This window comes from Lotus japonicus, chromosome 6, assembly GCF_012489685.1.
Source record: "Lotus japonicus ecotype B-129 chromosome 6, LjGifu_v1.2".
In the NCBI taxonomy this organism is placed as follows: domain Eukaryota; kingdom Viridiplantae; phylum Streptophyta; class Magnoliopsida; order Fabales; family Fabaceae; genus Lotus; species Lotus japonicus.
The window spans coordinates 53,493,990-53,566,078 of record NC_080046.1 but is presented as its reverse complement, the minus strand read 5'-3'; the positions used below and the strand labels follow the sequence as shown (position 1 = coordinate 53,566,078).

Genomic DNA, 72,089 nt, shown 5'->3' with positions numbered 1-72,089 from the left:
CTCACTAATTAGGTTAATCAAATTCAGCAACAAAAAAACCTTTAGGAAGCGAAGCATAAACATTTATGTCAAACACTTACACAATTATCAACACCACATTAAGCAAGTTGCATACTCGAGTAATCTTCCTCATTTTTCCTCCATGTCAACCGGTTCACAATAGAGACATGTAGGGGAGGAGATGACTGATGCAGTATTAGTAAGGAGCAATTTAGATAAATCTTAGATAATTAAGGCAAATCTTTTAAAATTTTAATATTTTATGAAAAAGTTTCTCAAATTTAAAATTAAATTTAAAAAATTGGTTTCAAGATTTGTTATGGAAATAAATTTTAGGTAAAAAAAAGATTATTTTTAGAGTATTAATTAAATTTTATTTTATTTTTATTGAATTTTCGGATTTTTATTTAATTAAGGATTTTATGAGTTTTTATTGTGATTTGGTAGTTTTTATTGATTAATTTTTAAGGTATTTTTATTGAATTTTTAGTTTTTTAATCTTTTAAAATTTATTGAAAAAGAATTTCAGATATTAATAATCTATTTAAATCATGATGAAATAAATTTAGTAAGGAGTAATCTAGGTAAATCTTAGATAATTAGGACAAATCTTTTAAATCAAATCTAAAATTTAAAAAGCTACAAAATTAAGATAGATAAAAACTACAAAAATATAGATATAGATAATGGTCCACGTTTTAACAAATGAAAAGTGTTGGCCTAGTGGTTGGGTCTCCCCCTTATAAATAGTGGGTTTGACTCCACCCTCAACCACTTTTTTAGTAAAATTTCGAAAAAAAAGTTCTATTTTTGTTAAAAAAAAAATGCATTCATTTAACTAGTGTTTGATGAATATATTTTTCTTGCATGAAAAAGATAGTGTGGGAAATATAATAGTCTTTTAAAAAATAACTAAAATAATAGTCTTAGTACATTTTATTTTGTTATGAGGTGAGAACTAATAATCTTAGAGCATAACATTGATATATAATTTTTTCTCAAAACTGATAATCAGGAGTAAAATAACATTTATTTTCCAACAGAAACACTTTTGAGAATGTTAAATATTAAAAAGCTAATTAACTGTAAAATATAACCCGACAATAACAAATTTTAAAAACAAAAAAGAAAATTTCCAACATCATTTTTATAATTTATTAATAAAATTTTAAGGAATATATAAATTATTTTAACCATTATTTTGTATCTATTGCTAATTAAAAAGTTTATTTTATGTTTAAATTTATTTTGGCCCCCTCATATTATTTTTCCTGGTTCTGCCATTGATGTGTAGCATCATAGCTTGAAATCAAGATTAAAAGAATACTTGGTACAAATATTCGTTTATACTTTCAAATTATTTTAAAATATTTTCAATAAAAGAAATTGCTAATTTTAATTAAAAAAAATTGACAAATAATTTTAATTAATTTAAAACTATTGACATTTGACAATCTTACAAAATAGTTTGCATATTTTATGTTATAATAAATATTGTTCCAAAAACTGCACAGACAAAGCACGAGTTACCACACTAAATCACTTTACGACATTTAAAGACTAACAATATTAACTGCACATCTACTTGTAACAACGTTATGGGATCGCAAGTATCACACCTCCATCTTTTGCATTTATTATTTTCTTCAATGTAAAATTACTAGTTGTGTTATGCATTGTAATTTTGTAAAATACTAGTTTAAAAATTAAAAATAAAATATGATATAATTTTAAAAAATTGGAAAAGATTATGTGATTAGTATTTAATAACATTTCTGTAAATATCTTATTACATTAATAGATTGAAGAAATATTATTGACTAAATAAAATAATGAATATAACAATTTTCTTTTGAATAACTAATTAGAAAGAAAAATTTCTGGAGAAAGACATGAAATTTCATAAAAACGAAAATATGACATGACTTCATGAAATTTCTTTTGATCACTCTTTTTGCTTCTTTGGAAAATTCCTAAATGATTACTCTAATTACCTTCTTTGGCTTCGAGGCTTATAGAGCTAGGGTGAGGTTATGACTTTCTTTGTAATATGGAGGTCACCATGTTAGTTGATTGTAACATTGACTTAATTATTAGTACCATTTGATATCAATTTTCTCTTTTTTAAAAAATAAATTCACTAAATCAAAGTATTACTATTTTTTTTTTGTTACATATGAAAAATGTAAAATATTTTCATCATTCCATTAATTAGATATAAAATATTATATAAAACTACGGTCATAACTCATTCAGAAGTTTCATTAGTGCTATTATTAAATTTCATAATTTTTTTTCGAAAGCGATATCTGTATTAATATAAAAATGAGAAAATAGTCACGATATACACCCTCCTCAAAATGATCAAAAAGTTAGAAATAGCCGGAAAAAACAACCTCAACGAACAAGCCAAAACACGCCAAACCTCCCCAAAAGAACCCAAACAAACGCCCCACAAAACCTATACAATACCACCTACTAAAAAACGCAAAGCCCAACAAAGCTGGCAAAACATTATAATACTAAATATTTCTTAAATAATGGTAATTTTAACTTGAGATATGTGTGTGCTGCTTTTGGATCAATTCATTGCATGACAGTTGTTTGGAGTGGAGTCTTTTTCATGATATTTTCTTATCGTTGTAGATGGTTGTGATTATTTTGGTTTTTCTTTGGTTGGTTCTTGAGTTTGAGTACTCTTTTTCCTTTTCTAGGGTTTTTCCTAGGAAAGGTTTTAATGAGGCTCATTCTTGAGGTTTAAGTCAACAAAGTAGGGATGGTTAGGCGCTTTGGCCTGGCCTTTTTCACCCTATTTCATGAGAGGGTTGTTCTCATGGTTCTTTATTTTCAATAATATTTTTCGCTTTCAAAAAAAAATTATGTATGTAAAAACATATGTTTATATATTTTTTGATATAAATTAACTCAAACAATAATTTCCAACACTAAATAAATTATAGCATATAATAGTTTATAAATTTCGTATGAGATTTTACTTGTGATATTACTACAATTTCAAACAAATATAGTAAAATATATTTAAAAGAATAAATTATTTTTATTTTTTATAAAATATTATGATTTTATTGTAAGACATAATTTTATAATTTTATAAGATATTATTTTACCATACTTTTAAATTTTAAAAAATATAAAGTTAATATCTTGTAAATAAAATTATTATTTTGTTTTCTATTTTAACATTAAAATAACTTTTTTTCTTATATGCAGAAATTCTTTAATATTAATGTCTTCCTATATAAAGATAAAGTCATTAATATTAGTTTTTAATTTGTTAATATCTTTTTTTCAAAAATGAAATATATATAAATATATATCTGGACTGGGCGAGCCCCTAGAGGGGCAACGCCCAGCGTGCAGCCCGCCCCGAGGCGGGGGCCTGGCCTCAAGTTGGGCCTCAGCCTTGGAGGCCCAATAGGCAGTGTCCATACTCTATAAATAGGAGGTAGTTACCAATTGTAGGAGACTTTTTGGCTCACTTTATGGAATAACACATGAAATTCAGCATTCTCATTCTCTCTTTAGCACATTCTTCCACTCTCTAGGTACTATCCCTTCCTTAAATGTTCATTCCCAGAACATTTGGCGCCGTCTGTGGGGAAGATAAACTTTCTACTCCCATTCACGTGGATTGATTGTGCAAGAAGCTATCTCTGATTACGATTAGGCAATTCTCTAGTTTCCGACTCTGATTCTGTGACCGGCGTTCGTCTTTCGACCGAGTTTGCGTCATTCCTAGATGGAGACTCGACGCAGGAAGCAGCATCATTTACCAGTGCGACAGCGAATCTCGCCGCCTCGGCGGCCTCATCGAGTTGTCCTGGATTCTCCGATACGAACAGCAGGAGTACAGGCTACACGCACTTCTGTGCCGCCTTCTCCTCCTCCATCACCACCACCTCCTCCATCGCCTTCGCAGGCCGGATCCCTGGAGCGCTCACCAGAGAATTCACCTGCTCCGGAGCAACAACCGGCGGTGACACAGGAGCAATGGCGCCATATGATGCGCAGCATTGGCAACATCTAGCAGCGGAATGAGCATCTACAAGCTCAGTTGGATTTCTACCGCCGCGAACAACAAGACGATGGGAGCAGAGAGGCGGATTCCGTAGCGGAGTTCCGTCCGTTCTCGGAGGATGTGGAGAGTGCGGCAATTCCAGATAATATGAAAACGTTAGTTCTGGATTCTTACAGTGGAGATTCTGATCCAAAGGATCATCTTCTGTACTTCAACACGAAGATGGTGATAATTGCAGCATCAGATGCGGTGAAGTGCAGGATGTTTCCATCGACGTTCAAATCGACGGTGATGGCATGGTTCACAACTTTGCCGCGCGGATCGATTTCGAATTTCCGAGACTTCTCATCCAAGTTTCTGGTACAATTCTCGGTGAATAAGAATCAGCCGGTGACGATCAATGACCTATACAATATTCGCCAACAAGAAGGAGAATCACTGAAGGAGTACATGGCAAGGTACAGCGCTGCATCGGTCAAGGTAGAGGACGAGGAGCCTCGAGCCTGTGCTCTAGCATTCAAAAATGGTTTGTTACCGGGAGGGTTGAACAGCAAGTTGACACGCAAGCCGGCACGTTCGATGGAGGAGATGCGTGCCCGCGCCAGCACTTATATTCTTGACGAGGAGGACGATGCTTTCAAAAGAAAGCGCGCGAAATTGGAAAAAGGCGACACGTCACCCAAGTGCGCGAAAAAAGATAAGACTGGCGAAGAAAAGGGGGATGGCAAGCAGCAAAGACAGGATAAAGGGAAGGCGGTATTGAAGCCGACCAAGGAGCAGTTGTATCCACGACGTGATGATTATGAACAACGCCGGCCATGGCAATCTAAGTCTCATCGCCAGCGGGAGGAGGCTGACATGGTGATGAACACAGACTTAACGGATATACTCCGCGAGGCGAGGGGCGCAAATCTGGTGGATGAGCCAGAGGCCCCGAAGTATCAACCACGGGACGCCAATCCCAAGAAGTGGTGTGAATACCATCGGTCCGCCGGGCACGACACGGACGACTGCTGGACTTTGCAGCGGGAAATTGATAAGTTGATTCGGGCCGGATATCAAGGAAGTCGCCAAGGCCAGTGGCGCAACAACGGCGATCACAACAAAACACATAAACGGGAGGAGGAGCGAACGGACAATAAGGGATAGAAAAAGCAGGAATCAGCGGCTATCGCCACAAAAGGAGTTGATGACACGTTCGCTCAACACTCAGGACCGCCCGTCAGGACCATAAACACCATCGCTGGAGGATTTGGGGGTGGTGGCGACAACCATGCGGCGCGGAAACGCCATGTTCGCGCAGTTAATTCAGTTCATGAAGTTGCTTTCGGATTCGTGCATCCTGACATAACAATCTCGATGACAGACTTTGAGGGGATAAAACCTCACAAGGATGACCCGATAGTAGTGCAATTAAGGTTGAATAGTTTCAACGTTAGAAGGGTACTCCTGGATCAGGGTAGTTCGGCTGATATTATCTATGGTGATGCATTCGACAAGCTGGGACTAACTGATAATGATCTGACTCCATATGCGGGAACCTTGGTAGGTTTTGCAGGTGAGCAAGTAATGGTGCGAGGATACATTGATCTAGACACAATATTCGGGGAAGATGAGTGTGCCAGGGTTTTGAAGGTAAGGTATCTGGTTCTCCAGGTGGTGGCATCTTACAATGTCATCATTGGGCGAAATACATTGAATCGCCTCTGTGCTGTAATTTCAACAGCCCACTTGGCAGTCAAGTATCCACTAAGCAACGGAAAAGTTGGCAAGCTGAAAGTTGACCAGATGATGGCGAGGGAATGTTATAATAATTGCCTCAACTTGTACGGCAAGAAGAGTGCGTTTGTCGGACACAGATGTTATGAAATTGAAACTTCGGATGAAAATCTTGACCCACGTGGCGAAGGGCGAGTGAACAGGCCCACGCCAATTGAGGAAACAAAGGCGCTAAAGTTTGGCGATCGCACTTTGAAGATTGGGACCAGATTGACAGACGAGCAGGAGACGCGCCTGACAAAGTTGCTAGGTGAGAACTTAGATTTGTTTGCTTGGAGCTGCAAGGACATGCCCGGAATTGATCCAAACTTCATCTGCCATCGATTAGCATTGAATCCAAGTGTCAAGCCAGTTTCGCAACTCAGGCGGCGCTTGGGCGGAGACAAGGGGAAGGCGGTACAACAGGAAGTCGACAAGCTGCTGACGGCAGAATTCATCAGGGAAGTGAAATATCCGACGTGGTTGGCGAACGTCGTGATGGTGAAGAAGGCGAACGGGAAATGGCGGATGTGCGTGGACTACACAGACTTAAACAAGGCATGCCCAAAAGATTCGTATCCTCTTCCCAGCATTGATGGTCTTGTTGATGGTGCCTCGGGCAACGAACTGCTTAGCTTGATGGATGCTTATTCTGGTTATCATTAAATTCGTATGCACCCGGCGGACGAAGACAAAAGGGCCTTCATGACCGCCAGAGTCAATTATTGCTATCGCACCATGCCTTTTGGGTTAAAGAATGCTGGGGCGACCTACCAAAGGTTGATGGATAGGGTTTTTGCTGGACAGGTAGGAAGAAACATGGAAGTTTACGTTGATGATATGATCGTTAAGTCAGTACGTGGTTTGGATCATCATCAAGATCTGGAAGAAGCATTTGGCGAGATAAGGAAGCACAATATGCGCCTCAACCCGGAGAAATGCTCTTTTGGTGTTCAGGGTGGCAAGTTTCTAGGATTCATGATCACATCCAGAGGGATAGAGATAAATCCAGATAAATGCAAGGCGATTCAGCAGATGAAAAGTCTCTCTAATGTAAAAGAAGTCCAACGTTTAACAGGGCGAATAGCTGCTCTATCTCGATTTCTCCCTAAGTCTGGCGATAGATCCTTCCCTTTTTTCAAGTGTCTTCGAAAAAATGTTGCATTCGAGTGGACAGCGGAGTGTGAAGAAGCTTTCGTTCGTCTCAAGGAACTCCTGTCATCACCGCCAATCTTGTCAAAACCAATACAGGGACACCCGCTGCACTTGTATTTTGCTGTGAGCAATAGTGCACTAAGTTCTGTGATACTGCAGGAAGTGGATGGCGAGCATCGAATCGTTTATTTTGTTAGCCACACACTCCAGGGTGCAGAGATCAGATACCAGAAAATTGAGAAGGCAGCACTGGCGGTCCTTGTCACTGCCCGGCGGTTGAGACCTTATTTTCAGAGTTTTCCAGTGAGGGTGCGAACAGATTTTCCCCTGAGACAAGTGTTACAAAAACTGGATTTGTCAGGTAGATTGGTCGCCTGGTCGGTTGAATTGTCCGAATATGGGTTGCAATATGATAAGCGAGGCACGGTTGGCGCACAGTCGCTGGCTGATTTTGTGGTAGAGTTGACCCCAGATCGGTTTGAAAGAGTGGACACTCAGTAGAATCTCTTTGTAGATGGATCCTCCAATAGCAGTGGCAGTGGCGCGGGAGTAACGTTGGAAGGACCAGGAGATCTAGTACTGGAGCAATCGCTGAAATTCGAGTTCAAGGCCACAAACAACCAGGCAGAGTATGAAGCTCTCATCGCCGGGTTGAAGTTGGCGCGTGAAGTAAAGATCGGAAGTTTGTTGATAAGAACGGACTCGCAGTTGGTGGAGAATCAAGTGAAGGGCGTTTTCTAGGTTAAAGATCCCAATCTGATCAAGTACCTTGAGCGAGTGCGATATTTGATGACACTTTTTCAAGAGGTTGTAGTAGAGTATGTTCCTCGGGCAGAAAACCAGCGGGCGGACGCGTTGGCCAAATTGGCGAGCACGCGGAAGCCCGGCAACAACAAAAGTGTGATTCAGGAAACGCTGGCGTGCCCCAACATTGAAGGCGAGCTCATGGCATGTGTGAACAGAGGGGCGACGTGGATGGGACCCATATTATCTATCTTGGCGGGGGACCCGGCGGAAGTGGAGCAATGCACGAAGGAGCAACAGCGAGAAGCGAGCCACTATACTCTCATTGACGGACACTTGTATCGCCGTGGTTTTTCGACGCCATTGCAAAAATGCGTACCGCCGGAAAAATACGAGGCGATAATGTCTGAGGTGCACGAGGGAGTGTGTGCAAGCCACATTGGGGGGAGATCTTTGGCTTGCAAGGTGTTAAGGGCGGGATTCTACTGGCCCACCCTTAGGAAAGATTGTATGGACTTTGTGAAGCGGTGCAAAAAATGTCAAGTGTTTGCTGATTTGTCCAAGGCACCGCCAAAAGAGCTGGTAACGATGAGCGCCCCATGGCCTTTCGCCATGTGGGGTGTGGACTTGGTAGGACCTTTTCCGACCGCCAGGTCGCAAATGAAGTTTATATTGGTAGCGGTGGACTACTTCACTAAATGGATTGAAGCCGAGCCCCTGGCCAAAATAACCTCTGCAAGGATAGTCAAATTTTACTGGAGGCGTATCGTTTGTAGGTTCGGGATCCCAAGGGCGATCGTCTCCGACAACGGGACCCAGTTTTCAAGCAACCAAACAAGGGAATTTTGCAAGGAAATGGGCATTCAGATGAGATTCGCCTCTGTGGAGCATCCGCAAACGAACGGACAAGTAGAATCTGCGAACAGGGTAATTCTGCGTGGACTAAGGCGACGGCTTGAGGAAGCTAAGGGAGCCTGGCTGGATGAACTCCCAGTGGTACTATGGTCGTACAACACCACTGTGCAATCTACTACAAGAGAAACCCTTTAGGATGACCTATGGGGTAGATGCCATGTTGCCGGTGGAGATTGACAATTTCACATGGCGGACTCAGCCGGATTTTGAAGGGGAGAATCAAGCCAATATGGCGATGGAGTTGGATCTTTTGTCCGAAACGTGTGACGAGGCGCACATTCGGGAAACGGCGATGAAGCAGCGCGTGGCCGCCAAGTATAATAGTAGGGTTCGCGTCCGAGATATGCAAGTTGGCGATCTGGTCCTAAAGTGGCGGTCAGGAGCCCCGGGAAACAAGCTGACTCCGAACTGGGAAGGGCCTTACCGCATTATCAAAGTTCTTGGTACAGAGGCCTATCACTTGGAGGAGCTTGATGGAAGGCGACTACCCAGGTCGTTCAACGGTTTGAGCTTGCGTTATTATTACAGTTGACCGTGGGCAAAGTGAATTCGCCGAAGATAGATATTTTCAATTTCTCTAAAAGTACCTCAAAACTCTCCATTGTAACAAAAGCGTGCTCTTTTTCTCCGAAAGGAGTTTTTTAACGAGACGCTCCATCAATAAAACGAAAGTTCATGAAATTCACATCCAAAAATTCCAGGGATTCCCTGACGATCGGAATTGCCGATCGATATAAAGAGTTACGGCGATCACTAGGTGGGACAAGCTTGATCCCCAAAGGGGCTTGCTGGAACCCTGAAGGTGGCGGCGATTCCACAAAGGGCTTTTGACGCCTGGGAATCTCCCCCCGGAAAGTCTGATGTGATCGCCGGTCCCGTAAACGACGTGCTGGGTAAGTCTCGCCAGAATACGACGAGCACCATAAACTAGGCAAAAGACTTGGGACCCCCAAATGGCCATTGGGACCCAAGCATTGTAAGCCCCGAGCGGGCAAAGCCCCGAGCGAAGCCCTCAAGAATGGAGGCCGTTTATTCCTTTGTGGAAAACGTCTAAAGTCTTGGCGGTGAAATACCAAGCAACAAGTCCTAGTTAAAATTAATGCACGAAGTCGTTAGGCGTAATTCAATCATATGACGCGTGAAAAAATAGCGCAAGATATAAGGTCGGCGAATGAATAAGGTGGAAGGCGAGTGCTTGGTCACTCAGGATGTTGAGTATCTTATTACTCCGGCATATTGGGACGTTAAACTACGAAATTCATTCTTAAATTTTTTAAACAATAAGAATGCGGCGACCAAAAAATGTACGGCGAAAGCAATCCAACAAAATTTACAAAGTATTCAGAGGCGATATAAAACTATGGCGAAGGGTTGCTTATATATAGGAATGACGGAAAGTGCATTACAGAAGGCGGTAAAGGCTAAGTAAAATTAAAATTACACTATTCATTATTTCTTTCTTCCTCTCCTGTTTCTTCTTCTTCTTCTTCAGTTGCCGTCCAGAGGTGTTGGTCAATCAGAGGAGGATCATCAAGACCAACCAGTCCTTCAGCGGTGATCTCCTTCATTACTCCCATAGCGCTAAAATCAAGGTTCGGGAACAAATGTTGGGCCTGGTCTTTGGCGAGGTAGAAGCCGCGCTCGCGATTGTCATAGGCAATGTCAGGGGCTTGTTCCCTCGCCTCAGCGGCTTTGGCTTTCTCCATCACCAGCTCGTCCTCTAGCCCTTTGATCTTCGCAAGATGGGAATTAATCTCGGCATCTTTCGTGGCGAGGGCTTCCCCATGAGCTTCGTCCGCCTTCTTGATCTCTTCGGACGTGGCTCGCATCACCGCCTCCATGTCAGACTTCGCCGAAGCCAAGGACTCAGCGGATTTTTTCTCTTGCTCCGCCAGCGCCTTTTTCACTGACTCTAGCTCAGCGCGCAATGCTTCGAGCTCTGACTCTTTAGCAACCAGTGCCTCGCCCCTGGCGATCAAGTCCTTCTCAGCTTGGTCTCTCTCCTTTTTGCAAGCTTGGAGACTTGCATCGAGATCATCCGTTTCTTCCTTCATCAGCGCCAGCTGATCCTCCAGTTCGCCGATTTTAATTCCCGCCGTGCCAATCAACTTGTCGGCATGGACTTTGTCTTTTCCCGCCTGCGCCACCAGTTTGTCGAAGCGTTTTTCCCAAGCAGCGGCGGCTTCTTGATGCTGAGCACTCTCAGCCTTCAACCGTTCAGCTTCAACGGCTGTGGAGTTGAATTTCTCAAACGCGTGGGCGAAGATGCACCTAGCGCGTAGAAGACAGGCAAGGGTTTCCTCCTTGGTCTCGTTGATGCCTCGGCTCAAAACTTCTTTCTCTATGGCGTCACGGTTGAGGCCGGTAAGCATGAATTCTGAAGGTTCAATGGCGTTGGGAAGCATGTTGTAGTAGCTGGAGGAGCCGCCCTCTTTACTAAGAGCTTGCTCGATCTGGGTCGCTTCAAAGGTAGCGGCGGCATCAGGAGAAGGTCTCTCTTCGCGGCGAGGCGGGGAAGACGTGGAGCGCCCATCATCTGTCGGGGGCGGGCTAGGAGGTGCGTCTTGGCGAGGGGGAGACCTGGGGGTTTCATTTTCTTTTTCTTTTTCCCCAGCAGGAGCATTTTCTTTCTCCCCAGCAGGAGCATCGGAGGACGCGGCAGCTTTTGTGGCATTGACGGCGACAAGTTTCTCAACAGCTGAGGGTTGAGAAATGTTGGTGGTTGTGTCGGCGGCTGGTGACTGGTCAGCAGAGGTTGTTGTGGCACCGGCAGAGGCGGCTGTGGCGCCTACAGTGGTGGACTTGGCGGCGGCTGCGATGGCCGCGCCCGCGGTAGCGGAATTGGGAGCTGGGATGGAGGTGGACTCGGTGGCCGTGGCGGCGGAGGCTTTAGCAACCTTTTTGCCTTTAGGCGCAGCGGCAGTAGTAGGCTGAGCGCCGGGGGTGGAAGAGCCGGCGGCAGAGGAGACTTTGACCAATTTCCTCCTTTTGGGGGCTTGGGCGCCCTCAGCTTGGTTTTCAGCACCGCCCCGCTTTTTCCCATCGCCCTCGTTGTTGAACTTTGGAGAGAAACGGGCCATTCTCCTCTCACGAGCTTTCAAGAGTTCAGCGTTGGTGAAATTCATATCTTCTCTAACAATAAATAAGGAAAAAGGGGGGGTCAATAGCAACTAGGGGTGTTCATAACCGAACCAATCCAAACAAAACCGACAAACCGATCAAAAAAAACCAAAATCCAATCAAACCGAAAACCGAACGGACTGGAAATTGAAAAAACCGAAATTATTTATTGGATCGGATCGGATTTCGGATTTGATTTCCAAAACCGAACCAATCCAATCCAAACCGAACATTCACAAATATGTATACTTTTAGTTATACATATATCATTTCATTTACACTTACATAGTACATATTTATTGTATATATATTGATTATATCACACATGCATCAAAGTTTACTATATACATGCATCAAAGTAAACAATTATAATCATAATTTTAAAATATGTTGACTATGTTATAATTTATAAATGTTATATTAATGTTATAAATTATGTATCATTGTATTTATCATATATTATATATTTTTAAAATTTATACAACACAATTTCAAAGTATAAAAAAGTGAAACAAAAACCGAACAATCCAATCCAATCCAAACCGCTATAGATTGGATCGGATTGGTTCGGATTTGAATTTAGTAAAAAATCCATTGGATGACAAAATCATAAAACCGATGAGATCGGATCAGATGATTTTTCTCCTCAAAATCGATCCAATCCAATCCGCGAACACCCCTAATAGCAACATACGAGGTAGGAAAGAAAATGGAGATGATAAAAGTAAACTATAAGTGACATAGATATTTGGGTGTCCTTGAGAGGCGAGCACCCTCAAGGACTGTTGAGCAGTCAAGAATGGGAAGCGGAGCAAGGAGATTCAGAAAGGCTTTGTTGTTGGCGGACAAAGATTCCTCTGAAGGATCGGTAATCCCATTGGGCTTCTCCGTCCAGTAAAGAGGAAAAAGGGCAGTCCCGTCCCTAAGGGTGAAGGCCTCTAGATAGGCAGGGTGAACCGCCACACGAAAGTACCTCCGGGCAAAAGAGGACTTCGTGTTGCTTTTATAGGGATTCAAGCACTTCCGGCCGGCTCGGGCCTTTAAGGAGATCTATCCTCTATTTTTGATGGACTTGGAGTCGACATCGTAGAGGTAGAAGAAGATGGTAGGAGATGGGGCGATGCCAACCGCGGCGCATAAAATTTCAAAGCACCGAATGAAGGCCCAGGCGTTGGGGTGAAGTTGACAGGGAGCCGCATTGATGTCGCGGAGGACGGTTTGGACAAAGGGTGAAAAAGGAAGCCTGACTCCAAGCTCGCCAAACATGTATTCGTACGCAAAGAAAAAGTGGGATCTCTTTACGTCGCCGTTGAGCTTATGAAGCCAGGGGCGATCCTCAGAACTGCAGGTCCAGATCCTAAGTTTGGCGTTAAAATCATCATCGTCAGACAAACCGCCTAGGGTGCTCACGAATTCCACGATGAGATCACTATCCTGGAAAATGGAAGGTTGATCTATAGCTTCGGGGGCGGGGGCTTTTTGGACTGGAAGGGGCAGAGTGGCGAAGGTTTTTAGCCGGTAGGGGGAATCTCCGGGACCTCTAAACGGAGGCCGTCGGCTGCGGTGGAGTCAGGGTTGCTCCCAGAAGAGGAAGAGGGGTGATTAGGGGAGTTAGGGTTTGAAGCCATTTTAGGCAGTGAAATGGGAAAAAGGAAAAAATAATGAGTAGATATATGATGCAGAGATAGGGGAAGTAGAACTCACCGGAGAAGGATGTGAAGAGTGGGTAGCGGAAAGGGTGATAAGCGATGGCACCAGAGCGGAAGTTGGAAGAAGGAGCTTGGTAAGCAATGAGGGTAGTAAAAAGGGGTCTCGGAAGAGGATGATTGTAGGGAAAAAGGGTTTTTATAGGCAAAGGGGGGAAGCTGGAAGGGTGACGCGTGGTGGACGCGTGTGGAAGGTTGGAAGTCATGATGGTTTTTGGGGAAGTGGAGCGCGTGTGATGGGAGTTACTGCGCACGATGGGACAGTTATGAAAAGTGAAATGACGGTTCCGGAGAAAGAGGGAAACTGATGTAACTGACACATCACGTGGGGCAGTTAGGGATTTGAAAAGGTTTTTGAAATAAGAGAAAGCGTGAAAGGCCTCGCCACTGTAAAAGCCAAACACCATCGCCTGACAAGTGATACCAGCATTGAAGTTTAATCGCTCGCCAGGGACACTGCCAGTCAACACTTGGGTGATCAGTGCGTGGTCAAAGCCTTCCACCTTTCTCGCCGGTACGGGGCGATCGTTCTCGCCGCTTGTGGACTTGTGGACTTGCCGGTTTGAGTTGCTCGCCGAGACCAAAAATGCTTGTTTCCTTTTGCTTACGCCATGTTGGCGACGTAGTTTACTTCTTTTTTCTCAAGCCATGTTGGCAGCTTAGATCCCAGTATACTATAGGATACATGTAAAGGCATTTAAAAGACACACTTAGCTCTCATACTTCGAGCTCGGTGTCTTGTGGACTAGTGGACTGGGCGAGCCCCTAGAGGGGCAACGCCCAGCGTGCAGCCCGCCCCGAGGCGGGGGCCTGGCCTCAAGTTGGGCCTCAGCCTTGAAGGCCCAATAGGCAGTGCCCATACTCTATAAATAGGAGGTAGTTACCAATTGTAGGGGACTTTTTGGCTCACTTTATGGAATAACACATGAAATTCAGCATTCTCATTCTCTCTTTAGCACATTCTTCCACTCTCTAGGTACTATCCCTTCCTTAAATGTTCATTCCCTTCTAATATCTAAATAATTTATTAATATATTAAGAAAGATATAAATTATAATTAATTTTTAATCATTTTCAATTTTAATAATTTATGGGAAATACAACATTCCATATATAATTCTATAATATTAAAATACTTTTTATTAAGTCTTGATATCTTTCCTATAAAATTTACAATGCTAAAATATTAATTATTTTATTATATTTTTAACTACAAATAGACAATGGCAAAAATAATTATTAAAATAATTAATATTCTCTAATAAAATACCTTGTTAAGATATTAAATAATTAAATAATTAAAAATGTTATTATATCTTGTTAATTGTATTTATTAATATATTAAGAAAATATAAATAATTATTAGCAATTTCCAATATCCAAACGTTAATAATTTATGGGTAATACAAAAAGCAATAATTCTATATATTCCATAGAATACAATTACTATTCTTTCATTTCCTTGAATAATAAGTATTGATATTTTTCCTTTCGAATTAAAATACTATTTTATTATATGCTTATAAGTTATAACTATAAATAGAAAAAAATGTTTTTAATTGAAATTAGTCAAAATGTACGGTAATATATAAAAGCCCTTAATTTTTGTACTCTGTAAAGAAAATCTTTAGAATTGTGTTTATGAGATATTATGGTGTATGTATGGTTTTTGTTTATCTTATTATAATACCTCTTAACTAGTATTTTTTACCCGCGCGTTACACGGGGAATACATCTATTATATTTGATGGGTCAATTAATACCTTGATCATTAAAAATATAATAAACAACTGATGAAATAGAAGAGTATGAAATGATGAGCAAAGTGGACAAAAAGTCTTAAATTAAAACCCTTGTTGCATAGATTGAACTTCGTACAATTGAATAACTAATAAAAAAATTGGTTAACCAAATCTCAAATTATGCAAAACATATTAGGGGATGTGGTTTAATGATGGCTAATAAACAATAACTGATTTAATCTACAATGAAAAAAAAGAGAAAAGATTTGTTCTAGGAATGATCATTGGGGAGAGGGATAGTACCTAGAGAGTGGAAGAATGTGCTAGAGAGAGAAAGATAATGAGAGAGAGAGTGCTAAATTTCATGTGTTTTTTGATCAAAATGAGCTAAAAATCATTTACAATTGGTAACTACCTCCTATTTATAGAGCTTGGGCACTACCTATTGGGCCAATTGGGCCTCAACTTGAGGCTAGGCTCTCGCCCTTGAGCGGGCTGAACCCTGGGCATCGCCCCTCTAGGGGCTCGCCCAGTTCACTAGTCCACAAGACACCGAGCTCGAAGTATGAGAGCTAAGTGTGTCTTTTAAATGTTCTTACGTGCATCCTATGGTGTGTTGGAATCTAAGCTGCCAACATGGCTTGAGGAAAAAAGAAGAAAACTACGTCGCCGACATGGCGTAAGCGAAAGGAAACAAACATCTTTAGTTGCCCAGTCCACTGGTCTTGGCGAGCAACCCAAACCGGCAAGTCCACAAGTCCACAGGCGGCGGGAACGATCGCTTTGTACTGACAATTAGTTGGAGTAGGCGAGCGACTTTCGTCGGCGGGCTAGGTGGCAGGCGTTAATCATGTACCGACCATCCAAGTGTTGACTGGCGATGCCCTTGGCAGGCGGCTAAACTTCATTGGCGACATCGCTTGTTGGGCGATGGCGTTTGGTCTTCATGGTGGCGAGGCCTTTCGCGCTTTCCCCTTTTTTTCAAAAAACCTTCCAAATCTCTAACTGCCCCACGTGATATGTCAGTTGCGTCAGTTTTCCCCTTTCTCCGCAACCGTCACCTCACTCCTCATAACTGTCCAATCATGCGCAGTAACTCCCCATCACACGCGTCCCACTTCCCAAAAGCCATAATGACTTTCAACCTTCCACACGTATCCACCACGCGTCACCCTTCCAGCTCCCTCCCTTTGCCTATAAAAACCCTTCTTCCCTACAATCATCCCTTTCCGAAACCTCTCTTTACTTCTCTTATTGCTTACCAAGCTCCCTCTTCCGACTTCCGCTCTGGTGCCGTCGCCTTTCACCCTTTCCGCTACCCACTCTTCACGTCCTTACCCGGTGAGTCCTCGTACCCTTATCTCTGCATCTTATCTCTACTTATCTTTTCCTTTTCCTCATTTAATTGTCAAAGATGGCTTCAAACCCTAACTCCCCTAACCACACCTCTTCTTCTTTCGAGAGTAACCCCGACTCTACCGCAGCCGGCGGCCTCCCTCTAGAGGTCCCGGAAATTCCCCATTACCGATTGAGAACTTTCGCGACCCTGCCCCTTCTAGTCCAGAGAGCACCCTCCCATGAAGCCATAGACCAACCCTCCGTTTTCTAGGATAGCGAGCTTATCGTGGAATTCGTGAGTAACCTTGGCGGTTTGTCCGACGACGATGAAATAAACGACAAACTCAGGATTTGGCCCTGCAGTGCTGAGGACCGCCCCTGGCTTCATAGGATCGACGGCGATGTGAAGAGATCCCATTTTTTCTTTGTTTATGAGTATATTTTTGGCGAGCTTGGAATCAGGCTTCCCTTTTCGCCCTTCGTTCAAACCATTCTCCGCGATATCAACGCGGCTCCTTGTCAACTCCACCCCAACGCCTGGGCCTTTATCCGGTGCTTCGAGATTTTGTGCGCCGCTGTTGGCACCGCCCCATCTCCCACCAGCTTCTTCTATCTTTACGATGTTGACTCCAAGTCTATAAAAAATAGAGGATGGATCTCTCTAAAGGCCCGAGCCGGCCGTAAGTGCTTGAACCCCTACAAGAGTAATGCAAAATCCTCCTTCGCCTGGAGATACTTCCGCGTGGCGGTTCACCCCGTCTATCCCGAGGCCTTTACCCTTAGGGACGGGACTGCCCTTTTTCCCCTCTACTGGACAGAGAAACCCAATGGGATTACTGACCCTTCGGAAGAATCTTTGTCTGTCAACGACAAGGCTTTTTTGAATCTCCTCGCCCCACTTCCTATTCTTGACTGCGCAACAGTCCTTGAGGGCGCTCGCCTCTCAAGGACACCCAAATACTTAGGTCACTTATAGTTTATTTTCATCATCGCCATTTCTCTTTCATTTTTTCATCATCATTTTCTTTCTTACCAGGGATGTTGCCACTGACTCTTTTTTTTTTATTTATTGTTGCAGAAGATATGAACTTCACCAACGTCGAGCTCCTGAAAGCCCACGAGAGGAAAATGGCCCGTTTCTCTCCAAAGTTCAACGCTGAGGGCGATGGGAAAAAACGGGGCGGTGCCGAGAGCCAAACTGAGGGCGCTCAAGCCCCTAAAAGGAGGAGATTAGTCAAAGTCTCCAACCCCGGCGCTCAACCCACCGCTGCAGCTGCGTCTAAGGGCAAGAATGCTGCCGGGACGTGCCAACTTTCTACCGCCAAAGCTTCCGCCGCCACGGCCACCGAGTCTGCCACTGTCACAGCTCCCAATCCCGCTCCCGCTGGTTCAGCCACCATTGCCGCCTCTAAATCCACTACTATAGGCGCCACAACCGCAACTGCTGACCAGCCATCAACCGCTGACACAACCACCAACATTGCTCAACCCTCAGCCACTGAGAAGCTTGCCGCCACCAACGCCACAACCGCTGCCGCATTTGCCAACGCTTCCGCCGGGGAGAAAGAAAGAGAAAAAGAAAAAGAAACCCCCAAGTCTCCCCCTCGCCAAGTCACACCTCCTAGCCCGCCTCCAACAAATGAAGGGCGTTCCATGTCTCCCCCGCCTCATCAAGAAGAGAGACCCACTTCTGATGCTGTCCCTACCTTCGAAGCAGCCTGGATCGAGCAAGCTCCTGGCAACAAGGGCGGCTCCTCTAGCTACTACAATATGCTTCCCAATGCCATTGAACCTTCAGAATTCTTGCTTACCGGCCTCAACCGCGAAGCCATAGAAAAAGAAGTTTTGAGCCAGGGCATTAATGAGACCAAGGAGGAGACCCTTGCTTGTCTTCTACGCGCTGGGTGTATCTTTGCCCACGCGTTTGACAATTTCAACGCCGTCGCTGCTGAGACTGAACGGTTGAAGGCTGAGAGTGCCCAGCACCAAGAAGCCGTTGTTGCTTGGAAAAAGCGCTTCGACAAACTGTTGGAGCAAGCGGGAAAGGAAAAGGTTCAGGCCGACAAGTTGATTGGCGCGGCGGGGATCAAGATCGGCGAGCTGGAAGATCATCTGAAGCTGATGAAGGAGGAGGCAGACGACCTCGATGCAAGTCTCCAAGCTTGCAAAAAGCAAAAGGATCAAATAGAGAAGGATCTGGTCGCCAAAGGCGAGGCGCTGGGTACCAAGGAGTCAGAGCTTGAAATACTGGGCGCTGAACTGGAGTCAGCGAAGAAAGCGTTGGCGGAGCAGGAGAAGAAGTGTGCTGAGTCTTTGGCTTCGGCGAAGGCAGACCTGGAGGCGGCGATGCGAGCTACTTCTGAAGAGATCAAGAAGGCTGACGAGGCTCATGGGGCAGCCCTCGCCGCGAAAGATGCTGAGATTACTTCTCATCTTGCGAGAATCAAAGAGCTAGAGGGCGAGCTGGCGGTGGAGAAAGCCAAAGCCACTGAGGCGAGGGAACAAGCCGCTGACATTGCCTATGACAATCGCGAGCGCGGCTTTTACCTCGCCAAGGACCAGGCTCAACACTTGTTCCCAAATTTTGATTTTAGCGCCATGGGATTAATGAAAGAAATCACCGCTGAAGGACTGGTTGGTCCTGATGATCCTCCTTTGATTGACCAACACCTTTGGACCGCAACTGAAGAGGAGGAAGAAGAAACAGGAGAAGAAGAAAGAAATAACGAATAGTGTAACTTTAATTCTTACCTAGCCTTTACAGCCCTCTGTAATGCCCTTTCCTGTTATTTCTGTATATAAGTAACCTTTTCGCCATTGCTTTTATATCTCCTTTGAATATTTTGTAAATTTTGAATGTTTGCTGTCGCCGTAAATCTTTTTGTCGCCCCCTTCGCACATCGCCACATTCTTATTGTTAAAATTTAAGAACGAATTTCACAGTTAAACGCCCAGACGCACCGGAGTAATAAAATACTCAACATCCTGAGTGACCAAGCACTCGCCTTCCACCTTATTCGTTCGCCGACCTTATATCCTGCGCTATTTTTTACGCGTCATGTAATTGAATTAAGCCTAACGATTTCGTGCATTAATTTTAACTAGGGCTTATTGCTTGGCATTCCTCCGTCAAGACTTTAAACATTTTCCACAAAGGGATAAATGGCCTCCATTCTTGAGGGCTTCACCCGGAGCTTTGCCCGCTCGGGGCTTACAATGCTTGGGTCCCAATGGCCATTTGGGGGTCCCAAGACTTTTGCCTAGTTAATGGCGCTCGTCGTATTCTGGCGAGACTTACCCAGCACATCGTGTACGAGACCGGCGATCACGTCAGACTTTCTGGGGGGAGATTCCCAGGCGTCAACGGCCATTTGTGGAATCGCCGCCACCTTCAGGGTTCCAGCAAGCCCCTTTGGGGACCAAGCTTGTCCCACCTAGTGATCGCCGTAATTCTTTATATCGATCGGCAATTCCGATCGTCAGGGAATCCCTGGAATTTTTGGACATGAATTTCATGAATTTTCATTTTATTGATGGAGCGCCTCGTTAAAAAACTCCTTTCGGAGAAAAAGAGCACGCTTTTGTCATGGCAGTACATTGGAGAGTTTGGAGATATTTTTAGAAAAATTGAATATATCTAACTTTGGAGAATTCATTTCATTCATCAAAAGTTCTTCTTTGGAGCTTCTCGCCTTTCCAGCTTCCTCGCCCACGATCAACTGTAATAGTAGCGCAGGCTCAAACCGTTGAATGACCTGGGTAGTCGCCTTCCATCAAGCTCTTCCAAGTGATAGGCCCCTGTACCAAAGACTTTGACAATGCGGTAGGGACCCTCCCAGTTCGGAGTCAGCTTGTTTCCTGAGGTTCCTGATCGCCACTTGAGGACCAGATCACCAACTTGCATATCCCAGGGGCGAACCCTGGTATTGTATTTGGCGGCCACGCGCTGCTTCATCGCCGTCTCTCGAATGTGCGCCTCGTCACGCATTTCAGACAAAAGATCCAGCTCCATCGCCATATTGGCTTGATTCTCCCCTTCAAAATCCGGCTGGGTCCGCCATGTGAAATTGTCAATCTCCACCGGCAACATAGCATCTACCCCATAGGTCATTCTAAAGGGAGTTTCTCTTGTAGTAGATTACTCAGTGGTGTTGTATGACCATAGTACCACAGGGAGTTCATCCAGCCAGGCCCCCTTAGCTTCCTCAAGCCGTCGCCTTAATCCGCGTAGAATCACCCTGTTTGCAGATTCTACTTGTCCGTTCGTTTGCGGATGCTCCACAGAGGCGAACCTCATCTGTATGCCCATTTCCTTGCAAAATTCCCTTGTTTGGTTGCTTGAAAACTGGGTCCCGTTGTCGGATACGATCGCCTTTGGGATCCCGAACCTGCAAACAATACGCTTCCAGTAAAAGTTAACTATTTTTGCAGAGGTTATTTTGGCTAGGGGTTCAGCTTCAATCTATTTAGTAAAGTAGTCCACCGCCACTAATATAAACTTCATCTGCGACCTGGCGGTCGGAAATGGCCCTACCAAATCCACACCCCACATGGCGAAAGGCCATGGGGCGCTCATTGTTACCAGTTCCCTTGGCGGTGCCTTGGACAAATCCGCGAACACTTGACATTTTTTACACCGCTTCACAAAGTCCATACAATCCTTTCTGAGGGTGGGCCAGTAGAACCCCGCCCTTAACACCTTGCAGGCCAAAGACCTTCCCCCGATGTGGCTTGCACATACTCCTTCATGCACCTCAGACATTATCACCTCATATTTCTCTGGTGGCACACATTTTAACAGCGGCGTCGAAAAACCACGGCGATACAAATGTCCGTCAATGAGAGTATAGTGGCTCGCCTCTCGCCGTTGCTCCTTCGTGCACTGCTCCACTTCCGCCGGGTCCCCCGCCAAGATAGATAGTATGGGTCCCATCGACGTCGCCCCTCTGTTCACACATGCTATGAGCTCGCCTTCAATGCTGGGACACGCTAGCGTTTCCTGAATCACACTTTTGTTATTGCCGGGCTTCCGTGTGCTCGCCAATTTGGCCAACGCGTCCGCCCGCTGATTTTTTGCTCGAGGAACATATTCTACCACAACTTCTTGAAAAAGTGTCATCAAATATCGCACTCGCTCAAGGTATTTGATCAGATTGGGATCCTTGACCTGGAAAGTTCCCTTCACTTGACTCTCTACCAACTGCGAGTCCGTTCTTATCAACAACCTTCCGATTTTCACTTCAAGCGCCAACTTCAATCCGGCGATGAGAGCTTCATATTCTGCCTGATTGTTTGTCGCCTTGAACTCAAATTTCAGTGATTGCTCCAATACTAGATCCCCTGGTCCTTCCAACGTTACTCCCGCGCCATTGCCACTGCTATTGGAGGATCCATCTACAAAGAGAGTCCACTGGGTGTCCACTCTTTCAACCAGGTCTGGGGTCAGCTCCACCACAAAGTCAGCCAGTGACTGTGCGCCAACTTTGCCTCGCTTATCGTATTGTAACCCATATTCAGATAATTCAACCGACTAGGCGACCAATCTACCTGACAAATCCGGCTTTTGTAACACTTGTCTCAGAGTCAAATCCGTCCGCACCCTCACTGGAAAGCTCTAGAAATAAGGTCTCAACCGCCGGGCGGTGACAAGGAACGCCAGTGCCGCTTTCTCAATTTTCTGGTATCTGATCTCTGCGCCCTGGAGTGTGTGGCTAACAAAATAAACAATTCGCTGCTCGCCATCCATTTCCTGCAGTATCACAGAACTCATAGCACTATCACTCACAGCAAAATACAAGTGCAGCGGGTGCCCCAGCATTGGCTTTGACAAGATTGGCGGTGATGACAAGAGTTCCTTGAGGTGAACAAAAGCTTCTTCACACTCCGCCGTCCACTCAAATGCAGCATTTTTCCGAAGGCACTTGAAAAAAGGGAAGGATCTATCACCAGACTTAGGAAGAAATCGAGATAAAGCTGCTATTCGCCCTGTTAAGCGTTGGACCTCTTTCACATTAGAGGGGCTTTTCATCTGCTGAATCGCCTTGCATTTGTCTGGGTTTATCTCTATTCCTCTGGATGTGATCATGAAGCCTAAAAACTTACCGCCCTGAATACCAAAAGAACATTTCTCCGGGTTGAGGCGCATATTGTGCTTCCTTATCTCGCCAAATGCTTCTTCCAGATCTTGATGGTGGTCCAAGCCACGCGCTGATTTGACGATCATATCATCAACATAAACTTCCATGTTTTTCCCAACCTGCCCAGCAAAAACCCTATCCATCAATCTTTGGTAGGTCGCCCCAGCATTCTTTAATCCAAACGGCATGGTGCGATAGCAATAATTGACTCTGGCGGTCATGAAAGCTGTTTTGTCCTCGTCTGCCGGGTGCATGCGGATTTGTTGATAACCAGAGTAAGCATCCATCAAGCTAAGCAGTTCGTTGCCCGAGGCACCATCAACGAGACTATCAATGCTGGGAAGGGGATAAGAATCCTTTGGGCACGCCTTGTTTAAATCTGTGTAATCCACGCACATTCGCCATTTTCCTTTCGCCTTTTTCACCATCACGACGTTCGCCAACCACGTCGGATACTTCACCTCCCTGATGAATTCCGCCGCCAGCAACTTGTCTACTTCCTGCTGAGCCGCGTTTCCCTTGTCTCCAGCTAAGCGCCGCCTGAGTTGTGAAACTGGCTTTACACTTGGATTCAATGCTAACCGATGGCAGATGAAGTTTGGATCAATTCCAGGCATATCCTTGCAGCTCCAAGCAAACAAATCTAAGTTTTCGCCTAGCAACTTTGTCAGGCGCGTCTCCTGCTCGTTCGTCAATCTGGTCCCAATCTTCAAAGTGCGATCGCCAAACTTTAGCGCCTTTGTTTCCTCAATTGGCGTGGGCCTGTTCACTCGCCCCTCGCCACGCGGGTCAAGATTTTCATCCGGAGTTTCAATTTCATAACATTTGTGTCCGACCAACGCAATCTTCTTGCCATACAGGTTGAGGCAATTGTTATAACATTCCCTAGCCATCTTCTGGTCAACCTTCAGCTTGCCAACCCCGCCATTGCTTAGTGGATACTTGACCGCCAAGTGGGCTGTCGAAATTACAGCACAGAGGCGATTCAATGTATTTCGCCCAATGATGACATTATAAGATGCCACCACCTGGAGAACCAGATACCTTACTTTCAAGACCCTTGCACACTCATCTTCCCCAAATATTGTGTCAAGATCAATGTATCCGCGCACCATTACTTGCTCTCCTGTAAAGCCCACCAATGTTCCCGAATATGGAGTCAGATCATCGTCAGTCAGTCCCAACTTGTCAAATGCGTCGCCATAGATAAGATCAGCTGAACTTCCCTGGTCCAGGAGTACCCTTCTAACATTGAAACTATTCAACCTTAATTGCACCATTATTGGGTCATCCTTGTGAGGTTTTATCCCCTCAAAGTCTGCCATCGAGATTGTTATGTCAGGGTGCACGAATCCGAAAGCAACTTCCTGAACTGAATTAATTGCACGAATATGACGTTTCCGCGCCGCGTGTGTGTCGCCTCCACCGCCAAATCCTCCGGCGATGGTGTTTATGGTCCCTACGGGCGGTCCTGAGTGTTGGGAGAACGTGTCATCAGCCCCTCTTGTGGCGATAGCCGCTGATTCGTGCTTCTTCTCGTCCCTATTGTCTGTTCGCTCCTCCTCTCGCCTATCCACTTTATTGCGATCGCCATTGTAGCGCCACTCCCTTTGGCGATTTCCTCGATATTGTCAAGCACCGGAACGATTGTCCTGACGTCCATCGCCTTGACGCTCGTCTCCTCGCCCATCACGCCTGAAGTGTCCCGCCCGAATCAACTTGTCAATCTCCCGCTGCAAAGTCCAACAGTTATCCGTGTCATGCCCGATGGACCGATGGTATTCACACCACTTCTTGGGATTGGCGTCATGTGGTTGATACTTTGGGGCTTCTGGCTCATCCACTAAATGTGCGTCTCTCGCCTCGCGGAGCATATCCGTTAGATTGGTATTCATCACCATGTCAGTCTCTTCCCGCTGGCGATGAGACTTAGATTGCCAAGGCCGGCGCTGTTCATAATCATCGCGCCGTGGATACAACTGTTCCCTGGACGGTTTAACCATTGCCTTTCCTTTATCCTCTCTCTGCCATCTGCCATCCCCCTTGCCTTCGCCATACTTATCTTTTTTCACACGTCTGGGTGACGTGTCGCCTTTTTCCAGTTTCGCGCGCTTTCTTTTGAAAGCGTCGTCCTCCTCATCAAGAATATAAGTGCTAGCGCGAGCACGCATCTCTTCCATTGAACGTGCAGGCTTTCGTGTCAACTTGCTGTTCAACCTTCCCGGTAACAAACCATTCTTGAACGCTAGAGCACAAGCTCGAGGCTCCTCATCCTCCACCTTGACCGATGCAGCACTGTACCTGGCCATATACTTCTTCAATGACTCTCCTTCTCGCTGGCAAATGTTGTACAAATCATTGATCGTCACCTGCTGATTCTTATTCGCTGAGAATTGTACTAGAAATTTGGATGAGAAGTCTCTGAAATTCGAAATCGATCCGCACGGCAAAATTGTGAACCACGCCATCGCCGTCGATTTGAAAGTCGATGGAAACATCCTGCACTTCACCGCATCTGATGCCGCAATTATCACCATCTTCGTGTTGAAATACAGAAGATGATCCTTCGGGTCAGAATCCCCGCTGTAAGAATCCAGAACCAACGTTTTCATATTATCTGGAATCGCCACATTCTCAACGTCCTCCGAGAACGGACGGAACTCAGCTACAGAATCCGCCTCTCTGCCTCCATCGTCCTGCTGCTCGTGACGGTAGAAATTCAACTGAGCTTGTAAATGCTCATTCCGCTGCTGGATGTCGCCAATGTTGCGCATCATATGGCGCCATTCCTCCTGCGTCACTGCCGGTTGTCGCTCCGGAGTAGGTGAATGCTCCGGTGAGCGCTCCTGAGATCCGATCTGCGAAGGCGATAGAGGAGGTGGTGGTGATGGAGGAGGAGAAGGCGGCAAAGAAGTGCGCGTAGCCTGTACTCCCGTTGTTCGCACCGGAGAATCCAAGACAACTCGCTGAGGCCGCCGAGGCGGCGAGATTCGCTGCCGCACCGGCGAATGATGTTGCTTCCTGCGTCGAGTCTCCATCTAAACCAGGAATGACACAAACTTGATCGGAAAACGAATGCCGGTCTCAAAATCAGAATCGGAAAACTGCAGAATCGCCTAATCGTAACCAGAGATAACCTCTTGCACAATCAATCCACGTGAATGGGAGTAGAAATTTTATCGGTCCCCACAGACGGCGCCAAATGTTCTAGGAATGATCATTGGGGAGAGGGATAGTACCTAGAGAGTGGAAGAATGTGCTAGAGAGAGAAAGATAATGAGAGAGAGAGTGCTGAATTTCATGTGTTCTTTGATCAAAATGAGCTAAAAATCCTTTACAATTGGTAACTACCTCCTATTTATAAAGCTTGGACACTACCTATTGGGCCAATTGGGACTCTTAGGTCGAGGCCCAACTTGATGCTAGGCTCTCGCCCTTGAGCGGGCTGAACCCTGGGCATCGCCCCTCTAGGGGCTCGACCAGTCCAAGATTCTTTATGTACGTGATTATGCGAGTTCATTTTTTACACAATAAAATAAACTAAGTTTGACTCATATCAACATGAAGTCGTTTCACATTCTTCATGAGCCTAAAGACAATAACACAAATTATAGATATGAAGAATCACCAATAAAGCATTCAGAACACATTTTAATCTTAGAAAAAAAAAGAATGTACCGCGAAATTTGTTATTGTATTTGATACATTAATTAATACTTAATGAAGGTACTTTCTTGTTAATAATTTGTACAAAAAAATTAAAGTGGACTATATTATTATGTAGTAAAAAATTAACATCAAACTATATTATATTATGTTTTTCTTGTAACAAAAAAAAATTCCGATGAAATCTTATTAACATTTATTTTTATGTAGAAGTATTTTCATGTAAAATATTCTTCCTATATATAAAAGCTTTTAGGCTCTTTCTAATACATTTAGATAAAACTTCTCCTTACTCTTAGGATGCCTGAAAGTCTTTTCTCAAGTCTATCTGGTGGGTAATATCGATGAAGATGATGACACCCACCATACCTTGCTTGCTTCAAGGTCGATCTCTTGTATCCTCCTCTTGCCGAAGACTTTAAGAGTAAACCTTGCCATTCCAACTTTCATCGATCGAGTTTCAGTTGCTTTTTCTGTTGATCCAGGTGATAAAGCTTACTAAGGCAACCTCTGCATTTGTCTATCTCCCAATATAAGAAGCATGTTGCTTTGCTCTTATAGTAGTACTAATAGACGTACTTTAGAACAAATTTCTAGCGAAGGTCTTGACAGTTTGGAACTGAAAGGTTTGGTTCATTAATAATATCTAGTAGTTTCATCATGCTATTCTGCTTTTGAGCTTGTTGTACTTACCGGAGCATTTCTGCGATAAAAAAATTCAGAATAGTAAAGCAGTCGTAGTATGCCCCCTTTACTTCCTCTAGTGCTCAAGTGATAGCTGAGTGCATAGTGTTTGCATCTGAATTATATATAAAAGACTCTTAAAAACAACTACTTAATTCTCCATTACAAAGAATATACATTACATCAGAACCTAATTATTATTTGTCAGTGACATAAGTGTCGAAAATAATAGTAACGGAAATTTCGAATGGTGTGGATAAGGGTTAAAAGTCCAATCTCATAAGAAAGAAAAATCTCCATTTACATGAAAATCTCTCTCAGATTTCTCTACCTCACTATCACCACCGTTTTTCTTATAAATTATCCACAAACACACTCACAAATTCCACACAGTACCTAACATCATATGCAAATTTTGTTTTCACTGCAACCAGAGTCTGTTCTCTGGCATAAAAAAACACTTCATAAAGTAAGAAGGTATCACATTTTGAATTTAAATCTTTAAAATATTTATTTCTAATTAAAAAATCAAATGAAACTTGCTTCCAAATCAGCAGCAATCCTAGGTGCTATTCCTGATTGTTGTCAAACTTTAACATGAATTAATATGAACTCATGCTAATTCAAATGAAACTTGCTTCCAAATCAGCAGCTTCCAGCCGTATCTGCATTCTAAGTAACAGAAAATCAAGAACTCATGAAGTGAGATTGATAGACATGTTAGAGTAGGATAGACTAAAGACCACCAAACATAATAGCAATATGTGCAACATTAATCTAGCTATGATAGTGCAAAGATAGCAATCAAATTTGCAGACAGATATGAAAGCCAAAGAATGAATTGAAGCCACTTTTTGGCTATGGACTTCCAGTGGTTTCCATAACCAATCAGATCTATTTGTAAGGGGAAACTAATCACATGCTACTAAAGAAGATGAATGGAAGAAAACCCCTCTAGAAATTTTAGACCCATTATATTTGTTGAACGGCTAAAACAACTCTTTGCTTTATGTAGCACTGTTGTTGAAAGTACAATAACCAAATAAAAAACATATGCTGATACTAAATCAACATATGCTGATACTAAATCGTAATGTGATAATTACACAGTCATGCAAGCAAGACTTCCAATCACACTAAAGTTTGATTAATTGAACCATAGTAGAACAATGATTAATTATAAAATCTAATATTGCCTTCGAAAAGTGACTTTTAATATACGTAATGATGATAGATAGATGTAGAATTGATGAACTAAGTCAGTAAAACTATATATGCATCACAGTAGTGCAACACCAAACACACATCTCTATCTCTTATCTGGTGAATATATACATATGCATCACAGTAGTGCAACACCAAACACACATCTCTATCTCTTATCTGGTGAATATATACATATAATGGACTGAGAAAAACCTAGTACTGGTCTCACATGTTTTGTGGCTTACTTGAAATGAGAGTAAGATAAGATCTTGAGTCATCAATCATGTTTCATCTTCAGCTAGCTGAGAATCAGAGAGTGTAGTCAGAAAGAGGTATGCACCTCATTGTCGTTCTGTACCTACGGATAAATTCATGTCAAATGTTTCCAGGGAAGCCAAGGAAATCAATTTATTATTAGAACATTGGTTTAGGCGTTTAGCATATTAGAAAGGATAGCACCAGTTTTAAAAGTCTAACTTCAATAATATAGCTTGAGCGAACAAAGATAATCAGTAAAATCTCATTCATGATATGTAGTTCTGTAACACCCCGATTTCGGTGGCGTCACTTTAGTAACCAAAAAGAAATACTTAAGCGGAAAAACGTAAATTATTTTTTTCCGATAATGTAATTAAAGACAGAAAGAGATGAAACTCTAAAACGAAAGATAACAGAACTAATATACAATATAATTACAGCCCCCACTGTAAGTTGTAAACCACGTCACGAGTAAACCTCCAGTGACGGAAAGTAAAAGAGAGTAACGCCCGTAGGCGAAAGTACAAACCAAAAGAAAAGTCAAGCGTCCGCAACACTATCCCTCAAAATGAGAATGAGTTAGCCCAGATGGCCTAAAACAAGACCTCCTAGCCCAACCAACTCTCTGTGATCCCCGTAGAGGAACCACACAAAAAGCTATAGGCGGGAAACTACCCTGTCCCCAAAGAAACAATGACGGTCAGAGCTAAGACTCTACTCCTACACTAATCCCATCTCGAGTAAGTCGCTCGGTGGCCAGCGGGGTCGACCACCCCTGAACCGTAGTCCTCCTGATCAAGCTTCTCCAACCTAGTTTCCCCCGAAGGGTGAACCATCGTGAACCGGTCCGCCATGGACATCTGACAAAGGCGTAGTCCGCCCAAACACACACAGAAGACGCGAAGGTCAACTCCAAAGAATTTTATAAATATTAAAGCCAGATATATATATATGGGATAATAATTATTAGCCTCTCTGGCTTAGAGTTTAGGGATAACATCCTAGGGTTGCATGTATCGCAAAGAATATAAAAGATCATAATAACAATTAGCATGCCTCAAATAGGATAAACAAGTACCAATCACACTCAGCAACTAAGTCAGGATGTATGTTGCATGAAATGCAATGCTGGTTAACAAAATGCATTCCGGAAGAAGGATGGACACCAACGAGTCAGCCCTAACACCGGCCATAGTGGGACCATTCCGCTCGGGCGTCTCTTACACCACACAAAAGTAGTCAGATCAGCAGTGAACCCGTAGGTCTGCCATTCCGTCTGCTACTGAGGACCACCGTAGTGTCCTAAATATGGAAATCCGGGTCTTATGACCATTTTGGAATCCACCGAGTGTAAGATCAAGTTTTGATCTAGTAGTACAACTCTATGTTTTGATGATTACAAGTTAACCTTTTGATATGAACAATTGTGGTACTCTAACGTGTTTTTCTGAGGGTGCTATTTACAGGCTCTGACCTCAACTCAATCTCACACAAATCAGAAGCACTGTGTATAAAGAGCGACCCAAGCAACGCTTTCGCATTCACCATGTTCAGTATGAACAGTGGAAAAGCTTCAGAAGTTCTGAAGTTATACAAACTCTGATGTGGACTCAGTCACTAGAAGTTCTGAAGATCCAGAAAGTCTGATAACCAAGAAACACTGAAGGCTCAGATATTCTGATGGTGTAGAAGACTCTGAAGATCCAGAAGCTGATTAGTGAAATTCTGATGTCCAGAAGCAAGATACTCTGAAGACCATGTACTTCCCTCTGAGTTCAGAATCAGAAGAAACAATGGTCAGAGGATCTGGGCTTTCCCTCTGACTCTGATCAACCGGCTTCACAAGTTCCAATATGAAGCATTCCCCTGATCAGAAGTCTCCTAGGTTTAAAGGTCAAGTCGCTATCCAAGTACAAAAGCAACTGTACCTTCCTGACGACCTACCTAACAGTCTCAGACACATCAGAAGCTGGATTTTCCAGAACTGCCCTCCAACGGTAGCATTTTCCATGCAACGCTCAACCCTAATCCTTGGAGTATATAAAGAGGCTGAAGACTGAAAGAAGCGGCTAGAAGCATTCACATACACACAAGACAAATTCAAATTCTTCTAAGCTTTCTTTCATCTGAAATTCATTGAGTTTACTATTAGCTTTTTAGAAGCAAATCTCTTGTAAACAATTCTTTGATAAACAGTTTGTTTAGTTCCTTTAGGAGATCAAGGTTGATCGGATCCTAGAGAAGACTAAGAGAGTGAATCTTAGTGTGAGCTAAGTCAGTGTAATTGTTAGTCACTTGTAGGTTTCAAGTGCAGTTGTAACTCTTACCTGATTAGTGGATTGCCTTCATTCTAAGAAGGAAGAAATCACCTTAACGGGTGGACTGGAGTAGCTTGAGTGATTTATCAAGTGAACTAGGATAAAATCCTTGTGTGCTTTTCTATCTCTTATCTTTAGCACTTAAGTTCTCGAAAGATTTGTCAAAATCTTTAAGGTGGAAGCTTTATCTTGAAAACGTTATTCAAACCCCCCTTTCTACCGTTTTTCATACCTTCAATTGGTATCAGAGCGCAAGTTCTGATTACCACACCTAACAGTGTTCAGTGATCCGGGCCGGTGTGAAAAACAATGGCTGCCACCACCAGTGAAACTCAAAGAGATGGTTACAATGCAAAGCCTCCTATGTTCGACGGTCAAAGGTTCGAATATTGGAAAGATAGATTGGAAAGTTTCTTTCTGGGTTTCGATGCAGATCTCTGGGATATTATTGTGGATGGCTACGAGCGTCCAGTTGATGCAGATGGCAAGAAGATCCCAAGGTCAGAGATGACTGCAGATCAAAAGAAGCTGTACTCACAACATCACAAAGCAAGAGCAATTCTTCTAAGTGCTATTTCCTATGAAGAGTACCAGAAGATTACAGATCGTGAGTTTGCGAAAGGCATTTTCGAATCTCTGAAGATGTCTCATGAAGGAAACAAGAAAGTCAAAGAATCAAAGGCATTGTCTTTGATCCAAAAGTATGAATCCTTCATCATGGAGCCAAATGAGTCCATTGAAGAAATGTTCTCCAGATTTCAGTTGCTTGTAGCTGGCATACGACCTCTCAACAAGAGCTACACAACAAAAGATCATGTCATAAGGGTCATCAGGTGTCTTCCTGAAAGTTGGATGCCTTTAGTGACTTCAATAGAGCTCACGAGAGATGTTGAGAATATGAGTTTAGAAGAACTCATCAGCATTTTGAAATGCCATGAGCTGAAGCGCTCAGAGATGCAAGATCTGAGGAAAAAGTCCATAGCCTTGAAATCTAAATCTGAAAAGGCTAAGGCTGAGAAGTCAAAAGCTCTTCAAGCTGAAGAAGAGGAATCTGAAGAAGCATCAGAAGATTCTGATGAAGATGAGCTGACTCTGATCTCCAAGAGACTCAACCGCATCTGGAAGCACAGGCAGAGCAAATACAAAGGCTCTGGAAAGGCAAAAGGAAAGTCTGAATCCTCAGGTCAGAAGAAGTCCTCACTTAAGGAAGTCACATGCTTTGAGTGCAAAGAATCAGGGCACTACAAAAGTGACTGTCCAAAGTTGAAGAAGGACAAGAAGCCAAAGAAGCACTTCAAGACAAAGAAGAGTCTGATGGTGACATTTGATGAATCAGAGTCAGAGGATGTTGACTCTGATGGTGAAGTCCAAGGACTCATGGCTATTGTCAAAGACAAGGAAGCAGAGTCAAAGGGAGCTGTTGACTCTGACTCAGAATCAGAAGGAGATCCTAACTCAGACGATGAAAATGAGGTATTCGCTTCTTTCTCTACCTCTAAACTGAAACATGCATTGTCTGATATCATGGATAAGTATAACTCCTTATTGTCTAAGCATAAGAAGCTGAAAAAGGACTTATCTGCTGTTTCCAAGACTCCTTCTGGACATGGGAAAATTATTTCTGATTTGAAAAATGATAATCATGCTTTGATCAATTCTAACTCTGTGCTTAAGAACCAGATTGCTAAGTTAGAAGAAATTGTTGCTTGTGATGCCTCTGATTGTAGAAATGAGTCTAAGTATGAAAAGTCTTTTCAAAGATTCCTAGCTAAAAGCGTGGATAGAAGCTTAATGGCTTCAATGATCTATGGCGTAAGCAGAAATGGAATGCATGGCATTGGCTATTCTAAACCAATTAGAAATGAGCCCTCTGTGTCTAAAGCTAAATCCTTGTATGAATGCTTTGTTCCCTCTGGTACCATATTGCCTGATCCTTTACCTGCTAAAGTTGCTAAAAACCCTCTTAAAAAGGGATCCTTCTCTATGTCTAAATATCATGCAAATATTCCTTTAAAATATCATGTTGAGACACCCAAGGTGATCAGAACCTCTGGGGTAACTAACAAGAGAGGACCCAGAAAGTGGGTACCTAAGGACAAGATTATCTATGTTGCAGATATCCTTGATAGCTCCACTGAAACACCAATCATGGTATCTGGACAGTGGATGCTCGCGTCACATGACGGGAGAAAGGCGTATGTTCCGAGAGCTGAAACTTAAGCCTGGAGGCGAAGTTGGCTTTGGAGGAAATGAAAAGGGTAAAATTGTTGGTACTGGTACTATTTGTGTAGATAGTAGTCCATGCATTGATAATGTGTTATTGGTAGACGGCTTAACACATAACTTATTGTCTATAAGTCAATTAGCTGACAAGGGTTATGATGTTATATTCAATCAAAAGTCCTGCCGGGCTGTAAGTCAAATCGATGGCTCTGTTCTGTTTAACAGCAAGAGGAAGAACAACATTTATAAGATCAGATTATCTGAGTTGGAGGCTCAGAATGTGAAGTGCCTTCTGTCTGTTAATGAAGAGCAGTGGGTATGGCATAGACGGTTAGGGCATGCCAGTATGAGAAAGATTTCTCAGCTGAGCAAGCTAAACCTTGTCAGGGGCTTACCCAATCTGAAGTTCGCTTCAGACGCTCTTTGTGAAGCATGTCAGAAAGGCAAATTCACAAAAGTCCCTTTCAAGGCAAAGAATGTTGTCTCAACCTCAAAGCCGTTGGAACTTCTGCATATCGACCTTTTTGGACCAGTGAAAACTGAGTCTATAGGTGGCAAGAGATATGGGATGGTTATCGTTGATGACTATAGCCGCTGGACATGGGTAAAGTTTCTAACCCGCAAGGATGAGTCTCATGCTGTGTTCTCTACCTTCATTGCCCAAGTGCAAAACGAGAAGGCATGTAGGATTGTGCGTGTCAGAAGTGACCATGGTGGAGAGTTTGAGAATGACAAGTTTGAGAGTCTGTTTGATTCCTATGGAATTGCACATGATTTCTCTTGTCCCAGAACTCCTCAACAAAATGGTGTTGTTGAGAGGAAGAACAGAACTCTTCAGGAGATGGCTAGAACCATGCTCCAAGAAACTGGCATGGCTAAGCACTTTTGGGCAGAGGCAGTAAATACAGCATGTTACATTCAGAACAGAATCTCTGTGAGACCAATTCTGAATAAGACTCCCTATGAATTGTGGAAGAACATAAAACCCAACATTTCTTATTTTCATCCTTTTGGCTGTGTTTGTTATGTTCTCAATACTAAGGATAGATTGCATAAATTTGATGCTAAGTCTTCTAAGTGTCTATTACTTGGTTATTCTGAGAGATCTAAAGGTTTTAGATTTTATAATACTGATGCTAAGACTATTGAAGAATCTATTCATGTTAGATTTGACGATAAGCTTGACTCTGACCAGTCAAAGCTAGTTGAGAAGTTTGCAGATTTAAGCATTAATGTTTCTGACAAAGGCAAAGCTCAAGAGGAAGCTGAGCCAGAGGAAGATGAACCAGAGGAAGAAGCTGGTCCCTCTAACTCACAAACTCTGAAGAAGAGCAGAATCACTGCAGCTCACCCTAAGGAATTGATTCTGGGTAACAAAGACGAACTAGTCAGAACCAGATCTGCCTTCAGACCCTCTGAAGAGACCTTGCTCAGTCTGAAAGGATTGGTGTCCTTAATTGAACCCAAGTCCATAGATGAAGCTCTTCAGGACAAGGATTGGATTCTGGCTATGGAAGAAGAATTGAACCAATTCTCCAAGAACGATGTTTGGAGCTTAGTGAAGAAGCCTGAGAGTGTCCATGTAATTGGAACAAAATGGGTATTCAGAAACAAGCTGAATGAGAAAGGAGATGTAGTCAGAAACAAGGCAAGGCTAGTTGCTCAAGGCTACAGCCAGCAGGAAGGAATAGACTACACTGAAACATTTGCTCCTGTAGCAAGACTGGAGGCAATCAGACTGTTGATCTCTTTTTCAGTGAATCACAACATAGTTCTACATCAGATGGACGTGAAGAGTGCCTTCCTAAATGGTTATATTTCAGAGGAAGTCTATGTTCATCAACCCCCAGGTTTTGAAGATGAGAAGAAGCCAGACCATGTGTTCAAATTGAAGAAGTCACTCTATGGTCTGAAGCAAGCTCCCAGAGCATGGTATGAGAGACTCAGCTCATTTCTTCTGGAGAATGAGTTTGTAAGGGGTAAAGTAGATACAACTCTTTTTTGCAAGACTTATAAAGATGATATCTTAATTGTGCAAATTTATGTTGATGATATTATATTTGGTTCTGCTAATCAATCTCTATGCAAAGAATTTTCTGAGATGATGCAGGCTGAATTTGAGATGAGTATGATGGGAGAATTAAAGTACTTTCTGGGAATACAAGTTGATCAAACACCAGAAGGAACATATATCCATCAGAGCAAGTACACTAAAGAACTTCTGAAGAAGTTCAATTTTGCTGGAATCTACAGTGGCCAAGACTCCAATGCATCCTACATGCATTCTGGAGAAAGAAGATAAAAGTGGTAAAGTATGTCAGAAGCTCTATCGTGGCATGATAGGTTCACTTCTATACTTAACTGCATCTAGGCCAGACATACTATTTAGTGTTCATTTATGTGCTCGTTTCCAATCAGATCCAAGGGAACCCCACTTAACTGCTGTTAAGAGGATCCTAAGGTATCTGAAAGGCACCACTAACCTTGGCTTGATGTATAAGAAAACATCAGAGTATAAGCTTTCAGGTTATTGTGATGCTGATTATGCTGGAGATAGAACAGAGAGAAAAAGTACTTCTGGAAATTGTCAATTTCTGGGAAGCAATCTAGTCTCATGGGCAAGCAAGAGGCAATCAACCATTGCACTATCAACTGCAGAGGCAGAGTATATCTCAGCAGCAATATGCAGCACTCAGATGCTCTGGATGAAACATCAGCTGGAGGATTATCAGATCCTTGAGAGCAATATCCCAATCTATTGTGATAACACTGCTGCAATCTCATTGAGTAAGAATCCTATCTTGCATTCAAGGGCAAAGCACATTGAGGTAAAGTATCACTTTATTAGAGATTATGTACAGAAGGGCGTACTTCTTCTGAAGTTTGTTGATACTGACCATCAATGGGCAGATATCTTTACAAAGCCCTTAGCAGAGGATAGATTTAATTTTATTCTGAAAAATCTGAACATGGACTTTTGTCCAGAGTGAAGATGGATCAGAACCTCTGACTATGATACTTCTTGATCAAAAGATGTCTAGTCCAGAAGGTAACTCAATCAGAGTGTGTGTACCCATTGGTACTGACTCTGAAGCTGAGACAGCAACACGTGTGTCAGTATTTCTGATGCATAGTTCCTTGTGCCCGTGTGACAGTCTGTCATGTTGCTTGTAGATGTGCTTCTTTCCTGTGTGTGATATGTGTATTTACTGTTACTATCTATCTTTAATTTTCAACCGTTGATTTTAAATTTCTTTTTGAATCAACAACGGTTATTTGTCAAAACCCACTATACACACACGATCTCCTTCACTTTCGGTTTTTACTCTCTCTCTCTCTTGCTATTTCAAAACCGCTTATCCTCGATTTCTCTCTCGATCTCTCTTCATCTTTCAACCTTCATCTTCTACCTAAACCTTCAACCGCTCCAAAAATGGTGAGTCAAACCAGAAGAGCTACTGCAGATGCAACCCAGTTCCCTCATATGGTAGTCGGTCTAGCAACAGGTCAAAGGGGTCCTGAGAATCCGACTCAAGATCAAGGTCAAGCTCAAGAGCAGATTATTCCGATTGCAGAACGGGGCTGTGTCGTTCACTGCGTATATGCTCCTGAGGAACTTCAAGTACTGGCAGAATGGAGATTCGACCTCGACAACCTTGCTACAAATGGGTATGATCTTCGTCCTGAAGTCCAAGTTCAAGGTTGGGGAAATTACTTCAACAGGCTTCGAGGACCGGCGTATGATAAACTGATCAAGGAATTCTGGAAGCACGCCGACTGCGATGATACTCAGGTGGTATCTCACATTCTTGGAAGAAAGATCATCGTTACAGAGAAGTCTTTCGTGAACCTGCTGGGTGCAGAAACTGCTCTTGGGTATCGTTTCCAATTCACTGAATCAAAGCTGAAACCCAAGACGAAGGATGAGACCAACAAGGCCCTGTACACCAATTACAAACCGGGCAAGACTAATTACAAAGTGATGGACCTTCATCCCAAGCTCAGGATCTGGCACAAGATTTTGCTCCACTGCATAAACCAGAGACCAAAGGGCAGTTCCCCAGACTACATCAACTTCAACCAGAAGGCGATGTTGTTCTTCATCCAAGACAAGAAGAAGATCTGCCTTCCCTACTTCCTGTTCTCCTACTTGAAGGAGTGTATCCGGAAGTCTCGTACCACTGCCTCCATCAAGTCAGCAATCAAGTATATTCCCTTTGGGAGACTGTTGTCTGATCTCTTCATTGAGAGTGGCCTCATTCAAGATCTGGTAAATGCTGGATGCACAGAGGATCTGACCACCATTGTCAGTGATGTCTTCACTGCAAATTCTCTAAAGAAAATGGGCCTAGTCAAGAAGAAGATTGCTCCTGCCCATGAAGACACATCTTCTGAAATCAGAAGTAGAAGGGTGCCTCTGAATGACTACCCTCTGTGGACACAGGCAGACAATCCTGAAGCCATTAGGTGCTATGTTGAAGACCTAAGGGCTCAAGGCTTTGAAATTGATCTCGATGAATTCTTCAGCAGACTGCCGCCAGCTCCAGAGTTTCCTTCTCCTATCAAGAAGAAAGTTCAGAGGAAGATGATCCTAGAAGAATCTTCTGAGGAATCAGATGTCCCTCTGACCAGAAAGAAGAAGACTGGTCAATCCAAGAGAAAGCATGATGAAACCAACAAGCCCGATGATGGTGATGATGGTGATAATGAGGATGGTCCTCCTTCTCCTAAGAAGAAGAAGAAGCAGGTCAGAATTGTGGTGAAGCCTACTCGGGTGGAACCAGCTGCTGAAGTAATCAGAAGGATTGAAACTCCTGCCAGAGTGACAAGATCATCAGCACAATCAAGTAAGTCTGCAGTTGCTTCTGATGATGATTTGAATCTATTTGATGCACTCCCCATATCAGCCATGCTCAAACAATCTTCAAATCCCCTCACTCCTATTCCTGAGTCCCAACCAGCTGCACAAACCACCTCTCCACCACATTCCCCAAGGTCTTCATTTTTTCAACCTTCCCCTACTGAAGCACCTCTCTGGAATTTGCTCCAGAACCAACCCTCTAGGCCAGATGAACCAACCTCTCCCATTACCATCCCGTACAACCCATTAACTTCTGAACCCATCATTCATGAGCAACCAGAGCCTAACCAAACAGAACCTGGACCCAGAACCTCTGATCACTCTGTCCCAAGAGCATCAGAACGTCTGGCTCCCAGAACCACGGATACAGACTCTTCCACAGCCCTTACACCCGTATCCTTCCCAACAAATGTTGCTGATTCTTCTCCTTCCAACAACTCTGAATCCCTTCGAAAATTCATGGAAGTTAGAAAAGAAAAGGTGTCTACCTTAGAAGAATATTATCTCACTTGTCCAAGCCCTAGGAGATATCCTGGCCCTAGACCCGAACGTCTAGTTGACCCAGATGAACCTATCTTGGCCAATCCTTTACATGAGGCAGACCCTTTGGCTCAACAAGCTCACCCTGCCCCTGACCAACAAGAGCCTATTCAACCAGAACCTGAACCAGAACAATCTGTGTCTAACCAATCCTCAGTTAGATCACCCCATCCTCTGGTTGAAACTTCAGAACCTCACCTTGGAACCTCTGAACCAAATGCTCAAATGTTTAACATTGGCTCTCCACAAGGTGCCTCTGAAGCTCACAGCAGCAATCACCCAGCCTCTCCTGAAACCAACCTCTCTATAATTCCTTACACTCACCTCCGACCCACATCTCTCTCTGAGTGCATCAATATTTTCTATCATGAAGCCTCTTTGATGCTACGCAATGTGCAAGGTCAGACTGACCTAAGCGAGAATGCTGAACATGTGGCTGAAGAGTGGAACAATCTGGGCACTTGGCTAGTGGCTCAAGTTCCAGTTATGATGCAGCTCCTGCATGCAGAGGGAAGTCAGAGGATCGAGGCTGCAAAGCAAAGGTTTGCTAGAAGGGTGGCTCTTCATGAACAAGAACAGAGACATAAGCTACTTGAAGCTATTGAAGAAGCCAAAAGAAAGAAAGAACAAGCAGAAGAAGCTGCACGTCAAGCAGCAGCTCAAGCTGAACAAGCCAGATTAGAGACAGAACGACTTGAAGCTGAGGCTGAAGCTCTTAGATGCCAAGCACTTGCACCCGTAGTTTTTACTCCTGCTGCTTCTGCTTCCACTCCAGATCCTCACGCTGCTCAGAATGTTCCTTCTAGTTCTGCACAGCCAAACTCGTCCAGACTCGACATTGTGGAACAACGTCTTGACACTCATGAGTCTCTGCTGATTGAAATGAAGCAAATGATGATGGAACTTCTGCGTCGATCTGATAAACCCTAGCTTTAGGATCTCTTCGCTTTGATTTCTTTTTCTTTATCTATGTTTTATTTCGTTAACCTCTAGCTCTTTCTTATTAATCTTTACTTTGTTCGTTTGTGATTATCTATGCATATATATATATACTTCTGACATTATGTTTGCAAATTAATTTTTTATTAGTATTCATCATAAACGCTTTTACATCATACATTCTCTTTCTTTTTCCTAAAATCCTAGAATGGAGGATCCCTCCTCATTCTTCTGCACTCCTGGCGCTGCTCTGACCTCTCCTTCTCCAGACGCTCCAGTGCATACTGGATGTTGTTGAGCCTGTCTTTTAGCTCATCCCTCTCCAGAATCTCTTCTGCAGTCTTGAGCTTCTCTTCAAAAATCTCTTTTTCTTCCAGCAGCTTGAGTTCAAGCTGGCTGAGTTCTTGCACCTCCTCCACGAAGGCAAGAAATTCCCTCAAGTCTCTCTTCAACTCTGGACGTAGGTCCTCCTCCAACAGTGTCCGTGTTAGCTCTGAGATGGTCTTTGTACCCTCTGGATGCCTAATGTTCAGGAACAAGTCCTCCTCAAAGGCCTTCTTTCTCAGCTCTTCTAGTGCTACGATGTATGATGCCATTTTTTTTTACTGAAAATTGTTCGAGTTGTGAAGTTTACCTCTCTCTCCAACGCTTTATATAGGCTTCACTTTCTCTCTGAAAGTTAATGCTCCTACAGTTTCTCGAGGTTAAGTTCTTGGTAACTGACCCTCCTCTTTACTCCCTTGGCCGGTGGTAAACGTTCTTATCTTGCATTAACTCTTCTATTTATTTCGCCTAACTCTGATTCATGCATCGTTTTCATTTTCTTTAAACTTAGACCTTCTCTAAGGGGGAGTACCTTGTACTTAAAGCTAAGTTTTTCACACCCCAAGCTTTTTGCTTATGACAAAAAGGGGGAGTAAACCCAGTTTTTGATGTGTAAGATGTGTTAGTGTGATTTATTTTTCTTTTGGAGAATTTAAGAGTTCCACCTTTATGACCATAGATGTGTCACTGGGCAAATACAAGGAATACATTTCACTTCTTCTGAAGTGATTCTAATTTGACTCTGATACCCAAGACTCTGATACCTTGTCCGTGACTCTGATTACTTATGCGCTCTGATTACTCTATTTTCATCTATGTCATAAGTTTTTCACTCTGAACTCTTATATCATTTAGCTCAGAATCTAGACTTTACTAATGTTTTCATCAAGTATTAGATTCAGGGGGAGCTAAGCTCAGAATCAAGCAGTGACTTGAATTCAGAATGAGCAAGATAAACTATTCACATCAGGATAAGTCTTATTCTATATCTCTAAACTCTGAGTGAATTTAGTTTAATGTTTAAGAATTGTTCATCAAAAATCTTAGTTTTGTCATCATCAAAAAGGGGGAGATTGTAAGATCAAGTTTTGATCTAGTAGTACAACTCTATGTTTTGATGATTACAAGTTAACCTTTTGATATGAACAATTGTGGTACTCTAACGTGTTTTTCTGAGTGTGCTATTTACAGGCTCTGACCTCAACTCAATCTCACACAAATCAGAAGCACTGTGTATAAAGAGCGACCCAAGCAACGCTTTCGCATTCACCATGTTCAGTATGAACAGTGGAAAAGCTTCAGAAGTTCTGAAGTTATACAAACTCTGATGTGGACTCAGTCACTAGAAGTTCTGAAGATCCAGAAAGTCTGATAACCAAGAAACACTGAAGGCTCAGATATTCTGATGGTGTAGAAGACTCTGAAGATCCAGAAGCTGATTAGTGAAATTCTGATGTCCAGAAGCAAGATACTCTGAAGACCATGTACTTCCCTCTGAGTTCAGAATCAGAAGAAACAATGGTCAGAGGATCTGGGCTTTCCCTCTGACTCTGATCAACCGGCTTCACAAGTTCCAATATGAAGCATTCCCCTGATCAGAAGTCTCCTAGGTTTAAAGGTCAAGTCGCTATCCAAGTACAAAAGCAATTGTACCTTCCTGACGACCTACCTAACAGTCTCAGACACAGCAGAAGCTGGATTTTCCAGAACTGCCCTCCAACGGTAGCATTTTCCATGCAACGCTCAACCCTAATCCTTGGAGTATATAAAGAGGCTGAAGACTGAAAGAAGCGGCTAGAAGCATTCACATACACACAAGACAAATTCAAATTCTTCTAAGCTTTCTTTCATCTGAAATTCATTGAGTTTACTATTAGCTTTTTAGAAGCAAATCTCTTGTAAACAATTCTTTGATAAACAGTTTGTTTAGTTCCTTTAGGAGATCAAGGTTGATCGGATCCTAGAGAAGACTAAGAGAGTGAATCTTAGTGTGAGCTAAGTCATTGTAATTGTTAGTCACTTGTAGGTTTCAAGTGCAGTTGTAACTCTTACCTGATTAGTGGATTGCCTTCATTCTAAGAAGGAAGAAATCACCTTAACGGGTGGACTGGAGTAGCTTGAGTGATTTATCAAGTGAACCAGGATAAAATCCTTGTGTGCTTTTCTATCTCTTATCTTTAGCACTTAAGTTCTCGAAAGATTTGTCAAAATCTTTAAGGTGGAAGCTTTATCTTGAAAACGTTATTCAAACCCCCCCTTTCTACCGTTTTTCATACCTTCACCGAGGTCCGGTATCACGCCGTGTATTAACCTCAAAATGAGTGCTTGAATGCAAGTGATTAGCCAAACAACGTCTCCGACCTCACTCAACACGTTGCCACGTGTTCTAAATAACTTAATGTCTCTAAAAGAATACCCTAATGTAAATGTCGATTCTGCGACAAAAGGAATTAATCAAAAGAAGAAGAATGTACTTTGGAACTCATGGTTCCCGGCTAAACTTTAGATAGCCAACCAATAAACTGCTCATCGAGCGAAAGGTACCGGAGTACTTGGAACTTAAAGTTCCCGGCTAAACTTTAGATAGCCAAACAATAAACTGCTCATCGAGCGAAAGAGTACGATTGTACTTGGAAACTCATAGTTTCCGGCTAAACTTTAGATAGCCAAACATTAACCTGCTCATCGAGCAAAAGAGTATCAACATACTCGAAAACTTGTAAGTTCCTCAAAACTTGGACTCGACGACACTTCTCATATTTTCAAGACTAATATTCAGGCTCTAAGCTCTTATCTAAGGTTGTTATCATTGTTCAAGGGGTTTAGAGATTGATTAATGTTTTATGAATTTTCCTTGAGAAAATAGATTTCGTTTAGTCTTATGATACTTCCTATGAGTTTCAGGGATCCCATAATCCCAATTAATTTCTGAGAAGGTATCGATCCATTAAAATATAACAAGGTCCGAAATTCGTTCGTCCTTTCAAACTCTCTCAAAATCTCATAAAAATTCGGCATGACTTGCCCGCAATCCTCACTCCTCAGAAACACAGTTATAAGTGGAATAACATAAATCAGCTCAACCAATAAACATAAACAGCATATTCCAACACATCCTAGATTAACCATTTAGCACATAACATGTGTTCTGGGAATGAACATTGAGGGAAGGTATAGTACCAAAGGGTAGAGAGATTGTGCTAGGGAGAGAGAGTAAGAGAGAGAATGCTGAATTTCATGTGTTATTTTATCAAATGAGCCAAAAGTCCCCTACAATTGATAACTACCTCCTATTTATAGAGCTTGGGTACTACCTATTGGGCCAATTGGGCCTCCGAGATCAAGGCCCATCTGAAGGTCAGGGCCCCGCCTCAGGGCGAGATACATGCTGGGCGTTGCCCCTCTAGGGGCTCGCCCAGTCCACTAGTCCACAAGACACCGAGCTCGAGGTACGAGAGCTAAGGGTGTCTTTTAAATGCTGTTACATGTCTTATTGTACACCAGAATCTACACTGCCAACATGGCTTGAGAAAAGAGAAGCTAACTATATCGCCAACATGGCGTGAGCAAAAGGAAACTAGCATTTTCAGTTACCCAGTCCACCGACTTGACGAGCAAACCAAGCTGGCAAGTCCACAAGTCCACAAGCGGCGAGAACGACTACTTCGTATTGGTGATAAGTTGGGACAGGTGCATGATCGCTCGCCAGCGGGAAAGGTGGCAGGCATGGGTCATGTGCCGATCATTCAATCATTGACTGCGGCGACCCCGGCGAGCGACTGAACTTCGTTGTTGGTGTCAATCGTCAGGCGATGGCGTTTGATCCTTATAGTGGCGAGGCTTTCCGCGCTTTCCCTTATTTTAAAACCCTTTCAAATTTCTATCTGCCTCACGTGGCTGCCCCACGTGATGTGTTGGTTACATCAATTTCCCTCTTTCTCCGGAACCGTCACTTCACCTTTCATAACCGTCCCATCGTGCGCAGTAACTCCCCTTTGCACGCGACCCACCTCCCCAAAACCATCATGACTTCCAACCTTCCACACGCGTCCAACACGCGTCACCCTTCCAGCTTCTCCCCCTCTCCTATAAAAACCCTTCTTCCCCACTGTCATCCCTTTCCGAGACCCCTCTTCACTTCCCTAATCGCTTACCAAACTCCTTCTGCCCACTTCCGCTCCGGAGCCGTCGCTTATCACCCTTTCCGCTACCCACTCTTCACATCCTACTCCGGTGAGTCCCACTGTCCTTATCTTTACATCGCACACATACTTATCTTTTCCTTTCTTTCACTTCACTGTCTTCTAAAAATGGCTTCAAACCCTGCCTCCCCTAATCACTCTTCTTCCTCCTCCGAAAGCGACCCTGACTCCACCGCTGCCGGCGGCCTCCGTTTAGAGGTTCCGGAGATCCCAGCTCACCGCCTAAAAACCTACGCCACTCTGCCCCTTCCAGTCCAAGTAGCCCCCAAACACGAGGCTATAGATCAACCTTCCATCTTCCAAGACAGTGATCCCATTGTGCAATTCGTGAACTCCCTGGGTGGCTTGTCCAATGACGATGAGTTTAACGCCAAACTCAGGATCTGGGTTTGCAGTCCCGGGGATCGCCCCTGGCTCCACAAGCCAGACGGCGACGTAAAGAGATCCCATTTTTTCTTTGCGTACGAATACATGTTTAGCGAGCTTGGAATCAGGCTTCCTTTCTCGCCCTTTGTCCAAACCGTCCTCCGCGACATCAACGCGGCTCCCTGTCAACTCCACCCTAACGCCTGGGCTTTCATTCGATGTTTTGAAATCCTAAGCGCCGCTGTCGGCATCGGCCCATCCCCCACCAGTTTCTTCTACCTTTACGACGTCGACCCCAAGTCCATCAAAAACAAAGGATGGATTTCCTTGAAGGCCCGGGCCGGCCGGAAGTGTCTGCATCCTCACAAAAGTAACGCGAAGTCCTCCTTCGCACGAAAGTACTTCCGTGTGGCGGTTCATCCCGCCTACCCAGAGGCATTCACCCTCAGAGACGGGACCGCCCTCTTTCCTCTTTACTGGACGGAGAAGCCCAACGGGATCACCGATCCTTCAGAGGAATCCTTGTCCGCCAACGATAAAGCCTTTCTTAATCTCCTTGCCCCACTTCCCATCCTTGACTGCACAACAGTCCTTGAGGGCGCTGACCTCTCAAGAACTCCCAAATATTTAGGTTGCCCATAGCTCACTTTTATTATTGACATTTCCTTTCTCGACTCCTATGTTGTCATTGATCGTTTTTTTATTGTTACAGAAGATATGAATTTCACGAACGCCGAGCTCCTGAAGGCCCGCGAGAGGAGAATGGCTCGCTTTTCCCCAAAATTCAACACTGAGGGCGACGCGAAAAAACGGGGCGGTGCTGAGAACCAAGCCGAGAGCACCAAAGCTCCCAAGAGGAGAAGATTGGCCAAAACCTCCTCCGGCGCCGGCACATCCAACCCTGGCGCTCAGCCCACCACTGCTGCTGCGCCTAAAGGCAAAAATGTCGCTGAAGCCTCCGTCGCCGCAGCCACCGAGCCAACCGCCGTACCAGCTTCTACTCCTGCCTCCGCCGGTGCGACCGCTGCTGTTGCCGCTGAGTCCTCTGTTGGCGCCACAGCCGCCTCCGCCGGCGTTAACGCCACAAAAGCTGCTGCGTCTTCCGACACTCCTATTGGAGATAAGGAAAAAGAAAATGAAACCCCAAAGTCTCCCCCTCGCCAAGATGCGCCTCCTAGCCCGCCCTCAACACATGATGCAGGCTCCATGCCTTCCCCGCCTCATCAAGGGGAAAAATCCTGTCCTGGCGCTGCCACTACCTCTGAAGCAGCTCAAATTGAACAAGCCCCTGCACCCGAGGTCGGTTCTTCAAGCTATTATAATATGCTCCCCAACGCCACTGAACCCTCAGAATTCTTTCTTGCTGGTCTCAACCGTGACGTTATAGAAAAAGAAGTTTTGAGTCGGGGCCTGAATGACACCAAGGAGGAGACACTTGCTTGCCTCCTACGCGCTGGGTGCATCTTTGCTCACACGTTTGAGAAGTTCAATGCCGCCAACGTTGAAGCTGAGCGGTTGAAGGCCGAAAGTGCTAAGCATCAAGAAGCCGCCGTTGCTTGGGAAAAGCGTTTCGACAAACTGGCGACGCAGGCAGGAAAAGACAAAGTCTATGCCGACAAGATGATTGGCACGGCGGGGATTAAAATCGGCGAGCTGGAGGATCAGCTGGCGCTGATGAAGGAAGAAGCAGATGAGCTTGATGCAAGCCTTCAAGCTTGCAAGAAGGAAAAAGAGCAAGCTGAGAAGGACTTGATCGCCCGAGGCGAGGCGCTGACTGCTAAGGAGTCAGAGCTTGCCGTACTGTGCGCTGAGCTGGAGTTAGTGAAAAAAGCGTTGGCGGAGCAAGAGAAAAAGTCTGCGGAGTCCTTGGCCTTGGCGAAATCTGACATGGAGGCGGTGATGCAGGCTACGTCAGAGGAGATCAAGAAAGCGACCGAAACTCATGCCGAGGCCCTCGCCACGAAAGATGCTGAGATTGCTTCCCAACTAGCAAAGATCAAAAGTCTAGAGGACGAGCTGGCGACGGAGAAGGCCAAAGCCATTGAGGCGAGGGAACAAGCCGCTGACATCGCCCTTGACAACCGCGAGCGCGGTTTCTACCTCGCCAAAGATCAGGCCCAACATTTGTACCCAAACTTTGACTTTAGCGCCCTGGGAGTAATGAAAGAGATAACCGCCGCAGGACTGGTTGGTCCCGACGATCCTCCCCTGATTGACCAAAACCTCTGGACAGCGACTGAAGAAGAAGAGGAAGAAGAAGAACAGGAGAAAGAAAACAATGAATAATGTAATTTTAACATTACTTTAGCTTTTACTGTCACCTTGTAGTGTACTTTTCCGCCATTCGTATATGTTTAAGCAGCCCTTCGCCATAGCTTTTTATATCGCCGTTGGATATTTTGTAAATCATGTTGGAATGCTTCCGCCGTACATTTTTTAGTCGCCGCCGCATCGTCCCTAGGTGAAGATCCGCCCAGCACGCATGCTCCTTCACTCGCCATAGTCTACAAGTCCACCAGACTCTGTCCAAGTCATGAGGAGTAGGAGTGTCCTCACTTGCCGCATCGCCATCACCATCTTGCTTTAGCCTTATAAGAAACTAGTTTGACTTGCTCGCCATTCTCAGCGTAAGGCCGCCGCCATTTTGCGGTAGGTCGCTACCCTCATTTTTGGCGGTAGGTCGCAACCCTCTTGCGGTAGGTCGCGACCCTCTTGCGGTAGGTCGCCACCATTTTGCGGTAGGTCGCTACCCTCATTTTTGGCGGTAGGTCGCGACCCTTTAGCGGTAGGTCGCCATCCTCTTGCGGTAGGTCGCGACCCTCTTGCGGTAGGTCGCCACCCTTAGCGTGAGGTCGCCACCCTTTTGGCGACTTTTGTGTGTCTAAACTGAGTCTTACAGGTCGCCACCCATAGCGTTTGGTCGCCACCCTTTGGCATGAGGTCACCACCCTAGCGGTAGGTCGCCACCCTTGGTGTGATCGTCCCATTTCGGGACTCAAAGTGCTTTGGGTTCCAATGGCCAGTTGGATTACCAAAGCGGTGCTCAGTAGAATGGGCAATTTGTACCCCACACATCGCCAATGAATCCGGTTGTTACGTGGGCTTTTCCGGGGCTAATTTAGTTCATCGCGAAACTTGTTTCACTTTGTAACTAAATCGCGCCATCAGGAGCTTGTCCCACCCAATAACAAACCGCTTATGGAAGAGTCTTCCAAGTTTCACAAAGCTTTGATGGTGTGCCTCAATTCACGCACTCTTTCTCTTTGATCCGATTTGCTCCTCTCTGTCTGAATCAAAACCAGTGAAGACAATATAACTTCTAATACCAACTTCAAAATAAGAAAATTAGGAAATACAACAACTGAGAAGGGAATCAAATGAAAGATGGAGGAAAAGTTTGAAGGAATTGGAAAATTTGTTGGCCAGCGATCTTAACCATAGCAACGCTTTACTCGCCAAACTTCCATGGCCAAAACAAAACGTGCCCACCAGAATTCCGCCGCCGGAGTAAAACGTGCTTGATTCCAACGCCAACGACATTCTCTCGCCGTCGAACTCCATCGCCAACAACACTAGCTCGCCGCCTACCTTCAAAACGTGCTCGCCAAAACCAACACGTGCTCGCCAAAGCAAACGTGCTCGCCAAAGCAAAAACGTGCCCGCCAGAATTCCAACGTCTCGGGATTGGCTCTGCTCCTCATGTATTGTGCTCTGGACAGATTCCTCGCCTTTGTTCTTTTCTTCGTCATTACCGATCTGCTCTCCCTTGCCTACATGCTTCCTCGATCTGAAACTCCTCCTTTTATCGCTGCTTGGGCGACGTGTCGCCCTTTTCCAACTTCGCGCGCTTTCTTTTGAAAGCGTCGTCCTCATCAAGAATATAAGTGCTGGCGTGAACCACGCCATCGCCGTCGATTTGAACGTCGATGGAAACATCCTGCACTTCACCGCACCTGACGCCGCAATTATCACCATCTTCGTATTAAAATACAGAAGATGATCCTTCGGATCGGAATCTCCGCTGTAAGAATCCAGAACTAACGTTTTCGTGTTATCCGGAATCGCCACACTCTCGACATCTTCCGAGAACGGACGGAACTCAGCCACGGAATCTGCTTCTCTGCTTCCATCATCTCGCTGCTCGCGACGGTAGAAATCTAACTTAGCCTGTAGACGCTCATTACGCTGCTGGATGTTGCCAATGCTGCGCATCAAACGGCGCCATTGCTCCTGTGTCACCGCCGGTTGTTGTTCCGGAGAATCCAGGACCACACGATGAGGCCGCCGTGAATGATGTTGCCTCCTGCGTCGAGTCTCCATCCAAACCAGAAACGATGCAAACTCGATCGGAAAACCAATCACTAGTCACAGAATCAAAATCAGAAAACCAGAGAATTGCCTAATCACAATCAGAGGTAACTTCATGCACAATCAATCCACGTGAATGGGAGTAGAAAGTTTACGGTTCCCCACAGACGGCGCCAAATGTTCTGGGAATGAACATTGAGGGAAGGTATAGTACCAAAGGGTAGAGAGATTGTGCTAGGGAGAGAGAGTAAGAGAGAGAATGCTGAATTTCATGTGTTATTTTATCAAATGAGCCAAAAGTCCCCTACAATTGATAACTACCTCCTATTTATAGAGCTTGGGTACTACCTATTGGGCCAATTGGGCCTCCGAGATCAAGGCCCATCTGAAGGTCAGGGCCCCGCCTCAGGGCGAGATACATGCTGGGCGTTGCCCCTCTAGGGGCTCGCCCAGTCCAACATGTGAATCATTTAGCACGCAATATCATGGCATCAGGTACTCAACAAGATCGGCCGAAGCCTCAGAAAACCTTTCAGGCATTTAGCAATTAAGTGCATAACACATAAATCAAGTCGAATTCGTCGACACCTAAGGCATTATCTAGTAATTCAGAGAGTAGCCCTCACCGGTGGGTCCTCCAGCTTCCTCCTCACGGGTTCCTTCACGCTCCTCTCCTTGATTTCCAGGAAACTCCTCAAATGAACCTTAAGCAAAATCAGAGAAATCAACACAACGAATCAGAAATTCAGCAAACAATAAGTCCTAGGGTCACACGGAACACTACAACCTCCGTGGTACGACAATCTAACGCGTTAAGACGAGTTTTCGAAAAAGTCGGATTTCCTCCCCCCCTTGATATAGCTCTCGGCCACTTTCCTTAATTGGGAGGGTCGATTTTTCTTCGATCAAACTTGGTTCCTAGGTTATCATACGCCGTAACTAAGACGGTTCTAAGCTCGGAAAAATTTTCGGATCGAAAACTGATATAGGGGTAGTTTGGTCATTATTTTCAGCTCAGAAATTCAAAATTGGATTTTTGAAAAACAAATTGGATGGGGACGTCAACAACAACGTTTATGACGATTAATCCTACTAGCACTAAGCCAAGTCGATAGTTTTCAGCTTAAAGGTTGCGACTTTGCCCAAAAATGGGTATTTGGTGCAAAAATTGATCCCGGCGGAATTCCGGCGACATTACGGAAAAACTAATCCGACAGAAGTGCTCTTGGGCACGTAGGGAAGATGTTTAGACAGAGAAATCAAGCTATTTGGACAATTTTACAAAAAGCTCCAAACTTTGAGCTCAGAAAAACATAGAAAAAGTCGACAGATCTGACGATCAGAAGTGAGATATAGTTTACCTACCTCAAGGTCTTCGATTAGCAACGATCGGTGAAGCAAACGGGCAAGAATCGGCGAAATCAGGATCCTCTCTTTCTCTCTTGGAGCTCGCGGTTTTGGGGGAGGGAATGGGTGATTTTTTTTCAAAAAAAATCTAATTTTCAAGCTATTTATAGGTTTTGGAAAATGCGGAAAAATGATTTTTTTTGCGATTCCGATTTTTCCTGCGCGTTCCTCTGCGAATTCTAAGATAGGTTCTGGCGACAGAATTCCAGAACTCAAAACAGGATTCTTGGAATTAAACCAAACGATCCAAAGTCGGTGTGAGTCGGTTCATCCCGAAAAACTACTTTTTGCAGTGATCATCGGAAGAGAAAACTTCCTTCTGAAGAAAGATTAGAAATAACGAGAGAAATAGGCGCACGCGGGTGGAATCTTTATTTGAAGCTTCGAATGGAAAAAGTCTTCATCGTCCGTAAATTTCAGGTTTCTTGAACTATCAGGGATTCCGTTTCGGCAATCTTCCGAGAATTGGAATTTGGCGTTCGTACATTCCAGGCTTTCGCATCGAAACACTTGTTTATAAACGAAAAAGAGAAGTTCTAACATTTCTCTGAAGATTTTTGGAATTAGTTTCCATCGTGTCCTAATGTGTAAATTAACTATTCACTAAAGCCTTTGACCTAGGATTAGGCGAATGTTAGTCGTGCTATAACTCTTATCGGTTTTTGATACAATCCTTGGACTTTTCCTGAACCTTCCCCTTCATAAATTTATTTTAATCAATTAAACTCTCATATTTTATTCACTTATCCAAAGCTTAAGAACTTGGGCCTTACAAGTTCTGTAGTTGTAACGGCAAGCACCAACAATTATAATTAATTTCCTCGGTGCAAGAAGCAAGCAAAAAGAAAAAAATTACCAAATAAAAAAGTTGCAATGAAAAAAATCTACAACTTCTCCTTTCTCTCCCCTCAATTCTTTCACTCCCTCAATCCACTTCACTGACAATGATTAGGTTAATCAAAACATACACAGATCAATGTTTCACCTCCTATAACATAGGACACAAATTTTAGATGCAAATTAAGAAAAACGAATAAAATAGAATCACATACAAAGGAGAATCAGAAAACATAAAAAAACAAATCAAAATATTGCAAAATTTCATATAGAATATAAAATGGACTCACCATCTATGTCTTCCAAAGAATCTCTTTTGGTGGAATATCTATAAAAAAAACCTGAAGAAAAGAATTTGAAATTAGCATGGCAAGTGATGAACGAAGTTGACCTTGAAGTCAAACATGAGTGAATGAAAGTTAAAGGTAAAGTAAAATAAAATTGAAAAAACCATAACATATTATGCAAGCAGAGAAAGAAAATAATTTGAAACCTCCATCTGCAACCTTCCCAATCAGTCCAAGGCAGCAAATCGGAGGGATGCGATTGCAAGTCGATGACAAAGTGGTTCCGTTGAGAGATGAGACGATTTTGTAGGGGTGGTTCCGTTCAGTGGAGAGATGAGATGAAAATTGCATGGAGGAGATGAATTCCATGAAGGAGATAGTGGAGGTAGGCAGGGTTTTTGCTGAAGGGATGTATTATTGATTTAAATAACTTATCACATATTTTATATTAAGATAAAATCATGAAATAAACAACATAAATCCTAATCAAATCTAAAATTTAAAAATGTACTAAATAAATATAGATAAAAACTATCAAAATCTAGCAAATCACAATAAAAACTCATAAAATCCGGAATTAGTTAAAAATCCAAAAATTCAATAAAAATACCATAAAAAATAATTAATACTCTAAAAATAAATAATAATATAAATTAAGATAAAATACAGAAATAAACAACATAAATCCTAATCAAATCTAAAATTTAAAAATGTACTAAATAAAAATAGATAAAAACTATCAAAATCTAGCAAATCACAATAAAAACTCATAAAGTCCGAAATTAATTAAAAATCCGAAAATTCAATAAAAATACCATAAAAATTAATTAATACTCTAAAAATAAATCAAAAATAAATTAAGATAAAATCAAGAAATAAAAAACCTAAATCCTAATCAAATCTAAAATTTAAAAATATATTTTTTTATTAAGGAGAAATAAGGTAAGGAAAAATCAGGGCACATGTGGCAAGTGGGGCCAAGGAGAAAGAGCTTACATGTAAAATATTAGGTGAGAATTAGTCTGGGAGCGACACGTCACTAACTTGGCCTGTGAGAGCGACACGTCATGCTAGAAGTTGTTCTTTTCTAATATATATTGATTGATATTGATATTGATGACAAAAATGTCAATTTTTTAATATCATAAAAATGGAAAAATATTTCTTATAAAGGAAATAATTATTTATTTAAAAATGTAAAAAAAAAATAAAAAAAAAATGCCTCAAAGATGTTTTTTCTACTGAAAACTTTAAAATTCCCTTATCTTTATCCTAAAGGCTAAGCCTGCTAATTCTAAAATGGCAAATACACAAAGAGCAAGAGGAATAAATAAGTGCCATGAGCGTTTCTCCCAATCTTATATACTAGTATATTACCCGTGCCTTGCACGGGAGAATTTAATTTTGAATGTAAGTTTAAAATGTGCTAATCAAATATTGCTTAATTTTATTGGGTAATTAGAGTGGCGTGGTTTGGTTTTTGTTGTTTTTTTGCACATTTGTGTTTTGTTTTGTTTTGATTGAAGTATAAAGTTTTTTTAGCAAAAAAAATAGACTATTGTTGGCGTAGTTGTTGCTGCAAAACACGGTGTTTAGGGGCAAATATATGAGATTGATATGTGAAAATATAACAAAATTAAAAATAAACTGACAAATCTTTCGAATAGGGGAAAATGTACGAATGTGATGTAAAGCTCTTGTAGCCGAAAAAAAAACTTGAGGTTACACTTAAAACGTGAAAATACTCCTTATTGTTAAATGACATCATTTGAGCATTAGACTTTAGAGCTCTCAACCGCAAGTTCTAAATCCTACAATGTTCACAATAAAGATAAATTATTATAATCTCATGAAATATTGGTGGATAAATTCAAAAGTGTAGTTACAAAGATTTAGAAATTAGAATATGAAATATAAACTTTGATTTGAACTTTGAAATTATGTCCGGTTCTATGAAAATTTTGAGGACGTTAAATGTTTATTTAAACTTCCTTCTGAAGTTGTCCTTCCCTTCAACCTTGAACAAAATTTGTTCGTGCACTAAATCACTTATTTCTTTGGGGGTTGTTCCCTGCAGCCATTCTAGATTAATTAAAAAAAATGAAAAAATAGATATCTTATCAATTGATTAGAAATTAAAAAGTAGTTCTATTTACATTTACATGTTTACCTTTTCCATTTTTTCTAGTATTGTGTCGCTTGTTTTATGGAGTAGAGCACAACCACCACGATTAAAAATTGTCAAAGTTGCAGACTCAACATTATCAGCAAGATTAATTAACAGCTTGTACCTAATGTAAATGTCAGTAAATAAATAAATATATTGAATATGAATCAAATTAATAATATTATGGTAATTGAGTTTACCGTGTGGTATGATTTATGTGCATGTTACATTTCGAACAGTAATAAAGTGCTTCGTTAGAGGATGTTGCCCCGTGACATTTGCAGTCATGGTAAAACCAATCATCAGTGCTCACAATTTCCTCAATTGCAGCATACACAATGAATATTGTACGCGGTAATAATAAATATGAGTAATTGAATTAAAATATTTTCCAATCATTTTGTGAAATTTAAATTATTAATTGTAAAAAAAAAATTGACGTAATTACAGAATTGAATAATTTGGAAGAATGAATTTTTAACAATAAGTAAACGTAATTAATGCATTAAATTTGTAATCATTAATTTTAAAAAAACAAATGAATGAAAAATTAAATGCATGGTTAATGATTCGATTAATGCTGACACTAATTTTACTATTATAATTTTCACAATTAAAATTAATTTTTAAAAAAGTTTCATAATTAAAATTAATTAATACTAATTAAACTGTGTAAGACTCAATGCTATAATTATTTGAAATTTTGACCGAATATTATTGTGTAATAAATTTCTCATAATTCATTTCAATTTAATTCCTTTTTTTTGTACATCGAAAGTTAAATTGCACCCGTCAGGAATCGATCACTTGACCTCCCCTACCGAACTCATATGTCCCCCACCTCCTACCACTTGAGCTATCTCACAGGGAAAATTTAATTTATTTTTAAATGCATTAAATACGTGGTTATTAATTTGTGGTTCAAAAATTATATCCCCATTAGTTATTAAAAAAAACGTTTTGTAGTGAAAAAGGAAACATGCTCTGGTTCTTACATAATTAATTGCACAATTAAAACTAATTGATGAATATAAAAGTTAATGAAATAATTAATTGATATTTTGACTTAATATTAACGTATCTTAAATTAAATTAAAAGTGAGAAAAACATATTGATCTTTGCACAAAACCAAATTTTTAATGTTTGTGCGTGGAAACAGCTTGAGGAATTCATCTTCTTCAAAACTTTTAAGTTTTCAATCAGCACGTCATTATTTGGTAGGAATTGCGTCACACACAAATAACCGCAAAGAAATAAATATTAGTTGGAATTGTCATTAAATCTTGTTCAAACGATTATGAAATATTTTGTACGGACAAACTGTCTCTGTAGCACACTGCTCCAGGAATGTCACGATTGAACATTACTGTAGTGTGTTTTAACCCAGCAGTTAATTGATATTCCCTTAGAATTTTTTTTAGTGGTCGGGTGTTATTTACATATTTGAACATGTTGGTGTTTTATACATAAGTTTATTTTAGAATATAGATCAAATTTATTATGTATCTTGATGCCTTGTTACTACTCCAAATAATCGGATAACAACAATATGTTTGTTATCTCCTGCACTTAGAACTTCATCCAAATCTTTGACGAATTCGCCGTATAAAAAATATTTAATTTTTTTCCTGAAAAAATAATCAATAACTGTCGGTCAATTTTTTTCTCGGCATTTAAAAATCCTTTGTTTTTCCGCTTTATTATGATAAGAGAAAACTTACCCTTAAGATTCGATTTCAATGTCTCTGAAATTCTTCGTCATTTCGTTCTGCTCATATCCTTTACAGTTTCCAGCGTGCGTAATTTCTCCCATGATATATGTTTTCATGTTAATGTAAATGCTTGCAAGTGACAACATACGTAAAATTATTTAAATCAAGGGATTTACTTACCAACTAAGTATCTCTCATTGAAGTCATGGTTAAGAACATCATTCACGTTGTCAAACTTCAGCTCACGTAAAGGAACCATACTTTCATTATATTGAAATATCCTTGTTCTAGTCTGCAAGTGTATCTTATATTGATGTCTAGATGCACTTATACCTTGAAAATTATTCCATATGAAAAAATCTTCAAAGTCATATACTAATTCTCTGTTGATTAATTTTTCAAAACATTCTAAAATGCTTAGCCTACACTCTCCGTGTAGTGTTTGACCTTACAAATTGAGAAAGGTCATATCGATGTATGTATCTAAAGTAAATTAAACTATATTGGGATATTTAATGATAAAGTCGGCGTTTTGGTTACTAACTTTTCGATCCATTAACAATAGATTATAGGTTGATGGAAGATTCCCTTCCCTTTCGGCTTCAAAAATCCACACCCTGGTGACTCTGACCACTACTTTCCAGTCATGAGTTGTAGGATTTATTTGGTCAATATTACCGAGGATTCATCATGTAATTACTCAGAAGAAAAGGAAAAATAACTTGTGTTGCAATTGAAAAAAGTTTGATACAATGCAATGAGTAAAATGATCTATTTTTTAAGGCTTTTTTTTCTTCAGTTTTTTTCCTTTTTGAATATTAAAAGATGAAATTATGATTAATTATTTTAAAGTTTTGTTAAATGCGAATTTAAAGTTTGATTTTTTCTTTTATTTGTGCTGGTTTAGTGAATTAATTGTTTATCATGTCTCATTAATTTGAGATTGTTTCCTTTTATTCCTTGTAACTTAATTTTTTTTTTCGTACATCGGAAAGTTAAATTCCACCCGCTAGGAATCGATCTCTGGACCTCCCATACCAAACTCATATGTCCCCCAGCTCCTATCACTTGAGTTATCCTACGGGGATGTAAGATGTCATTCATTCATTAGGTGATTATTTACCTTTTTTTACCTAAGAATTGATGTAACTTTGTACATATACTATGAACACAACTGTATTGGCTCAAAAGAATAATAAAAAACACAATCCTTAAATTTCTAATAATTTATGAATGATTTATTGTTAATTTGTGGTTGATTTAATGCTAACCTATCTATATTGATGAATGTTTTAATTAGGATTTTTCATTTATTTTGTATTTGTATTTATTGATGAATGTTATAATTAGGATTTATTTATTTATTTTGTATTTTTATTTATTTGAGAAGCATATATTTCGAAAAAATTCCAAGTAAGAAAAATTGATTTCAAATTCTACATGTTTTTTATTTTTTATTTAATAGCTGAAATTATTAGTATTAAATTCCTTAAATTATTAAATTATGAAATTATTAGTATACATTATTTAGGTCTGTTAGACTTTTTAATTTTCTGTGTTAATTGGAATCATTAAATTAAATGACTATTTTGATGGAAATTTTCGTTTAAAAATATAAATTTAATATGGATAAATTATTTCGGGTCAATGCAGTTTTTAATTTGAATTATTTACATTACCCTATACATTACCATTATTAAAGAACGTTGGAATTAATCAATGAATGGAAGCAATAATTCTTTTTAAATAAAAAAATTAGTATTGTAAGTTTTGTAAAAAATTTCCATAATTAAAAGACTAAATAAACGAAAATTATGGATGAAAATTTGGTATAATTATTATCGCAATAATTAGAGAATGTCGATTTTTTTTAATAAATGGATACTTTATTTCTTATTTTTTGAATATAGTTTTGGAAGATTTGTAACTTTATTTCCATAATTATTGATTTTGGTTAGTCTCGCCATTAGCTTTTTCCGTATTTGTTGATTTGTATTTATTTGAAAAGCATAAATTTCGTAAAATATCCAAGTAAGAGTTTTTTTTTTTATCAAAAACGAGCAATAACTCCACTCAATATGGGTACAGTGACCTAAAGCTTAAGTAAGAGTTTTTTTATTGGTCTACAATCAAAGTTGTTTTCAATTTATGAAAGTGTTTTTTTTTTTTTTAAAATTTCACATTTACTAATATGCTAGAATTAATAGTATTAATTGCCTAAAATTATTAAAAACTAACTTATTATTTGGCATTATTAAGTTATATGACTTTTTTTTTTAAATTTCCTTTGTTTGCATTTGTTAGGTGAAAATGTTTGAATTTTAATTATTTTTTTGAATAATTTTATATTTTTTTATTCACATGGTAATATGTTTCTATACGCTTGAAGTAGAGTGTGCGTGAATGTTTGCCGATGTATCGAAAAAAGTGTGTGCGTGAATGGTTATTTCTTCGTAATGGTGTTGTGGAAGATACAAATTTATTAAATAAAAAACCTTCATCTATTACATGAAGAAGAAGTATAGAAAAAAAAAACGTACAAAGAAAGAAAAAAACAATAAAAAAAACCATGGCCAAGCGAACGCCGAAACTAAAACCTGAAGGACATTATAATAAATTGTGTCAATTTGTGATATCTTGTGGATATCGCCGTCATCCAAAATTTATTCGACTCCAAATTATTTATATTGTGAAGTGATTAACTTCGTATAAATCAACATCTGAGAAACCTGTAAATTCTTTGACAGACTTCCCATTAGATTGAAGAAGATCGTCAATTTATAGAAGACAAAGTTTCTTCAAGTCCGACTCTTGGGTCGATCAAATAATAACAAAAGTTTGAATCATACCTGATTGCTTAAGAGTTCTGTGATATTCATGTTCGATGCCCTTAGCGAACAATTTCCAAGTGTTATTCCATATTTTATATGGGCTACTCACAGTAGTTGTTATGAGAATTTAAGCAAATAGCCTTCTTAATTTATGTCCTGACCCTTGTTCACCATTACATTCACTTGCTTATTTGATTGCATCAATGTAGTCTTGATCTTCAAATGTGGGTATAGTTAGAGAAGCAGAAAAAGGGAACTCATTAGGGATAGATATACACTTTTTCCTTGAAAGAAACACATTTTTGGCGAAGAGAATAAATTTCTGAATTTTTGAGCATAATGGTGGGTGTAGTAACATGCCGAATTTATTAGTAGACATAGATTAAAGGTTTCTACATGGAAACGAATAAAGGTAAGTAATTGTCATTAACTTTATACTAAATTAGGGTTTCATGGGTTTTCAATCGATTACTTTAATACAATTTTGAAAAAGTAAATGTAACAATTTATTAATAACTATAATTCAAATTTCAAATTTTAAGATTTTAAGTAGTTTAAAACGTAATTAATGCATATATTCAAGCACACTAATTTTGAGCATTATTTTAATGAACACATACTAACATGCATAGTTTATTTGTACACATTTATTAATATTTAAAAAAATGTGTTTTTTAGTCAATAATTAATTTTTTAGTTTATAGACTTTTTGAATTCATTGCAGTCATAATATGAATTTTGGAATCATGAATTGTAAAAAAAATTAATGGACGTTATTAAGGAATTAAAACTTATTTGAACTAACAATTTTTTATTAATAAATTACCATTATTAATGCATTAAATTTGTAAAAATTAATTTAAAAAAAATTGATGAACTTTATGTTGGCTCAGCATTAATGGTATAACTAATTGAAATTTTGACTTTGTATTAATGTGTAATAAATTCCTTATAATTCAATTCAATTAAATGTCCTGTTCTTGGAATGAACATTGAAGAGAGGTATAGTACCTAGAGGTAGAGGATTGTGCTAAGAGAGAATGAGAATGAGAGGGAGAGTGCTGAATTTCATGCGTGATTTTCTCAAATGAGCCAAAAAGTCCTTTACACTTGATAACTACCTCCTATTTATAGAGCTTGGGTACTACCTATTGGGCCAATTGGGCCTCCGAGGTCAAGGCCCAACTGAAAGCCAGGGCCCCGCCTCAGGGCGGGATACATGCTGGGCGTTGCCCCTCTAGGGGCTCGCCCAGTCCAATAACTATTCATAATCTTTCCAAATTTCAATCCTTCTAATAGTCAAAGCCTGATAAAACTGCTTGGGGAGAACTTAGACTTGTTTGCTTGGAGCTGCAAAGACATGCCTGGAATTGATCCAAACTTCATATGCCATCGATTAGCATTGAATCCAAGTGTCAAGCCAGTTTCACAACTCAGGAGGCGCTTGGGTGGCGACAAAGGGAAGGCGGTGCAACAGGAAGTCGACAAGTTGCTGGCGGCAGAGTTCATCAGGGAAGTGAAGTATCCGACGTGGTTAGCGAACGTCGTAATGGTGAAGAAGGCGAACGGGAAATGGCGAATGTGTGTAGATTACACAGACTTAAACAAAGCATGTCCAAAAGATTCGTATCCCCTTCCCAGCATCGATAGCCTTGTTGATGGTGCCTCGGGCAACGAACTGCTTAGCTTGATGGATGCTTATTCTGGCTATCATCAAATCCGCATGCACCCGGCAGACGAGGACAAAACGGCTTTTATGACCGCCAGAGTCAATTATTGCTATCACACCATGCCGTTTGGACTAAAGAATGCTGGGGCGACCTACCAAAGATTGATGGATAGGGTTTTTGCTGGCAGGTGGGAAGAAACATGGAGGTTTACGTTGATGACATGATTGTTAAATCAGTACGTGGTTTAGACCATCATCAAGATCTGGAGGAAGCATTTGGCGAGATAAGGAAGCACAATATGCGCCTCAACCCGGAGAAATGCTCTTTTGGTGTTCAGGGTGGCAAGTTTTTGGGATTCATGATCACATCCAGAGGAATCGAGATAAACCCAGAAAAATGCAGGGCGATTCAGCAGATGAAAAGCCCTTCTAATGTGAAAGAGGTCCAACGTTTAACAGGGCGAATAGCTTTATAGAGCTTGGGTACTACCTATTGGGCCAATTGGGCCTCCGAGGTCAAGGCCCAACTGAAGGCCAGGGCCCCGCCTCAGGGCGGGATACATGCTGGGCGTTGCCCCTCTAGGGGCTCGCCCAGTCCACTAGTCCACAAGACACCGAGCTCGAAGTATGAGAGCTAAGTGTGTCTTTTAAATGCTTTTGCATATGTCTTACAGTACACCGGAATCTGCACTGCCAACATGGCCTGAGAAAAGAGAAGTAAACTATATCGCCAACATGGCGTGAGCAAAAGGAAACTAGCATTTTTAGTTACCCAGTCCACTGACTTGACGAGCAACCCAAGCTGGCAAGTCCACAAGTCCACGAGCGGCGAGAGCGATTACTTCGTATTGGCGATAAGTTGGAGCAGGTGTATGATCGTTCGCCGGCGGGAAAGGTGGCAGGCATGGGTCACGTGCTGATCATTCAATCATTGACTGGCGGTAACCCCGGCGAGCGACTGAACTTTGTTGTTGGCGTCACCTGTCAGGCGATGGTGTTTGATCTTTATAGTGGCGAGGCTTTTCGCGCTTTCCCTTATTTTAAAACCCTTTCAAATCCCAATCTGCCCCACGTGACTGCCCCACGTGATGTGTCAGTTACATCAATTTCCCTCTTTCTCCGGAACCGTCACTTCACCTTTCATAACCGTCCCATCGTGCGCAGTAACTCCCCATTGCACGCGACCCACCTCCCCAAAACCATCATGACTTCCAACCTTCCACACGCGTCCAACACGCGTCACCCTTCCAGCTTCCCCCCTTCTCCTATAAAAACCCTTCTTCCCCACAGTCATCCGTTTCCGAGACCTCTCTTTACTTCCCTAATCGCTTACCAAACTCCCTCTGCCCACTTCCGTTCCGGAGCCGTCGCTTATCACCCTTTCCGCTACCCACTCTTCACATCTTACTCCGGTGAGTCCCACTGTCCTTATCTTTGCATCATACACATACTCATCTTTTCCTTTCTTTCACTTCACTGTCTTCTAAAAATGGCTTCAAGCCCTACCTCCCCTAACCACTCCTCTTCTTCCTCCGGAAGCGACCCTGATGCCACCGCCGCCGGCGGCCTCCGTTTAGAGGTCCCGGAGATCCCACCTTACCGACTAAAAACCTACGCCACTCTGCCCCTTCCAGTCCAAATAGCCCCCACTCACGAGGCTATAGACCAACCTTCTATTTTCCAGAATAGCGATCTCATCGTGCAGTTCGTGAACTCCCTGGGTGGTTTGTCTAATGACGATGAGTTTAACGCCAAACTCAGGATCTGGATTTGCAGTCCTCGGGATCGCCCCTGGCTTCATAAGCCAGACGGCGACGTAAAGAGATCCCATTTTTTCTTTGCGTATGAATACATGTTTAGCGAGCTTGGAATCAGGCTTCCTTTCTCGCCCTTTGTCCAAACTGTCCTCCGCGAAATCAACGCGGCTCCCTGCCAACTCCACCCCAACGCCTGGGCCTTCATTCGATGTTTTGAAATCTTAAGCGCCGCTGTCGGCATCGCCCCATCCCCCACCAGTTTCTTCTATCTCTACGACGTCGACCCCAAGTCCATCAAAAACAAAGGATGGATTTCCTTGAAGGCCCGAGCCGGCCGGAAGTGCTTGCATCCCCACAAAAGTAACGCGAAGTCCTCTTTCGCGCGGAAGTACTTCCGTGTGGCGGTTCATCCCGCCTACCCAGAGGCATTCACCCTTAGAGACGGGACCGCCCTTTTTCCTCTTTACTGGACGCAGAAGCCCAATGGGATCACCGATCCTTCAGAGGAATCTTTGTCCGCCAACGACAAAGCCTTTCTTAATCTCCTTGCCCCACTTCCCATCCTTGACTGCACAACAGTCCTTGAGGGCGCTGACCTCTCAAGAACTCCCAAATACTTAGGTTGTCCATAGCTCACTTTTATTATTGACATTTCCTTTCTCATCTCCTATGTTGTCACTGATCGTATTTTTTTTATTGTTGCAGAAGATATGAATTTCACGAACGCCGAGCTCCTGAAGGTCCGCGAGAGGAGAATGGCCCGCTTTTCCCCAAAATTCAACGCTGAGGGCGACGTGAAAAAGCGGGGCGGTGCTGAGAACCAAGCCGAGAGCACCAAAGCTCCCAAGAGGAGAAGATTGGTCAAAGCCTCCTCCGGCGTCGGCACATCCAACCCTGGCGCTCAGCCCACCACTGCTGCTGCGCCTAAAGGCAAAAATGTCACTGAAGCCTCCGTCGCCGCAGCTATCGAGCCAACCACCGTACCAGCTTCTACTCCTGCCACCGCCGGTGCGACCGCTGCTGTTGCCGCTGAGTCCTCTGCTGGCGCCACAGCCGCCTCCGTCGGTGCCACAACCACCAACTTTTCTCAATCCTCAGCTGCCGAGAAACTCGCCGGCGTCAACGCCACAAAAGCTGCTGCGTCTTCCGACACTCCTGTTGGAGAGAAGGAAAAAGAAAATGAAACCCCGAAGTCTCCCTCTCGCCAAGATGCGCCTCCTAGCCCGCCCTCAACACATGATGCGGGCTCCATGCCTTCCCCGCCTCATCAAGGGGAAAAATCCTGTCCTGGCGCTGCCACTACCTCTGAAGCGGCTCAAATTGAACAAGCCTCTGCTCCCGAGGTCGGTTCTTCAAGCTATTATAATATGCTCCCCAACGCCATTGAACCCTCAGAATTCATACTTACTGGTCTTAACCGTGACGCCATAGAAAAAGAAGTTTTGAGTCGGGGCCTTAATGACACCAAGGAGGAGACTCTTGCTTGCCTCCTACGCGCCGGGTGCATCTTTGCCCACGCGTTTGAGAAGTTCAATGCCGCCACCGTTGAAGCTGAGCGGTTGAAGGCCGAAAGTGCTAAGTATCAAGAAGCCGCCGCTGCTTGGGAAAAGCGTTTCGACAAACTGGCGACGCAGGCAGGAAAAGACAAAGTCTATGCCGACAAGATGATTGGCACGGCGGGGATTAAAATCGGCGAGCTGGAGGATCAGCTGGCGCTGATGAAGGAAGAAGCAGATGAGCTTGATGCAAGCCTTCAAGCTTGCAAAAAGGAAAAAGAGCAAGCTGAGAAGGACTTGATCGCCCGAGGCGAGGCGCTGATTGCTAAGGAGTCAGAGCTTGCCATACTGCGCGCTGAGCTGGAGTTAGTGAAGAAGGCGTTGGCGGAGCAAGAGAAAAAGTCTGCGGAGTCCTTGGCCCTGGCGAAGTCTGACATGGAGGCAGTGATGCAGGCTACGTCCGAGGAGATCAAGAAAGCGACCGAAACTCATGCCGAGGCCCTTGCCACGAAAGATGCTGAGATTGCTTCCCAACTGGCAAAGATCAAAAGACTAGAGGACGAGCTGGCGACGGAGAAGGCCAAAGCCACTGAGGCGAGGGAACAAGCCGCTGACATCGCCCTTGACAACCGCGAGCGCGGTTTCTACCTCGCCAAAGATCAGGCCCAACATTTGTACCCGAACTTTGACTTTAGCGCCATGGGAGTAATGAAAGAGATAACCGCCGAAGGACTGGTTGGTCCCGACGATCCTCCCCTGATTGACCAACACCTCTGGACAGCGACTGAAGAAGAAGAGGAAGAAGAAGAACAGGAGAAAGAAAACAATGAATAATGTAATTTTAACATTACTTTAGCTTTTACTGTCACCTTGTAGTGTACTTTTCCGCCATTCGCCTATGTTTAAGCAACCCTTCGCCATAGCTTTTTATATCGCCGTTGGATATTTTGTAAATCATGTTGGAATGCTTCCGCCGTACACTTTTTAGTCGCCGCCTTCTTATGGCTTAAAAAATTTAAGAATAAGTTTCATAGTTTAACCCCTCAACACGCCAGAGTAGTAAAATACTCAACATCCTGAGTGACCAAGCACTCGCCTTCCACCTTGTTCATTCGCCGACCTTATATCTTGCGCTATTTTTCACGCGTCATATGATTGAATTACGCCTAACGATTTCGTGCCTTAATTTTAACTAGGACTTGTTGCTTGGTATTCCACCACCAAGACTTTAGACGTTTTCCCCAAAGGAAGAAACGACCTCCATTCTCGAGGACTTCGCCCGGGGCTTTGCCCGCTCGGGGCTTACAATGCTTGGATCCCAATGGCCATTTGGGGGTCCCAAGACTTTGCCTAGTTAACGGCGCTCGTCGTATTCTGGCGAGACTTACCCAGCACATCGTTTACGGGACCGGCGATCACGTCAGACTTTCCGGAGGGTGATTCCCAGGCGTCAAAGGCCATTTGTGGAATCGCCACAACCTTCAGGGTTCCAGCAAGCCCCTTTGGGGATCAAGCTTGTCCCACTTAGTGATCGCCGTAATTCTTTATGTCGATCGGCAATTCCGATCGTCAGGGAATCCCTGGAATTTTTGGACACGAATTTCGTGAATTTTCGTTTTATTTTATTGATGGAGCGCCTCATTAAAAAACTCCTTTCGGAGAAAAAGAGCACGCTTTGTTATTGCAATACATTGGAGAATTTGAAAATACTTCGGAAAATTTTAAAGATATCTGGCTCCGGCGATTCCGCCTTGTTCACTCTCTCGCCTGCGATCAACTATAATAGTAGCGCAAGCTCAAACCATTGAACGATCGAGGTAACCGCCTTCCATCAAGCTCTTCTAAGTGATAGGCCCCATTACCAAGAACTTTAATAATGCGGTAGGGCCCTTCCCAATTGGGAGTAAGCTTGTTCCCCGGGGCTCCCGATCGCCACTTGAGGACCAGGTCGCCGACCTGCATATCTCGGACGCGAACCCTGCTGTTGAACTTTGCCGCCACGCGCTGCTTCATCGCTGTTTCCCGAATGTGCGCCTCGTCGCGCGTTTCCGACAAAAGGTCCAGCTCCATCGCCATGTTGGCCTGATTTTCCCCTTCAAAACCTGGTTGAGTCCGCCATGTAAAGTTGTCAATCTCCACCGGCAACATGGCATCTACCCCATAGGTCATTCTAAAGGGGGTTTCCCTTGTAGTAGATTGCTCGGTGGTGTTGTACGACCACAGCACCGCCGGAAGTTCATCCAACCAAGCTCCCTTAGCCTCCGCAAGCCGTCGTCTTAGTCCTCGCAGGATTACCCTGTTTGCAGATTCCACCTGCCCGTTCGTCTGCGGATGCTCAACAGAGGCGAACCTCATCTGTATGCCCATTTCCCTGCAGAACTCCCTTGTTTGGCTGCTTGAAAACTGGGTCCCGTTGTCAGATACGATCGCCCTTGGGATCCCGAATCTGCAAACAATACGCTTCCAGTAAAAATTGACTATCTTTGCAGAAGTAATCTTGGCCAGGGGTTCAGCCTCAATCCACTTAGTGAAGTAGTCCACCGCCACTAATATAAACTTCATTTGTGCCCTGGCGGTAGGAAAAGGTCCGACTAAGTCCACACCCCACATGGCGAAAGGCCACGGGGCGCTCATCGTTACCAACTCTTTTGGCGGTGCCTTAGACAAATCCGCGAACACTTGACATTTCTTGCACTGCTTCACGAAGTCCATACAATCTTTCCTGAGGGTGGGCCAGTAAAAACCCGCCCTCAACACCTTGCAAGCCAAAGACCTTCCCCCGATGTGGCTCGCGCACACTCCTTCATGTACCTCAGACATTATCGCTTCGTACTTCTCTGGCGGTACGCATTTCAACAATGGCGTTGAGAAACCACAGCGATACAAGTGTCCGTCAATGAGAGTATAGTGGCTCGCCTCCCGACGTTGTTCCTTCGTGCATTGCTCCACTTCTGCCGGGTCCCCCGCCAAGATAGATATTATGGGACCCATCCATGTCCCCCCTCTGTTCACGCAGGCCATGAGCTCGCCTTCGATGCTTGGGTACGCTAGCGTTTCCTGAATCACACTTTTGTTATTGCCGGGCTTCCGCGTGCTCGCCAATTTGGCAGCGCGTCCGCCCGCTGATTTTCTGCCCGAGGAACGTACTCCACCGCGACCTCTTGAAAAAGTGTCATCAAATACCGTACCCGCTCAAGGTACTTGATCAGATTAGGATCTTTGACCTGGAAAGTTCCCTTCACTTGATTCTCCACCAATTGTGAGTCCGTTCTTATCAACAAACTCCCGATCTTCACTTCCCGCGCCAACTTCAATCCGGAGGAAGCATTTGGCGAGAATTGCACTAGAAACTTGGATGAGAAGTCTCTGAAATTTGAAATCGATCCTCGCGGCAAAGTTGTGAACCACGCCATCGCCGTCGATTTGAACGTCGATGGAAACATCCTACACTTCACCGCATCTAACGCCGCAATTATCACCATCTTCGTATTAAAATACAGAAGATGATCCTTCGGATCGGAATCTCCACTGTAAGAATCCAGAACTAACGTTTTCATGTTATCCGGAATCGCCACATTCTCAACATCTTCCGAGAACGGACGGAACTCAGCCACGGAATCTGCTTCTCTGCTTCCATCATCTCGCTGCTCGCGACGGTAGAAATCTAACTGAGCCTGTAGATGCTCATTCCGCTGCTGGATGTTGCCAATGCTGCGCATCAAATGGCGCCATTGCTCCTGTGTCACCGCCGGTTGTTGTTCCGGAGCAGGTGAATTCTCTGGTGAGCGCTCCAGAGATCCCACCTGTGAAGGCGATGGAGGAGGTGGTGGTGATGGAGGAGGAGAAGGCGACTGTACTCCTGCCGTTCGTACCGGAGAATCCAGGACCACACGATGAGGCCGCCGAGGCGGCGAAATCCGTTGTCGCATTGGTGAATGATGCTGCCTCCTGCGTCGAGTCTCCATAAACCAGAAATGATGCAAACTCGATCGGAAAACCAACACTAGTCACAGAATCAAAATCAGAAAACCAGAGAATTGCCTAATCACAATCAGAGGTAACTTCATGCACAATCAAACCACGTGGTCGTGGGTTCGGTCCCCACAGACGGCGCCATGTCCTTTCAAGCTGTTAATACATGATAATAATTTTAAATATTAATTATTTAATTCTTTAATTTGTGCGTGGACATTTATACTCTCATCATACATTAAAAAAAAAACGTTTTGTATATGAAAATGGAAATAAAGATGGGATGTTTATTAAATAATTAATAGGTACATTGTTTATTTTTTTTAAAAAGTATGTTTTCTATTAACAAAAGGTAAAGAAGATCTCATTTTTATTAAATAATTATTAGTAGACTTAGAGTAAAGGTTTTTACATAGAAATGAATAAAGGTAAGTAAGTTACGAAATTATTAATAACTAATTCGAATTTGAAATTTAAGATTTTGGTAGCATGGTTTTTTTTTACCGTAAAAAAAAGCATGACATTTTAAGAATTATTTTATTACACACTTAATAACATAATTAAGACATTAATTTGGAATAATGAATTTAAAAATTAATTACATAATTAAATGAAATTTTAACTAAGTATTAATGTGTAATAAATTTTCTTATAATGTAATTCAATTAAATGGCTTTTATAAAGCAGTTAATAAGTAATTTAATATGGAATTAATTTTTTTTAGAACAAAATGATTTTATTGATAAAAAGGTACAGATCATGAGAACAATCCTCTCATGTGGAGTGAGAGAGAACATCTAACAGCCATATCCCGCCTTGCACTATTTGGTGATAAGCAATAATATGGAATTAAATATTATTCCTTAACCCAAAGTTTCAGCCTCAATTTTTGAAAATAACACAAAACTACTAATTTGAACGAATGAAGATTTGAAAAAAAATGTAACTACTGCCTTAAATTTGAAATCATTAATTTTTAAAAATAAATGGACCTAATCTTGGCAAAGTATTATTGGTATAATTAATTGAATGTTTTACTGAGTATTAATGTGCAATGAATTTCTCATAATTCAATTCAATTACATGTCATTTTTAAAGCAGTGAATACCTGATTATTGTTTTTAAATAGTTATTATTTAATTCTTTAATTACGTTATTATTTAACTCTCATAATTCAATTCAATTCCATCAGATTTTTTTTAATAAATTACGCTATGTATATACAAATGGAAAGAAAGATGAATTTTATCTTTTAAATAATCAATGGGGATCCATTACATTTTTTAAAAAAATACGTTTTGTATATGTAAAAGGAAAAGAAGATCACATTTTTATTAAATAATTAATTGTTTAATTAAAACTAATTAAATATTATTAGAGTTAATGGTATAATCAATTGGATATTTTTTTGAACGAAAAAATGGAAAATCAATTGAATATTTGACTGAATGTTGATGTGTAATTAATTTCACAAAATTCAACAAAAAATAATGCATTTTGAAACGCAGTAAATACATGATTATTAAATATAAATAGTAATTATTAATACATTTTCTATTAATAAGGAAATGAATTGAATACAATTAAAATTTATTAAATAGCAATAATGTCATGTTTTATTATGTTATAAATAAGTAAAGAATTAAAAATAATTAAGACTAGTTAAATAATAAAACAGATAATGGATGAGTTATTGCTTAATTTTGACTAACAATTAATTCGATATCAATATTTTCAAATTTGAATAATTATTAATTGTTTTAACGAAATCCAAAAATTAAAATTTTAAACACTAACTAATGTCGTCATTAATTTTGCTACAAATAAGGAAATGAATTGAATACAATTAAAATTGATTAAATAGCAATAATGTCGTATTCTATTTTACTATCAATAATGAGTGTTTCTCCCAATCTTATATATTCATGTTTCGGAAGCCATCATCTCCATCTCTATTGATCTACTCACACTCACATATTTCGAGTTTTGATTCATTCACACTTCATTTTCTCTTTCATCTCATTTCTATTCTCATTCTTTACCTATCTCATTTCTTTCCCTATCATATCGCATATCATATATCTCATTTCAATTTCATTTCTTCCATTTCTTTCTTGAGTGCAATGGAAAATCAATTGTGAACAAACACTTCATCTTTTATCTCTCTTAACTAGATCCATGTTAGAGTTTAAAGAAATGGCTAGAGAACATATACCACAAGAGATAGTGATGAAAATCTTTGTTAGGCTCCCCGTAAAATCTGTGCTGCGATTCAGAACCTTAAGCAAATCCTACAATGCTCTCACTAGAGAAACCAGTTTCATCACTGAACATCTTTCTCACTCCATTGAAAAGGCAAAAAGCAAGCCTGACTTTCTGACGTTTCACCAAACAAACAAGTTTTTCATTTCATTGGTCTTTGAGGATGAACAATCAATACCCCATGCAATTGATCTGAAGCCACCATTCATCTTCATACACAATGTAAACAATATCACAGCCCATGCTCATTCCAATGGCATTTTCTACCTTGAATTGTTGGGTGGTGTTCCCCACAACCCCAATCCAAAGATTCTCTGGAATCCAGCCACAAGAGAGGTAAAGTTTCTTCCTTTCCCTCCTCCAACGAGACATGCACACAACACTTTCTTCCATGTGGCACACGGGTTCGGCTTTGATCCCAAAACAAACGACTACAAGGTTGTGAACATTGTAGTGGGTGCATATTTTTTCTTGAAGGAATATGAAAAGCTCAGTGTTCAAGTATACAGTCTTCGTTCCGATTCATGGAAAAAGATTAATGTTGGTGTCCTTGCTAAATAGATAGCTAAGTCCATGTTTAATGCTTATCTGAATGGAGCTTATCATTGTTTAGCCGAATCTGATAATGTTGAATTTGTGCTATGTTTTCACATGAGTGATGATGTGTTTTGGAAAATGAACCTTCCCCAAGTTATATCTCAGGAGGAGAACAACAAATTTTACATTAGGCATTCAAATATTGTTGTTTTGAATGATCGTGTTGGTTATGTTAGGGAGTACATGCGTTCTGAATTTCGTTTTGAGATTTGGATGATGAATGAATATGGCGTGGAAGGTTCTTGGGTGAGAATGTTTAACCTTGCCCGTGGACCTTGTCCTGAAATTCTTTTGGAGTTTTGGAATAAAGACGATGAAGATATTTTTGTACTAGGAGGAGATGAGTATCAACCGTTGGTTTTGCACAAGATTGGTAAACAAGAGGTGAAGGTATGAAAAACGGTAGAAAGGGGGGGTTTGAATAACGTTTTCAGAACAAAACTTCCACCTTAAAGATTTTGACAAATCTTTCGAGAACTTAAGTGCTAAAGATAAGAGATAGAAAAGCACACAAGGATTTTATCCTGGTTCACTTGATAAATCACTCAAGCTACTCCAGTCCACCCGTTAAGGTGATTTCTTCCTTCTTAGAATGAAGGCAATCCACTAATCAGGTAAGAGTTACAACTGCACTTGAAACCTACAAGTGACTAACAATTACACTGACTTAGCTCACACTAAGATTCACTCTCTTAGTCTTCTCTAGGATCCGATCAACCTTGATCTCCTAAAGGAACTAAACAAACTGTTTATCAAAGAATTGTTTACAAGAGATTTGCTTCTAAAAAGCTAATAGTAAACACAATGAATTTCAGATGAAAGAAAGCTTAGAATATTTTGAATATGTCTTGCGCGTATATGTGTTTCTTTCTAGCCGCTTCTTTCAATCTTCAGCCTCTATATATACTCCAAGGATTAGGGTTGAGCGTTGCATGGGAAATGCTACCGTTGGAGGGCAGTTCTGGAAAATCCAGCTTCTGCTGTGGCTGAGAACGTTAGGTAGGTCGTCAGGAAGGTACACTTGCTTTTGTACTTGGATAGCGACTTGACCTTTTAACCTAGGAGACTTCTGATCAGGGGAATACTTCATATTGGAACTTGTGAAGCCGGTTGATCAGAGTCAGAGGGAAAGCACAGATCCTCTGACCATTGTATCTTCTGATTCTGAACTCAGAGGGAAGAACATGGCCTTCAGAGTTTCTTGCTTCTGGACTTCAGAGTTTCCACTATTCAGCTTCTGGATCTTCAGAGTCTTCTACACCATCAGAACATCTGAACCTTCAGTGTTTCTTGGTTATCAGAACTTCTGGATCTTCAGAGCTTCTAGCGACTGAGTCCACATCAGAGTTTGTATAGCTTCAGAACTTCTGAAGCTTTTCCACTGTTCATACTGAACATGGTGAATGCGAAAGCGTTGCTTGGGTTACCCTTTATACACAGTGCTTCTGATTTGTGTGAGATTGAGTTGAGGTCAGAGCCTGTAAATAGCACACTCAGAAAAACACGTTAGAGTACCACAATTGTTCATATCAAAAGGTTAACTTGTAATCATCAAAACATAGAGTTGTACTACTAGATCAAAACTTGATCTTACAATCTCCCCCTTTTTGATGATGACAAAACTAAGATTTTTGATGAACAATTCTTAAACATTAAACTGAATTCACTCAGAGTTTAGAGATATAGAATAAGACTTATCCTGATGTGAATAGTTTATCTTGCTCATTCTGAATTCAAGTCACTGCTTGATTCTGAGCTTAGCTCCCCCTGAATCTAATACTTGATGAAAACGTTAGTAAAGTCTAGATTCTGAGCTAAAAAATATAAGAGTTCAGAGTGAAAAGCTTATGACATAGATGAAAAACGAATAATCAGAGCGCATAAGTGATCAGAGTCATGGACAAGGTATCAGAGTCTTGGGTATCAGAGTCAACTTAGAATCACTTCAGAAGAAGTGAAATGTATTCCTTGTATTTGCCCAGTGACACATCTATGGTCATGAAGGTGGAACTCTTAAAATCTCCAAAAGAAAAATAAGTCACACTAACACATCTTACAAATCAAAAACTGGGTTTACTCCCCCTTTTTGTCATAAGCAAAAAGCTTGGGGTGTGAAAAACTTAGCTTGAAGTACAAGGTACTCCCCCTTAGAGAAGGTCGAAGTTTAAAAGAAAATGAAAACGATGTAAGAATCAGAGTTAGGCGAAAATAAATAGAAGAGTTAATGCAAGGGATGAACGTTTACCACCGGTCAAGTGAGTAAATAGAAGGGTCAGTTACCAAGAACTTAACCTCGAGAAACTGTAAGAGCATTAACTTTCAGAGAGAAAGTGAAGCCTATAAAAAGCGTTGGAGAGAAAGGTAAGCTTCACACCTCGAATAATTTTCAGTAAAAAAAATGGCATCATACAACGTAGCACTAGAAGAGCTGAGGAAGAAGGCCTTTGAAGAGGACTTGTTCCTGAACATCAGGCATCCAGAGGGTGCAACTACCATCGCGGAGCTGACACGGACACTGCTGGAAGAGGACCTGCGTCCAGAGTTG

The 72,089-nt window shown here is 42.1% G+C and overlaps 1 protein-coding gene across 1 annotated transcript; it reads left to right on the top strand.

Annotated features, from left to right (window-relative positions):
• Positions 1-17,645: 17,645 nt before the first annotated feature.
• Positions 17,646-69,940, top strand: LOC130725558 (uncharacterized). The gene is made up of 3 exons (XM_057576775.1): positions 17,646-18,053; positions 18,372-19,010; positions 69,509-69,940. Exons 1-3 carry the CDS (start codon positions 17,646-17,648, stop codon positions 69,938-69,940), a joined length of 1,479 nt encoding a protein of 492 aa, XP_057432758.1.
• Positions 69,941-72,089: the final 2,149 nt, after the last annotated feature.

Bases quoted from the DNA above. Each gene is read 5' to 3' on its own strand.
- LOC130725558 (XM_057576775.1), top strand. From the start codon at position 17,646: ATGGCCCGTTTCTCTCCAAAGTTCAACGCTGAGGGCGATGGGAAAAAA. The intron at 18,054-18,371 runs GCATTTGCCAAC...GTTTTGAGCCAG, and splicing joins CCAACGCCACAACCGCTGCC to GGCATTAATGAGACCAAGGA. The intron at 19,011-69,508 runs GCGAGGGAACAA...CTTGCTAAATAG, and splicing joins AGAAAGCCAAAGCCACTGAG to ATAGCTAAGTCCATGTTTAA.